The sequence below is a fragment of the Ambystoma mexicanum genome, chromosome 2q, assembly GCF_040938575.1.
Source record: "Ambystoma mexicanum isolate Mex_15411 chromosome 2q, UKY_AmexF1_1, whole genome shotgun sequence".
In the NCBI taxonomy this organism is placed as follows: domain Eukaryota; kingdom Metazoa; phylum Chordata; class Amphibia; order Caudata; family Ambystomatidae; genus Ambystoma; species Ambystoma mexicanum.
The window spans coordinates 597,981,042-598,053,130 of NC_090924.1; the positions used below are offsets into that span (position 1 = coordinate 597,981,042).

Below are 72,089 nucleotides of genomic sequence, written 5' to 3' on the forward strand. Positions count from 1 at the left end.
CAGCACATAAGCCATTTCATTACTTTCCCACTTACGGCAGTTGAGGTTGCCGCTGTGAAATGTGTTTTTTTTGCAATAGCTGGGTTCCCCAAGGTTGTAGGGGCAATAGATTGCACTAATTTGAGCATAGTACCACCCAGTAAAAGGGAGAAAATGTTTAGCAATGGGAAAATTCACTACTCACTGAACATTCAGATGACATGCCGTGCGGATTTGCAAATCAGTCATTGCTATGCGAACTTCCCTGGGTGTGCACATGATGCATTCATTCTGCGTAGTAGCAACTTGCCTGTGGTAATGAGTGGCTAGTCGGCAGAAACTGGCTGCTTGGGGATGGAGCATACCCCCTTGAAACCAGGGCTAATGACACCAATCTTGAATGCAACCACTGCGTCTGAACAGAAGTACAATAAAGCACATATAAGGACACGGAACACAATAGAACAAACATTTGGGCTCCTAAAAAGTCATTTCAGGTGTTTGCATGTGTCTGCAGGGGATCTCATGTATGCTCCACTGTCATGATACCTACCCCCGGGCATCAGGACCAAGCCCATCAGCTCCGGGAGCAGGCATCCAGACACTTATTAAAACACCAACAGCCCCGGCTGGGGGCTGTTTGGGTTCAGTCCTGGTGCCTTAGGCAACAGGCTCATCATAGAAATCAGTCCTGGCGCCATAGGCGCCAGGCTCATAGGCCCTCATTACAACTGAGGTGCTAAGTGCACCAACTTTACCACCATGGTGTAAACTACGTTTACACCATGGTGGATGGCGGATTTACCGCCCCATTACAAGGTGAGTGGGGCGGTAAATCCCCATTTCCCATTTTCCCTTCCCCATTCCCATTTTTGCCCCATAGGGCATAATGGGAGTGGGGAAGGCGCTAATTACGGCACCGTAAATTACGGTGCCGTAATTAGCACCAAGGTGCCTTAGCACCATGGAACTTAACGCCTGCAAAAAGCAGGCGTTAAGGTGGGAATCAGGCGTTAAGGGTTAACGGTGGCGTTAACCCTTAACGCCTGAGTTGTAATGAGGGCCATAGACTTTACTTACCTGATGCAGACCATGCTGCTAGTGAGTCCAAGCCAACGTGAGGCCTGGATGGGACTATTTTATTACAGGGACTATTTTTTACTTGGGCGTGGTTCTAGGGAACTTCTTACCTGGAACTACTTGGGAGGCTATTTAAACCACGCCCGAACAACAGCACACGCTTCGCGTTATTCTGCATCCAGCAGCGTAATGCTCACCGTACCTGCAGTCTGCATCCAGTCTTCTGCCACGCCCGCCTCGAATCTGGAGCTCCTAAAACAAAGAGGAAAGAAAAGGACAAGGTTAGAAAAACAAACTGTTTTCGAATTCCTCACCTGATTCCGGATCCATCTCGCCTCCGGACCTGGAAAGAACATCATTTCTGTACGCGTCGCATCTCCAGCTGCAGCGCTGCGCCATACTCACCAGTCCTCGCAGCATCTTTCGATTCGGCGCAGCCTCCATCATTTCTTCGCCGAACTCCGGCACCTGGGGGACAAAAGAAAACAACAAGGTGAGCCGAGAAAACCAACTCTTATCACCATAGACTTACCTGATTTACCACCGGAGGCATTATTCTATAACTCTCCACATCTTCATGTGCCGCACCTGCAAAGAGAGAGAAAACAACACGTTAAACACGTGAAACATTTACCGGACAGTGTCGGGTAATACAGACTCTTACCTGAGCTCCACCAGCTGCCACGAGAGCATCTTTTCACGATCTCAGCTGCAAGACAAGGAAGGAAGGGGGGACAAGAGTGAAACATCGGACATATTGAACTCTATGAACTTGATACTTACTGGACCTTGCCAGGAACCTCAGAGTCAATACTCTCCGGAACTCTCCCATGCCTTGAAACCAGTGAAGTAACTGGCATCAACGCGCCCCTGCAATCCATGCAGGATGGAGAGGTCATCTTTCAAGAATATAAGGTGAGATTGCTGAGAGGGCACTTCGGAGGTGATTAGTTGGGAGGACTGTGGGGGGTGCCATCACTTGAATCTACGGGTGGCTAAATCCATCCCTCCACTTGCAGGAGAATACTTCTATGGATCATACAGACAAGATTAGGAGGGCCAGTCCAGTCAGTCATCTCTGCACTATGCATCATGTTGGTGGAGACCGCAGCCGTCCGGATCCGACCGACGCCCCTGTGGGAGCCAGGTGAGCGTAACATCCAGACAAAGTTTGCAAAATTGTAGTGCTGTGCTGCATGCTGCATAATTTACCTATTCTATGCTGACTGCCGGACCCAGTGGATGCATTTTCGGAGGAGGAGGTGTCCATACACAATGACGAGTATGAAGACGATCGCCTTAAAGTGAGTAGTGATGTTATTGGCAATTTTTTCATTTGACACCACTGGGCGTTGGGCATTGCAAAGTTTCAACATAATTATGAGAACATAGATATAATGTATGATTGTGCAACATGTGCAAAAAATGGACACCACACGTTAATGCCATTGACTTTGAAAGTTTATTGATAACTGTTAACAAATGAAAGTTTCTTTAATAAAAGTTTAACCATGCACATTGCTGTCCTGAACTGCTTTATTTTAAGTCTAAATTATCTTGGATGAACCAACAGGAAATGGTCCTTTTGCATACAACTTGGCCAATTTCCATCAATGCTGAATGGTAATGCGTCAACATGTTCAATGAGCAAGCCTGGTCAGAAGTACTTTTCCTCATCAATAACCTCTTCTCCACTGCTTAAACTATGGTCAACATGACCGAAACAAACAGTACAAACTTGTGTAATTAAAATAGAAGTTGCAAAAACATTTGACAATGTGTTCTCAGTTACTGCTCTTTCTTAGCATGCTTACGCCTGCACTCTCTCTGTGGCCGACTTGGCAGTGCAACCTAAGCACTTAGTTGCTGGTAGAGGTGCTAGGGGAACTGAAGGATTCCACGCCTGTGTTGTCTTCTGGCAAAACTGGCACAGCCATGCTGGCCATCAATAGAGAGTACTACTTTTCCTGCACTTTCAATAGATTGGTCAGTGTTTGCAGGCACAATGCATTCCCCTTAACCGTGGCACTGCACGTTTGCACTGCCTGCATCAAAGCATTCATGATTTCAGAGTTTTGTTTCTGCATATCAATGTACATTTCGACACTTTTGCCCACCACTACTGCCACACTATCAATTGATGAGCACATTTTGCTTATGTTTCGTTGGATGTCATTCAAGACATCAGTTATACATGCCATATCCGCATGTGCAACTGCATTCCTCTTCTTAAGGGTGCACACATGAATTTTGAAGTACCCACGCATTTGCAGGAGTGCCGTAATTTGTTTTTCTATGGTGGCAATGAGACAGAAATCGTCCGTGGGCACACCTGTTCTTCCACTGGGCTCCTCAAGCTTCAGTGCTGGCTGGGTGAGCTGGGTATCTTCCACAAATGAGTGCTCCGTGGCTGCTTCCTCCAGTACATTGGGCATGTGGACTGAATTACTGTCATCCTTGAAGTACTGGTACAGTTTAATTTCTGTATCCCCTTGATGCTCATCTGACATTGGCAGATTTTCTTCTCCTGCAGGCAGGTCATGCATAGAGTCTGCTGCCGCTTCAACAGTCCCTCACAATGATGTACCTGCACACATAAAGACAGTGTGACAAAACCATATTACCACAAGCCCATAGCAGCATGGAAAGTAATTATAGAAGTGCATGGTACAGGAACACAAATACTCTTCTTCTAGAGCACTGTGCTTGGCCTAATCCAACTTTCCTGCCCTCCATCTTTCTGTTCCCCAATGTACTGTGCTTGCTTATTAGATCTGTGATGCACTTCCAGAGCCCTACAGGTCCTAGGTCCCCCCGCCAGTCCTGCACTTCCCTTCCGCCCTCTGCACTTTGCTGCGTTATCCTCCTCCCAAGGATCAAACACTTGGCACTTAACTCTGGCACCTGCAGAACTAGGCACACTTGTCCTCCTCCTGCTCCCTTGCACTTCCTTCCCCCATGTCTGTATGCCGGCTCCTCCATCTCTTTCATGTCCCTACACATGACTTGTACTGCAGTACATTGGACCGTACTTTCATTCCCTCTCCACCCCCCTCCTCCCTCTCCTCACTCTTTCACATGTTCTTGCAGTAGTTAGTACATATGCCTGTGGACTAGCATGCTAGTTATTCTTGTTTGATGTCTCAATGCCAACTGCCTTGCCTTGACGCCCTCTGAAGCACTTCACTTGTGCAGAGGTTTTTCACAAGTAAACTATAACAATCACAATTACCTAACATCATGGCAAAGGAATGCTGCATGAAGGAACACAAGCACACACCCACAACCCATGTACAGGTCCTTGAATGACATGAAATGAAGAGACACCATTGTAAATAGGTTACGGCCTGCACACACTCATGATTACCTCAAAGGATGCCAAAAAAGGCACACAAGTTTGGTTTTGTGAAATGCAGACCAGATGTCCACCACACTGCATATTTTGACATGTTTGAAGTGGCACAAGAATTTCTACTTACTGGTGGTCAGTGTGTCCATGCCTCCTACACCGTCTAGGCTTCCAGAGTCCATGTCGGCAAGCACCTTTAATTCTATGGGTGAATAATTTGTGTCAAAGGGCGATCCTCCACCAGTGCCCTTACTGTGCTCTTTACTCTGAAGATACTTCTCGCGGACCCTGCGCTGCACATCATACCACTGTATTTTCATTTCTTCAACCGTGCGCAAAGTATTGGCAACAGCATTGACATTGGTCACAATGCTTTCCCAGAGGCTATTTTTCAGAGAAAGACGTGTCTGGTGTGCCATTGCTCCAAATAACACTGGCTAGTACTTTATCCACCAGTTCACCGAGGGCTCCATCAGTGAACTCTGCCTTACATTTTCACCCACGACTGTGCACTTCCACATCTTTCCCAGGCATCACAATACTGTACTCTTTCGCGACTTCACAATGTAATGGCATCTTTGTTAGGTCACCTTACAATTCCTTGGCAAAACGGAAAGTTCCTTAATCCCCTCCTTCACACCTTCCTTTTCATGCACACATTGCTGTGCACTTCACTTCTACAACTACACCAGTGAAAAGGAAATGCTGCCCAGGACGTTGCTTTCATCCTTTACACTACAAAAACCTATCCTTGACAACTTCTCCAGCCTATCCTGTGCTTTGTGCCGAAATTGGTATCTCCAGAAGCAGGTGGTTTTCCACATGCTTCCTCTATGGGTGGCGCCGTGTTCTCGGCAGCAAGTTTGTTAAATAACGAATATGTCATTATTTAAGGAAAGTGCTCATTTATACCCGTGTTCTCGGCAGCACTTTTGTACAATAACGATTATGTCGTTATTTATTTAAAGTGCTGCCGAGATTTCTCCATTGTGCCCGTTATACCAAAAAACAGGCGCAATGAAGGCGATGCACTGTCGTGCACTACGGTGATGCCCAGGCCCACTTGAGAATAGTGGTGAAGCCTGGTTGTCCAGATTTGGCGCAGTGATTTGTGCTCTTCAGCACGTTCACTGCGCCAGCATGAGAATCAGGCCCTCTGTGGGGCTCATTACGAATTTGTCAGTAAATATGCCGATCATTCTGCCATGCAGAATTACTGTTACTGCCAATGTGGTCAGAGTAATTGCTGCATTATGAGCCCATGGCTGTGGAAAAAACCACCTGGCGGTAACAATAATTCCGCCTTGTGGATTTACTGCCAAGATCTACTACAGAGTGGTAATTCCTCCAATTTTTGGCAGGATTACTTTACAATTAACACCAGGTGGATTTGGAGGAATTACCAGACGATTACCGCCAGGTGGATTTGGCGGAATTAACAAAAATTTGCCCAAATACTGCCAGGCAGAAATAGCCTCCTCCTGAAAACGGGAAGCTGAAGCACAGCCATTTTTAAAAATAGAATCCATTGGTTATCAGCTTCTCTAGCAGCCATCCAAGCAAAAACGAAAGCCTAACCAAAGGGAACTACCAGAAATGAGGCAGCGTAACCTACATTTACAGAAGCAGAGCTCAGCGTACTGGCAAGAAGACGTTGTGTCACATGCACACCAGCTGTATGGGGTGAGTAGTCGGAAGACCACAGTATAGCGCAAGTCCGCCATCTGGGTTGGCGACAAGGTGGTGGCAGTGGGGACAGTATCCAGGGACATTGAAGATGTAAAAAGCACTCGAATGACCTGAAGGCGTGGGTGCACATACTCATAGCACATCACTGCAGGGAGGCAGCTGCAGAACCACTGACCCTGACTCATTGACTCATTGGCTGATGGTTATAACACAATGAGGTCAACTGGGAGCCAGCAGTATATTGAACTGCAGTTGGAGAAGGCCATTCTCTTAGCAGAGAACAGGGAATTACCAGTCTGACTGCTTCAGCTTGCGTTATTACTGTGCTGCGTTTACTGGAAGCCTTTAGAAGCAGGCCAATTACCAGTGCTGAACACCAAACCAACTGAACCTCTCTGAGTGTGGCCATCAGGCTGAGGGCGCCACCCCTCTCAACCTGTCCAGTCTCAAATGATGGCATAGCATGATGGGGGGTCTTGGTGCTCCCATTGAAATCAATATGTGGATGGTGATACATGTTTGAAGGTAGGGGATCCATAGATATCTATGTTGGCACGTCGGTCAGTGGGATCGACACTTTGATTACACTGAAACAGATGCATCATTCAGAGCCGTAAAATGGACTTACAGCTGTGGCCCAGTGATGCTGAAACACGAGCCTGCTGCTGAAGCCGCCACACCGGAACTAGGAGCTTGCCATGCTCGATAATGGCAGATCATGCAAAACTATTTAGGATCTTTGAATGCTCATGATCCGGTGATCTTGACCTTTGTTGCACCACGGATGGCCAGAGCGTCCCATTATTGTCCTCCCTCACAAAAAAAGATCATAGCAGGGGAATTGCACTGCCCACTCTGCCAGCAACTCCAGCAAGTGAATCCGTTAAATAGCCTTAAGATCCCGGCCACATGAAATAGCATTACCCTAACCATGGATTATGTTTGCTGTAACCCCAAATCACCCACATTTCCACTGTTCTATGGATTTACTGAGTTCCTAGAATACTTAAGATATTCGGGCAATGACTAGGCAGTCATAATACCCTAGTTTAATGGCCCTGCTTGCAGTGCAACTTAGCTTGGAATCTTGCAGAGGGAGGCGGGGTGCGGGGGATTGACCCCTGTGGTGGTGGTGGTGGTTCTTTGAGAGCATATTGTAAGGCGCAGAGACAGAAGAGTGATTTTCTCAAAGAAACATTTTTACTTTAGACACGATTTAAGCAGAACAGAATTGTCTTAAATATTTTCGTAAAAAGAGAGGAAAGGACAAACTAGAGTGACTTAGGCAGTGCTAAATAGGGTGTTATTGGGTTTTCCGTTTACTGACCTTAAGGAAACATAATTTAAAAGTTATCTTTAATTTTTATAGTTTACAAAAATGTAAGGTAGCTGTGAGGACCTGCCAAGCGAGATCTGGAGAGCTCGAGATCTCGCGAGAAGCGTGTAGCAAGACGGAAGTGTGGCAGACGTAGAGCGAGGGACCAGGAGGACGGTCGTGTCCCAGCACTCCTCCCTAGAAGCAGAGAGCCAGCTCATTAAGGGCTGCCTGTAAAGCCAGGCCGGTGCCCTCTCTTGCAGAGCGTAATGCCATTGTTGAGGGTGAGCCTTGCGGGGGCTCTAGCAAGTGAAAAGTTGTTGGGACCAGCTACTGTGTTGCCAGTGCAGTGAAGTTAACTGCACTGATCTATTGAGACTGCACTGCGAGTACTGGACACATGCCCTGTCTGTGTAAGGTGCCTAAATAAACACCTCAACACAACCCAGTGTCTTGTGTTCCTTGAGGTCACCACAGTAGCCTTGGGCATTTTATATAAGCCCGATTTTACTTTGTGGACTGGGAGATCTTTCACAAACCTTCTTGTTCATTTCACCCACTGCCCTTAATTGAATACAAATGAACAAAATACTAAAGACCGGTGAACCAGGCTTCACAGGCCCCTGATTTCACCACTATTTTTTTCGGAAACGTGAAATTGAGAGGAGGGTGGTGGGCAGAAGGGGTAGTTCTGGCAGGTTGTGTTTGCAGGTTGTGCTTGAGGGTATAATGTAACACACCCACACATTTAGGAAAAGCTTGTATTTTTTTATTGATCACACAACCAAATAACATCATAGATTAGTGGCAAAAGTGGATTTTACAATCACTTGAATATGGCACTCCTTTTGGGGGGCATACTAGTGTGATGTGGCAGTAGGGCATGTGAAATTTAGAGGGTGGAAGCCAAGCAGCAACATTAGTCACAAGTATTTTGAGTGTGTGATGCAATATCTTGCCTGCATGAGGACATCTTGCACTCGGCCCTCGTTTCGACACATGACCACAAAATACCATAGACTAGCATAGTGGATTTCACAAGCAGTAGTAGTAGTAAAACCATTTATTGCACGGAAGATAATCACTAGCGGACAACAGCTTCTAGGCGCTACGATATAAATCATGCATGCAGAATAATTTAACAATCAATACATTACAAAGGTCAAGACACAATACAGAATAGGATAGGTTCTGACAACAGCATAGAAACAGGAAGGCCCTCAAAAAGAAAAGTCTTCTTTAAAGAACACTTGCAGTGCTTGATTTGCCACACAAGAGAAATGTGTTTGAGGGGTGATGGTCAGACATTGGTATTAGTCACAGATTGTTGAATTGTTTGAGTGTCTGATGCCACACACCACCTTCAAGAAGAGGAATGTGTGATAGCTGCTTGAACACCGGTCCACAAAATGGCAGAGAACAGTGCAATGGATTTCCCAAACACTTGCTTTACCACTATTTTTGGCAGAATGTAAACTTGCTTGGAGGCAGGTAATCGGGCATTATTATTAGTGGGAGGGTACTTAAGTGGTGGATGCAAAGCACAGGCTGCTTGAGGAAGAAGAGCTTGATCGAACACAGAGCTACCAAATATTAGAATATCCTCGCACACTAGGTTTCACAAGCCTTGATTTTGCTACTACTTTTGGGAAAGCATAACCATTCTTTGGATGGAGGCAGCCAGTCAATAGCATAAGCGGGCGGTTATTTGAGTAGGGGTGGTGCAATGCAAAGCCTGCTTGAGGGGAAACCTTTGCTTGCATGAACAGTGCTGATCGATAACATGTATGCTTTTTAAATGACCACTGAGAGAGTAGTTCCTTCTTGCCCCCGGCTCACAAGTCCAGCTTGCTGACTTTCACTTGGTGTGACTCTTTGCAAATCTCTAGTGCACTAATGAGTTCAGTCTGATTATAGATTGTTGCAGCAAAAGATGGTAGAACTTCAGAGTGCATCCATGTTGAGCAGAGAGGAAACAGACTGAGGTGTTGTGTTTCAGGGTAATGTGACGAATCATGCAGATATTGTCAATTCTCCGCAGACATGAGCCCTTTTTTGTGATGCTCGGGAGGTGAGCCCGCTATGCAATATTCCCCCTAGGGGTAGCTGCCCTCACACAGAAAGACTCCCTTCTTGCGGACAAGGACTCTTCTTCCATCAAGGAACTCCCTAATCCCCTTTCATATGAGCCCCTTATACCATCAGGGCCGCAGACAAATCAGCCTGAACAAACCACTGTTTGCTATTGTAATGTTTATCACAACACACACATTGAAACCAAATATACTGAGAAGAAGAAGATTAAAGAAGGCATAAAGATTGCTTAATGTTTGGAAGCCAGCCATACTGAGAAGAACGAGCAAGAAATGATCGAGAGAAAGCAAGGAAAGACTTCAAGTTAAAAGGACCAGAGAACCTGAAGCCTGGGAGTTTCAAGCATGCAATGAAGAAGAAGCTGCTGAAAACCATGTGATCCTCATTCAGGAGGGTTCGGGCAACTGGCAAGAGAAGAAACCACGCAGAGGGCAAGAAGCCGTGCCTTGCATGTTTGAGGTAAGAAGAAGCTGTGGTGTTACCCAGGAGAGGTGGCTCGTACGGTCCTTGAACTACGCAGAGATGGCTGAAGCATTTGTTCCGCAGAGCCGCGAGAGCAAACAAGAGTAAGAAGGACTGAACGCCGACCCAGTGACTCAGCGCGAGGAGGCAAAGGGGAGAGCGGGAGACCCAGGGGGAAATGGGCAAACACTATAATTACAATCACTGGTACGGTGATAGTTACGAAGACGAACGTAATGAGTGTAGTAATTCTACTCATCAGTAATAAGAAGAGTGAACATAACCACAGGGTTAATCATACCCATGTCAGTACTAAAAAGGGTGAAGGTAAACACTGGGCCAATCATACTTGTCCCAGCATCAAGAAGAGTGAAGATAAACACTGCACCACTACTACTTGTCCCAATACCGGGGAGAATTCAGATAATCACTCACCAAATCACACTCATCTCAATACTAAGAAGAGTGCTGATAATTACGGGGCTTATCACACTCGTCCCAATATGAAGAAGATTGCAGACAAACACTGGGCCAATCATACTCATCCCAGTACTCAGAAGAGTTCAGATACCGACTGGGCTAATCATCCTCATCACAGTACTAAGAAGAGTTCAGATAACCACTGGGCCAATCGTACTCATCCCAGTACTAAGAAGAGTACTGATACTGGCCTAATCATACTCATCCCATTACCAAGACAAGTGAAGAGCACTTAGGGACTCAGCCTAATGGTCCCAGTGACTGGATAATAGCCAAGAGGAGTGAATGGACAGAGAGCCAATTGAGTAAGAGTGATAACAGATCACATCTCAGTAAAGAAAGTGACATAGAGACACTGCAAGTTACAGAGACATTCAAGTTACTGTTGAGGATAAGGGTAAACGCCCTACGTTGAAAAACCAAGGAATATTTGTTCATAAGGAAAAGGGAACACTTCCGCAGGTGGAAGAGTCCCCCAGAAGAATTGAAGGAACTGGTACAGGAAATTACCACAAACAATTTGAAATTAAGCGAATGAAGCTGAGAAAGCCCATCCAGGAGAAAGGAGTAATTCTCCTGGACTTCTTTTGTTGTTTTGCTTAGTGTTAGGGTCAGGATAGATTTGGATGGAGGACGGACTCTTGCTTTGGACTACATGGTTGATGACGAGCACCCTAGTTAGTTTTGTATTAGGTATGGAAAACCCATAGAATAGGGATAGAAAGGCCTTTTCCTTATCATTTGAATAAAGAAGCACATTTGAAATGCCACCACTTCTTCTGTCTCCTTCTCTTGACCTACCACAGTAAGGTAAACATGTTTGACTCATGCCAGTGGACCACTCGACATTCTCTTCTGCATTATCTCATGTTGCTAGGACAGATCCCATATGCGTAGCAGGGTTGATGGTCACCTAAAAAAAGTGTCTCTGATCATATCATGTCCTGAACAAATCATGATTGTTCGATTAGATCTTTTTATTTACTGAACATGTCGGTGTCCAGGTGCTTGGTTTCCATTTTATAGGTGTTGAAGTCACTTGTTGCTGAATTTTTCTCATTCTTATCCACAACCTTCCATTCTCTCCTCAAGATTTAGAGTACACTTTGAAAGTACGTTAAAAGTTACACAGGAAATGTACTCTGGCTCAGCCTTTTAACCACTTATGACTAAAAAACATGTGCCTGTGATGAATGTGGCTATGTCCCCGCTTCTTTCCCTGGTGGGGGCTTTCCCCATGTGGCCAGTGGACAGCAGCAGCTACCTGATACTGACCCTGAGGGCAACTAAATGAGGGAAGACCAGATGGGGGAGGTGACCCTCAGGGGAATAACAAAGCATTGTCAGGTGAAGGCACATACCCCCCTTTCACTTTTAGTGATGTTCCCTCTGTATCCCAAGCATTTATGTCTTATTGTAAAAGTTCAATTCCATTATCCACAAAACCTGCTAAAAACCTCTCCAATATCATGCAGAAAACAAACCGATATATATATATATACAAATAATGAGACGAGGAGGCTGAAGGGAGTAATGCAGATTCACAATGCCGAGAACTGCAGAATGTGCTCTAGCAGTTGAGGCGCTTGACAGGTGCAGGGAGATTTAAAAGGTGGAACCTGAATGAGCAAGGGAGAAGCTACTTGAGCAACCCTCGTTCACTCGAGGAGGAGCGAGGGACTGGTGAGCAGCAGTTGAGAAGTCCATGGAGCCGACCGGCACAAGGCAGAAGGAGGAAGGCTCCAATAACCGGTGTGCCCCACTGGGACCGCATCAGAGACAAAAGGCAGGTCTGGTCAGCGGTTGCGGAACCGGAGAAGAGCACCTCGGGCCCCAGGAACATGGAGAGAGGCTCAAACACCAGGTGGGAGTCGGGATGGGCATGGAGAGCCAAAAGTGCACCCTCAAACTGGACGATGAGCACCGAGACGCCAACACCGGTTTACCCTGTGGGACCTAAGGAGTGCTTCGGAAAGCTGGTTAATCCTCAAGAGAAATAGAGGGACACCGGGGTGCTTCGGCAACAATACAGAAGAACACTGGTTGAGAAGTGAATGAAAGAGAATCATTTTTGGGAAGCAAAGCCTGAGAAGGGTCAAGGGGGAGCAGAAAACCCCTCACCTTGTGAACTTTTGAAAAGCTTTAACAATTACGAGTCTGGGGCCCATAGGGTAGCAAAAGCCTGAGAAATTATAAGGGGGGGGGGAAAGAAAAACCCTCACCTCATGAACATTTGCGAGAACATAAGTCTGTAAATGTGTGTAAAGTGCAATACATTAAAAGCCTTGGCAGGAGAATTTACCAGGCAAGCACAAGTCTGCAAGTGCACGTTGTTTGTTTGCAAGTGTGTGTAAAATGCAACACATTAAAACCCTGGCAGGAGAGTATACCAAGCAAGTACCAGCCTTGAAGTGTGTATACAGTGGAGAATTTTAAAAACCCTGGCAGTAGAGTATACCAGGCAAACCCAAGTCGACAAGTGAGTGTAAGGTGAAACACATTAAAGCCATGGCAGGAAAATATACAAGGCCAAAACTCAAGTTTACAAAAATGTAGAAAACAAGTCATCCAAAGAAGTCCAGGTACAGGAGTACGCCAGGTAAAACCAAAACAGAGAGTAAAGAGAGATTGAAGTGGAAATGATCCTGGCAGGAGAACAACAGGTTTTATCTATAGCTGGAACGGATATCTAAAATTGTGTTGGAACCCAAAGTGCTTTTGTCATTTACTAAGAAACCTCCAAGGAGGTTTTTTGCCTTATGGAGTTGTGAGAAACCCTGAACAGCAACCTGGGGAAGGGAGCCATCCCCTGGAACTGTAAACCTTATCCATTGGGAACTTTTGTGTTGGAGTGCCTTTATATTTCCTTTGAACATTTGTGCACCTTTCTAGAATAAAGACATTACCCCCTTTACATATTAGAGTTACTTTAGAATATGAGGGTAAGGATAGGATTTCAGACACAGGACAGTTTTGCTTTGGACATCTTGACATTGGCCAGACCCTTAGTTATGTTTGAGGTAGGGAAATACCTCTTAGAAGTAGTGACAGTGAGGCATATTCCAAACTCTTATTATTTAATATGTCTATAACCACAAATATGACTTCTCTGCGACTGTGTGTCATGGCTGGCTCCTCACAAGTACTTAAGGGGTTTGTGATCAGCAGAGGGAGTTGAGAGAACATGGAGGAGGATCAAAGAAATCAGAGGAAGAAGGTGCGAAGGAACAAGGGCTTGTGTGAAAGTCTTATTGGAGTAGAAAGTGTAAAGAGGACGAATCTTACAGATACCATATCAATTAAAAACAGGGCTTCATTCCGAGTTTGGTGGCAATTCAGCAGTAAATCCAGTGAATTACCGACAAACTCTGTTACTGTTACTGCCATTCGGTCCTGTGGACTTACCACAGGATTCTCAGTGGTGGCATGGTGCTGTTAGTCCCCTTCTTTTGAGCCGCAGGACTCCAAACGAATTTTGTCAGTTTACCGCAAGCGATAATCCCACTGTGGTAAATCTGCTGATTTTTGGTGTTAAAGTGGAGGAATTACCTCCAGCTTCATGCTTCATGCTGGATGCAAATCCACCACTTCAAGGCCAAACTCGCAGTTTGGCTGTGCAGTAAATGGGGAAAGTGGCGGGAATGGAATTACTGTCATATTTCTGTTGTACTGCCAAACTTGTAATGAGGCCCTCTGTTCTGGTGAATCCACATCATTAGATCTACCTCATGCACAATTTCAACCTTGTCCCCCCCTTCACTTATCTCTCTCTTTCCTCCCCATCTTCTAGGGGCGCCATGAAGTAACTTGATATGTGGTTGGCGCTTTACAAATAAACAACAAATTCATGCATTTCGCTTTGTTTTTGCAATATGTATATGCTACACCTGTAATGAGAAACGATGACAACACCTGAAGAAGTTAATTGTCTAGCTTATTGATCATTGTGTAAAGCATTCTTGTTTTGCCACCCATCAGCTCCTAGTACTTTAGACAGTTACATTGTGCTTTCAGTACTGCTATTGGTCTTTCTCAGATTTTAGCCAGAGATATATTTTTTTGTCATAATGGATTTTATATATTTTTTTAATACCCGTTTTGAAATAAAGTAATAGTCAACACTTCTCTAGGACCTATACCCAGCACTCAATGTGTTCTTTGTGGGTAGGGCCATGAAGACTGACCCTGGAAGCTCTAAGCGCCATGTGCCATTAGGAAGTGCCCTTCATAGTTAAACTGATGATGGTTTTATGACTCCCTGTTCATTTATCAGCCCCTCCTTCATTATAACTGTTTACAGGCGGGATAAAACACATCTTAATGGAGATGTTCAAGATGATATCACACTACTGGGACTGTCGTTGAGAAAGTGTTTGTAGAAAGCATGTCGTTTTAGTTTAGACTCACATAAGGTACGCGCTAGCCACCCGTATGAGAAGAACAACTGGCAGAGAAAGTATATGTGTGCTCTGTCCACATTTGTGGAGGGGTACATATACGCCAGTACCATTACAAGTAGCACATTCAATGTGTTATCTAAATTAAGGTAATTTAATACAGCGACTTTGCCACCAAAAACAGCTGTCTGGGTGAATTGCAGACTTCAGCTGCTCTTTAGCTAAATTCTTCTCACATTAAGATGATTTAGAACTGTCATTGCAGCCTGCAAACGTGTGCTAATTGCTGCTATCATGCAGTTTATGGTGAAATAAACATGTTTTAAACAAATATGTATTCAGTTGCTAGAACACTATACTAGCAGTATAGTAAAAAGTAAATCGCATTAGTAGAATGTGGCTATTTTATTGGGATGAGTTGCAGGATTTTGCAAAAGAAAAATCATAATATAAAAAATATACGAATAGAACAGCCCCTGGGTCTCAGAAACATCCAACTACAACCTCATGTACTTCTAAAATGGAGAACCTGCCTTCTATCTCCAATAACCTGGCTAATGATCTGCAAACTACAACATCAGGACACACAGTGAAGATAGCAACACTCAAACAATTGCTTCCACTTCAAGAGTAATTGACCTCAGTTTGAATGCCCCTTCTTGTGCTGTGTTTTAGTTTGCAGCAATTTTGTTACTGTAGAAGGCGAGCATTAGCTCTTTTGGAAAAGCTTTGACAAGGTCATAGGGGTGATTGTAAGGGGGAACACGGGTGTTTGTCTTCCCCCAGCGTTTGTGGCACACCATTCGGTCCCCCTCATGTGGCAGGGGCCCCTTTTTTGTAGATGTCATGTCCCCCACAACATTTTCAGCAAAGTTACTGCATTGGACAAGGCTGCATAAATTGCACCGATGTAGGTTTTGCAACTGTGCCGGGACATTTTGACCAGCGAATGAAATGTTGCCAATGACATCTGTACTGACTGGTCTGTTTTGAAATGACATTCACTTTATTTTGTATTTTTTTATTTTTTATAATTTTTATTGGTTTAAATTCAAACCTTTAAAATATTACACAAAACAAATCAAATCCATCAACCCAAATGCAAATGCAAAACCCCAAACACCTCCTCCCTCCCATCCTCCATTGTCAGAATACTCCAGCCTAATCAGCGTATCTGCCTCCACATGGCTTTGTTTGGGGTTGATCAGTATGATGCTTGGCATCCGTGTTTAACCTCTCTTCAATTGAAGCCAAAAAAGATGTTAATGGCAGGGTTAGTTTCATGTCAGTGCTATTCCACATTCTCATCCACCATTCTTCTGCACCCACAAGCTGATGCTCATGGTTCCAACGGCCCAGGTGAATTGAGCGGACGTCTTTTAGTTCCGGGCAGAACAACACAAGATGTTTAAGTGATTCCACTTCTTTATCGCAAAACCGGCAGGAGAGATTCACTCCTGCGTTGCAAGCCCAATGGCTGTATCGCTCTCTGGTTTCAAAGGCATTTAGGCAAAACAGCATAAAGAATCTGCGGGCTTTCGGACTTGGAAATAAGTGCAGGTATTTTTGTAGCACGTTGAAGCCTCTTGCTTCTGCAGGTGAGTTTATCATCGCTCTGGTGACGAGGCGCTCACTACACGTGGCTTCCCAATCTGCACGCCAGATCTTTACTTTTACTGCCGTGAGATTTGCATGTAGGGTGTCCAGGATAATGTTGTATGCAAGTAGGAGATCTTCACAACGTTTTGTCCATAAGGAGACAATATCAGTTTCGCTGGAAGACGCATTGTGAAATATACGAATTTGCAGAATTCTTTCCTGAACTCTGGATTTCCGATACAAGGCCAATTGGTTCCAGGTGATCTGAACATGCAACGAGATTAACGCCAGTTTGTACCTTATACATGCTGTTGAAATACCAATTGGTAGACTTAGGGCTTTAGTCCAGAACATATGCTCGAGTGATGCCCAATGATTTGATGAGCATCCAAAAGCATTTTCTGCTCCGTAAGTTAAGATTGGCGACACTTTGTGTTCATAGAAGTTTCTCAAGGGTTGTATCGAGAATCTACTGAATTTTCTATGTAGCAAAAGGCCCTGACATGCTAACTGGACACATTTCCTCTTTGATTCACGTGTCCATGGGTCGTCGCAGATGCTGGAATTTAATATCATGCCCAGGTACTTCACGCTTTTTGATAAGCGTAATTTGTCTTGCCCAAGTTTCCACACAAATTTTGTCTCCATTGATCTCAATGTTGCACTTGAGTTATGAAACTCCAGTATTTCGCTCTTTGTAGCGTTGATTTTCAGGTTGTTTAAGTTCACATACCTTTGGACAGCCTCTAATTTGCGTTGTAATCCGATCGGGGTTAAATCCAAGATAACCAGATCGTCAGCATACAGCATCCAATTTATTGGAGATGAGTTGAGCTTAGGTGGAAACGCCCTCACTGAAGATATTGCATCACCGATATCTGAGATGAAAAGGCTGAAAATTGCAGCTGCCAATGGGCAACCTTGTTTAACCCCCTTATGGGTCTTGATCTGTGCAGATAAGGAACCTGACTGGTCTAAACGAATAGTGATCGATGTATCTGTGTGGAGTTCTTTGATAGCCTCTAGTAAACCAACAGGGCAGCCCCATAGCCCCAACTTTTGCCAGAGTAGCTCTCGGTCGATCATATCAAATGCGCAGGAAAAGTCCAAGAAGACAAGATAGATTTTGATGTTTGTACGCAGTGCTTCCATTTTCAATAAGTTTAAGACAAGTAAGTTCAGAGAGCACCGAATGTTTTTAACAAAACCTGTTTGTCTTTAATCAACCCTTTTTGCTGACTGAGCCCAGTTGATCAGTTTTTTTTGTAGCAATGTGGCGTAAATCTTGCATAGGACATCAAGCAATGCCACTGGTCGATAGTTTTTAGGTGATGTTCTATCTCCTTTCTTGAAAATTTGGACAATTATCCCTGTTTTCCAAGAACTTGGCGACTGACAAAGCATGTTTATTCTTGCGAATAAGTCAACGCAGAGATCAGCGCAGAGGTCAGGAAACTGTTTAATCATAACGTTCGACAACCCGTCAGGACCAGGCGCCCTAGAGTTTTTGGCTTTCTTAATAACCTCACAAATGTCTTCTCTCGGGAATTTTAAGTCCCATGGTGTAGGATCAAGCACTGTTAGTGGCTGTAACATAGAGTTTTTGTTATATAATGTTGTAAAGTGCTTCACCATCTCGAGTTCTGTTACCAAACACACTTGCAAAGCTTCCTGTGGTGATTCCATGTGATTAATGACACGCCAAAACTCTCCACTGTTCTTGGTTATAAGGGTCTTCAGCATGGCCTCTGCGTCTTGCTGATGTAATAAAAATGTATGGCTTTTTAGACAGTTTTTATAGGCTTGTTTTGTGACTCTATTTTTTGACGCTATTTCACACTTTGATCCTTTGTTGTTTCTCCGAATTTCGGCTCGCATCAGTCTTTTGCGCTGCATCACTATTAAGTCGAGGCGATGTTTGTTGTGAAATGACTGGTGTTTTAGTCTGATATTCTTTACTTTGAATTGACACTGTAGCGAGGCGTATTCAACCTCCTCCCGACTGCTCTTAAATTGGTTGCATAGATTCGACACCTCGTGTTCGTCCAGCCTCACTCTTAAACGGTTAGATTCAACCGGAACTTTTGTTCTCCATTGCCGAGGTTGATCTACGGCCGAGTTTTGAAATTTTCAACTCTAACACTGTGTTCCATTGCCCGAACTGTCAAAGAATTTATCCTGACATGCATTACATCCGAAATGAAGATATAATCGATAGTTGACGATCGGCCATCACTTTATTAAAAGGTTTTATGAAACACAGACCACACATCAAAGGCGTTATGTTTTCTCTTGTTTTTTCTCGCATTGATTACTGCTCATCTCTGTTGCTTGGTCTCCCTGCCTCCCATCTTCTTCCCCTTCGTTCTGTTTACCACTCCTCGATTCGTCTTCTTTTTTCATTACCTGCTTCTATTGCATCTTCTCTACTCTCTATTTCACTACTCCCTTTCGAATCATGTCTCCTCTTTCATTTTCTCTCAACTGTCTTCATATGCGCCCCTGGCTTGGTTCCCCCTTTATCTTTTTTCATTACTCTCGTTCTATGTTCCGTCTCGTTCTCACATCACAGAATTAATTTCTCGTAACTGTCCCAAAACCCAGGTGCTTGTTTGCTCTTATAGCCCCTAAACATTGACACTCTTGTCCTCTCCCATTTCACTCTGCCGCATCGCTCTGTATTTTCCAATCAAACCTAAAAACTCATCTTTTATATTCTCTTGTCGGCTAATTCTGCCTGCTTGTCCCTCTTCTGTGTTTACCCACAGTTTCAATTTGTTGTGATTGTACTGCCTTTTAATATATTTTGTTCAGAGCCTCTGGCGAAAGGCGCTCTATGAATTCAAGAAAATGAAATGAACGAGGTGCAAGAAAGCACCAAATATTGAAACAGAAACATTGAAAAAAGTTATATAAAGAAAAAACACCAAAATCAGCAAAACAAGTCAAAACAACAACAAACTGATTTCATGTGACTCAAATACTTGAGACCAAAACCGGTCTTCAATCATTTCTGAATCCCCAACAGATCTGTACGGTGACAGAGAATCATTTAGAGAATATTCAAGAGACTCCTGTCCATGAAAATGATTTCATTAGGCCAGACTAGAGGAAGAATCTCCCTACACCTCAGACCCATATCAGCTCCAGAAATGACAGACCTAGAGGACAAATAACTGGGGGTTTGAATTGGATTCTGTCCCCTAAATGTATCCAGTACAGCTGCTTCATGGTAAGGGTAATATGGTCGAATATCCTGGCCCTGGCCACCAACCTAGCTGTTGCATCCAGGACCTCAAGGGAGCAAGGGCTGTCTAAGGAAGATCAACGAGAAGTGAATTGCATGTCTCAGTGCATGAAATTACCAAAATATGAATGTTTGAAATAGAAACAAAAGGTTTAATTATGCTTTATGGAGCTCGTCCGAGGGTCATACCGGGATTTATGGATGTTGAAGATGGAGTTAAAGGACTGAGCACAACAAGGGTGTTTAATGATGCCTACAGGCCCATAATGCTAGGTATGGCCCGAGGGAGGGGTCTATAAAGCCATTATGTCCTGATGAAAAGTGAGGGGCCGGGAGTTGGAAAAAAAATATCTTCCTGGAATGGTTGCTAGAAACTGGCTAACGACCAGAAACCACATAGCAGCATGATTAGGAGGGAGGGCAGGGCTTACAAATCAGCTGGTCTTTGTTTCCTGGGTGTGGCCCAGCAAACTAAATGGAGACAGTCTGGAGGAGAGGTAAAGGGGACGATCCCTGTCTACCAGGTGCAGCTCAGCAATGATTTTCACTGCAGGGTGCGGAGCCATACATCCTCCACCACACTGTGGTAAGGAGCGAGGAGCTGGGTATCTGAAGGGGTGACGAATACTTGGGCATATGGGCTGCATCTGTTAGTTGCAGCCTGAGTGGCACCGAATGATGGATTGATTATTTATAATGTGCCTACACACAAGTGTTTCAAGGCACAACCAGGCAGGGAGGGGGGAAAAAGGGGAGAACAAGACAAACAATCTTACTAGGCCTAGTATCATTTAGATTGTGCAAGTGCGCAGACCAGAAGTGCAGTGGAGACGAAGGGGGAGAAGTGCACCCAGTGCAACAGTGCCCTCGGTTAAGTGCAAGGATGGCAGGGCCTCCAAGGGGAACAAGCCCCGGAAGTGCAAGGAAGGCCAGATGGCAGTGCAGGAGGGCCAAAGGCAAGGGATAGGGACTGGGCAGGTGGAGCCAGGTGTCCTATATGACTCAGAGAAGCACCAGGCAGCCAGTCAACGTAACTGAGTAGGGGGAAGGGAAGGATAGCAGAGAGAAGGCAGAGAGAAAAGGAGGGGGAGAAAGGTTAATAGGGGAGAGCCAGAGAGAAGGAAGAGGAGAAAGGGGAGGTCTTGAGGAGCTTCCGGCACTTAAGGAGGTCAGGCTCAAGGCAGAGAGTGGCAGGGAGGCCATTCCAGAGGGCGGCACCTGCAGAGAGAAGAGATCCATCACCCAGTCTCTGCTTGGAGAAGTGACTCACCGCAGAGAATTGGAAGTAGACGAGCGGAGGGCTCTGGAAGGAGATAGTTCAGGCCCTGGCCACAGAAGGCCTTGTGGACGATGCAGAGGGTCTTGAACTTGATTCTTGCAGCCACTGGAAGCCAGTGGAGCAATTTCGGAGCTGAAGAGATACGGTCCCTGCACTTGAGGCCAAGGATAAGTCTCACAGTCATGTTTTGGATGAATTGCAGAGGGCGGGGGATAGAGTTAGGGAGATTGAGAAAGAGGCTGCTGCAATAGTCAAGCCTAGAGAGAACCAGGGCTCTGGAGACAGTGAGCTTCTGGGGGAAGATGAGAAAAGGTAGAATATCTCTGAGGAGGGGCAGTTGGAAATGGGACTTTTTGGAGATGTCTGTGATGTGTGGAGAGAAAGAGAGAGTGGAGTTGAAGATGATCCTGATGTTTTCTGCCTCACAAGATGGTTAGGGCACAGGCCCAAGGGAGGCAGGGCAGAGTAAAAGGGGAAAAGCAAGAGCAGGGGTCCCAGTGAGGATTTCAGTCTTATTGGCATTAAGGCAGAGATCACTAGATGCGCACCAATCCTGAATAGCAGAAAGACAGTCACGGATGAGTGAGGAGGAGGCAGAGGGTAGCCTGAAAGAGAGCTATTGGAAAAAGCATATCTTGAGAACAGACCCGTGGCCCAATACAATCTGTAGGGGAAAGTAGTTACAGGGGTCCACAAGCGTTCACCTAGAAGGAAAAAGCAGGAGATGCGTGAGAAGTGCGAGAAAAAACAGAAGTAGTAATGAAGAAACAGAGTGAGGCTAAGTATGCATGGGTATTGGAGTGGGCAGGTGGCGGGGCGCTCAGCACGATTCTCCCTCTTATCACAGGAGCACCACGCTGAGAGCCCCATCAGTGGCAGTGACGGGGGGAGTCATGTGGCTTCCCTCTCTTAGGTCAATTTCCGGGTCATATGGAATTTCAGAGCCATCCCTAAACCGTTCACAGTGCAGTTTACTTCAGAGTGCAAAGCACATCAAGCGATAAGCGACTCGGGACAGTGACCTACAGGATCATTGATTTTCACCAATTGTGTCATCATGTCTGTCTACAGAACCCTTGCAGAGTACGGGTACTTTTTCCTAGCACTAGTATATAAACGAAATTCCACAGGGTACTGACACGTGCACCCTGAGGCACGCAAAATGCTGACTTCCCACCGGGCGAGAGAACATGGGGGCGGGGCTGGAAGTGGAATAAGATGGTATATGTGGGCAGGGAACAACTGGGGTCTCCTTGCAATAAACAAGTAGAAATGTTATTTAATGGGACACAGCTATCACCCATCATTCGGCCGCATTCGTTTTCCTCATTTTATCTTCAAATAAAAACACATTTATTTAAAACATGGTTTGTAAACAAAAAGAATTCACTCCAATCTTTTTTTTTCTTTTTTTACATCTATATTAAAATTATTTCTAAGAAAATCATCCTGGCAGAGCAGTACTCAAACCGCTTGCCATGTTTCATCGTCATATATCCCCTAGAAACACTGCTTGCCAGATTTGTGTACAACTACTTGCATACAAACAACGATTATCAGGTATTGCCTTCGTATGCCCAGAAACGTAGACATTTACAGACCGTGATAGGACTTGCTAATTGCAAATAAAAATTGTTTTTGTTTTCTTTAAACAGGTTTTGGTATGTGTCTAATGCTCTTGCGCCCCCTAGTGTAAAACAATGGCAGCCTTGTTCTCGCTCACTTTTTGGATTAAATCGAAAAATCAAATTTGGCCCAACTTTCGCAATTTTTCCGACGGCGTCTAGCCATTCAGGCGCCCAAATTTAGATTTGAAACAATTACGGCTCCTTATCCATGGATGGTGAACATTGGTATATTTCTTTATTTATAGGTGTTGATATTCTATAATACATAATAATTACAATTCTGTAAAATACAAATTAGTCCACACTAGGATTATTGTGTCAAAAGAAAATAGCCTTCAACATGTTTTTTTTAAAAATCGAATCCGCATATCCAGTTATTCTGGACATTCTGTCATAAAATGCTCAATTGTCTCACTGTGTTCTCGACAAAAGCGGCATTTATTATCATTTACCATTGTTATATGATTGCATAGTTTCAAAAGGGTGTTTTAATGTTTCCTTTGCATTGGCCTTGACACAGGTCGCTTGCATGAGAGGTCCTGCTGCACACTTGAAAGGAGCAACAGGGGGCACGTAGACATTGCCATTCAGAGAGCCACACTGAAGAGGGAGTGCCAGCCAACCAAGAGCACGACGTAATGTACATTTATTAAACATTATCAATGACATTTGCTGAACAGAACGGACATATTTTGTTCTCTATCCATTTGCCTTCTCTCTTTATCAACATGCGCTCTACAGAGCAGAAAATGCTTCCTTTCATTTCCATTCAATTTCTGTTGAAAACGTCTTGACAGGACAGAACATTTTCATCCACTTTCCATTCACATTTTATTCAGAAAGACATGCACGTTGAATAACATTTGCATCTAGTGTAGGGTGACCAGTTTTAAAAGTAAAAAACCGGGACTGGGAAACTAACATAAAAGTAGGACTAACTCTTAAAGTGGCTGTCACTTCAGTAGCGTTTGGAGGAGAAGGGGATTTAAGTGTTACTGTTGAAATAAACACATATTATAAAAATGATCACAAATAACACTATTTTAAGTTGTAAAATGCAGCATTTCTTCTATGTGAGATTGTGCATTCCTGCCTGCTAGCTATGGAGACCTACTATCAAAACAAAAACCCGGGACCACTGCATTTTCCAATGGGCATATAATCTTAAAAAAGGGGGACAGAGTGCCAAATTCCGGGACAGTCCCAGTAATCCTAATCTAGTGGCGGACAACAAGCACGAAAACCAGCTATGCCTAGTCCTCCCCCACACGCCCCTTCTCATCAGTCACTTTTTCTGCATCGGACAGGTCACAGTCACACGCCAGGCACAGGACTTATTTTTGTTTTTGATGCTACCACTCCATACTATTTTGTTTATTTTACCATTCTCTGCTATCACCAATTATTTGATTGCGCCTGCCAGGTAAAGCGTGCTTCACTGCGTGCTCTGTGTGGTGTTGTCCCCTTTAAGAATGTGTGTCATGACTCATCATGAGTGGCTTCCAAAAAAAGGAGCCTGAGCCGGCACATGCGTTAGTAGGAAGGTGACGACAAAAGAAAAAACGGAGGAGGCACCCTGATAATCAGGGCAAGGTCCTCCTTCTCCCTCCCCCCCTGGGTAAGGGGGAGGGATAAGTCCAAGCGTGCAAAAGCGCTTGGAAAAACCGCAAAGGGCAACAAAAGAAAGGGGCGGGCCAAGCCCCATATAAGTGGCGGGCGTCCTGCTGCAGGGAAATTACAACCCGCAGCAGAAGGACGCCCGCCGCCCCCGCAGGAAAGGATTTTCGTTTGGATTTTTCTTTTTGGAGCGGAAGAAGCAGCTGCAGCCAGCCGGGAGGCGGGAGCCTGCGAGCTTTGCAGCGTCGTTGAGTTCCTTTGGTTCACGTTGTTGTTAGGTGCCACGGAGAGCTGAGGAAGGGGAATCCACTAAGGACTTGGGAACCGGAGAGCGCGAAGAAGAGTTGCGGCGCCGGCGAGGGAGGAGTCGCTGTGCTGGTGCCGGGGGAAGACACGTGGGGCTGCGTGGAGCTGCAGCAGCAATCGTGCGGCGAGCAGCAGGAGCCCTGGACCGGAGCGGTTAAGCACCACTACAAGGAGCAGAGAGGATGAGTGACATGGCGGCGCATTCAAAGGTAAACAGAAAGGCAACACCCCGTGGGGGAGAGCTGCAGGGGGACTTCCGAAACATTGGGGTTAACTTGGACCGCACTCGGGCTGTTTCTGGGTGAAAGAAGTGCTTAAAGCAAAAGTAACCAAGTAGCGGACTCGCCTGGCAAACCGAGCCGCTGGACCATACGATTGTGGAATTTGAATAGATTTCAGCCTTGCCGGGCTCGCCTGGTGAAACTTTACACGGATGCCGAGCATTGCAGTACAATTGGCTACGTTCAATGGGGGAGAGTGACAGAAAAGGGTTTTCTGCTGCTGCATTCGAGGAAAAGGCTGTGTGAACTGCGAAGAGTTGCAGGGGATCCCAGTGAGTCTGATATTTCCATGGAATAACCTGGAAGGCTGCTGCAGGAGCAGCGCATGTGCCTGGGTTTGGTAGATTGAAGCAAAGTTGGGAGACCACCTTGTGAGCACTGGACAAGTTGCTGTAATAAGCTGAAATAAACAATATGGCCGCCCTAGGTCAACGGGAGAGAGGGTTTGCCTGCCCTAAAAAGGACCTGGAGGCCTTCCGGGCCATGGGTCGGATGACGGCAGACAAACAGGCCGCAAACTGGATGGATTTGGTTGTCTCTCTTCTGGGGGTTGAGGTGGCTGGGTGCAGCCAAAGGGCTGAGTCACCATTGTTGTTTCAGTCCACTTGCAATGACGAGGCTCTGCTGGAGAGTCAGGTCCTAGAAGTCAGTGAAGAAGAAGAGGAAGGGCAAAGTGACGATGAAGAGCCGGTGGTTAAGAGGAAGAGGATCATGACTGAAAAGGCCAAGGCCAGCAAACAACAAATGGAAGCGGCCAGGAAACGCAGATCGGCTGGTGCAAAAGGAAGGGGGAGGGCACAGGATCCTGCAGCCTTGATGGCGCCTGTACCTGCGTAGGCTCCGAGGAACCGTGGCAGTGCACCCAGCGCTCCTGTAGGCAAATCGGCAGTAGCAGCAGAGGGTCCCACTTCTGTGGAGGCTGTAAAAGGTATGTTCATACAATGTATGCAAGCATGGGGGCATGGCGGCAATGGTGAAATGTTATGTGGGAATGTGAATGCTTTCAATCAGTTGAGTAGAAATGCTGAGGGGGTTAATCAGCAGGGTGAGAGCCTGGGGCCGAGAGGCTTGGGTGCCGGGGTGAATCAAGCTTTTGCCTTGCCCAGCGCAGGCCTAGTGGTGGGGGCGGGGCAATTGCCACAGGTAAGCTCAGCACCAGCAGGCCCCCAGGGTCTAGGGCCAACATGGTGGGGGCAGGTGGCGGCAGTCCCCTGGGTCACCCCGCTTGGAATTGATAGCCAGGGGGTTCAGCCTGTGCCGGCTCCAGCAGGCAACCACGTGCAGGGTGGATTATTGAGCAATGTCACGCAGTACGGGAGGCGAATGTCAGGCTTTGCCCCCGCAAGGGTGGCAGGGAACTCATTGGTATGGCACATCTCAACGGCCTATAAGGAGAGGGAGTGGCAAAAAGAATTTATGGAAATCTTGGATTTGGTGGGAATGGAACCTGAGGGTGAGGGGTTGAGGGAGTTATCTGAAAAAGAGAGGGAGAAGGGGAGAAGAAGGACAGGGAAAGGCCTAAGGTGGAGGCAACTATCCACAATTGGCTGAGGGCCTTTAGGATGTATATGTCCATCATGATTGAGAAATTCCTGCAGGACGGAGTGGCAATGATTGCATACGAGCAGTACATTCATAATCTGTATTTGAAATATGGTAGCGACGCCTGGCTAAATTACGACAGGGGCTTCAGGCTAAAGATGCAGGTCTGGCCCGCAATGTCTTGGGATGAGGTTGATATCGGTGGTTACATAGACAAAATGGTACCTGCCAGAGAGTCAGGGGATAAGGGCCAAGGGGAAAAGCAGCAGTACTGGAAAGGCAGAGGGTCTTACTCACAGCAAGGTATGGGATCCTTTCGCAGGCACTCCCCCTGGAACAGCCGTTCCAGGTACCAGGGGGAGCAGGCAAATTTCCCTTAAGAAAATCTTGTAGGTTTAAGCATGCAAAGGGCAAAAGCTCAGGGGAACGCGGCTCCTCGTCAGGTGAGGGGAAACAGCGAAGCAGTGCCAAACCTAAGGATAAAGCAAAGCATGATTAAAAGCCATTTACCCACACCAGTTCTATTACATGCATTGATTCCTTTTTTGAATGTATACCACAACAGTATTGATGATAAAATTCTCCGGGAGGGTTTTAGGTGGGGGTTCAGGATTCCCTTCACTGGGGCTGAAGTTGGCAGAGAGGCCAATAATTTGAAGTCAGCATTAGGGAGGCCTGAAGTATTGTCACAAAAGGTTGAAAAGGAAATCAAACTTGGAAGGGTTGCGGACCCTTTCCCCTCTCCACCTCTGGAGAATTTTGTGGTATCACCTTTGGGGCTGGTTCCAAAGGAGGAGGAGGGGCAGTACCGGTTACTCCAGCACCTTTCCTTCCCTGTGGGCGAATCTGTGAATGATGGCATATCTGAAGAGTTGCACAGGGTACACTATGCATCATTTGATGATGCAGTGCAGTTGAGATGGTGAAATCCACAGGGAGAGGCGCTCTTATGGGGAAGGCTGACATAGAGTCCGCCTTCAGGTTATTGCCAATCCACAAGGAGAGTTTCCATTTGCTGGGCTTCAAGGTACAAGATGATTAATTCTTTGACAAATGTTTGCCAATGGGTTGTGCTATTTCATGTGCATACTTTGAAAAATTCAGCAGCTTTCTGGAGTTTGCACTGAAGCAGAGGGATCCAGAGGGGGAGTAAGGGAGGGTGTCCTGCACTACCTTGATGACTTCTTGTTTATTGGGAAAGAGGGAACGGGGAGTGCCAATAGCTCATGAGCTCGTTTCAAGGATTGATGGAGGAGATCAGGGTCCTGCTAGCCAGGGGGAAGACAGTGGGTCCGGTCACGACACTGACCTTTCTGGGGATTGAGATTGATTCAGTCACAGGGGAGTGCAGGCTGCCGAGTGATAAGGTGCTGAAATTGAAGGAAACAATCAGGGTTTTGAGGGGCACGAGCAAGGCCACCCTGAGGGAGCTTCAATCGTTGGCGGGTAAGCTCAACTTTGCGGGTAAGGTCCTCCCGGCTGGTAAGGGTGTTTTCTAGCAGCATTGAGCTTAAAACGGTGGGGTTGCAGCATGCATCACAACATGTCCGACTAGGGTCGGTGGTTAAGGAGGATCTCAGGATGTGGGATGCTTACTTGGATGACTTTAAAGGGGTGTTGTTGTGGCGAGAGGAGCTAGCCAGCAGCAAGGGGCTAAAACTGTTCACTAATTCATCAGGTGCCCATGGATTCAGGGCCATTTTGGGGAGGGAGGGAGTGGTGTGGCCATGTTAGGCGATCCTTAGCACATCAGGCCTCCCCACATCAGAACACTGCTCACCTTCCCCAAACACCTCCACCCCAGCTTCGAGGCTCAAGGGATTCGGTGAACCCACAGAACCGAAAACACCGTTCCTTCTTTGGTGTACGGGCTCGCTTACAACCTTTCCTGCATTGGCAACTGCCTTGGAGGATGTATCGCAGAAGGGACGGCGATACGTCATCACGTCGGTCACGTGATACAGTGTGGCGTTCCTCACGTGATCTTGGTAGACGTCACATGACCCAGAGACACACAGTATAAAGAACTGAGAGGCAGGACGATCATTGCTTCTCAGCTGGCTTCGGACCCTGTTTGGCGTTTCTACTTGCTCCTTGCTACCTCGACCACGGAACTCTATCTTGGACTCTCTTGGACACCCCTTTGTACCTTTGCTCGGAACTGTTTACCTGTTGCCGGATTTTTGGACTGCATCTCGACTTGTCTTTGGATCATCCCTGGAATCCTTGCTGTACTTCTACGCCCAAGTCAAGCCCTATCTTACAGGTGGCCTACCAGTATCCACGCTTACCCGCGGTTCTACCTCTCCAGGGACCGCTGTATCTTTTTGAGCCTCGAACCTCCCTACTAGGTTACCTGGGTCTCCCTTACACCAGATAGGTAAGACACTTTAGATTCTTTTGTTTACCTGCCTGTATTGTGATTGCCTGGTGATTAACCTCATTCCTTCTTGACAGCAGCATCGGTGTTCCAGAGGCTCCGTGGATCTGGGAAGACATCTCTCACCTGTGGCCTCAAGGGTCGCACAGCGGGTTTCTATTTTGTTCCCCTGTGCGTCACTTGGGGACGGAGGTCTCATCGGTCTACACAACACTCAAGTCAGAACAGACTGAGAAGCCGTATAGTCGTGTTAGACGATGCAGGGATCCACGGACGAACCCATAACTGCTTTAGTTCAGGCAATTACAATACTAAGGGCAGATATGGCCGCCGCGAACACAGTGATCCATCAAAGGTTGGATACCATACAGAGCGTTCAACATTCCCTTCCTGCAGACCCGGAGTTTGGAGATGGCAGCTCCTCCACTACACCCCCAGTCCCGACTCCAATAGTCCTCCCAACTCCTTCCCCCCTGGCTGCTCCTGAACGTTACCAGGGTGATCCCAAGACATTCAGAACCTTTGTTAACCAGTGCAAGTTACATTTCTTATGCAGGCCTTTGGCTTTTCCCACGTCCACTGCTAAGGCCGCCTTCGCCCTTTCCCATTTAGCTGGAACAGCTGCCGCTTGGGCTAATCCCCTGTTAGAAAACAATACCCCGGTTCTTTATGACTTTGATTTGTTGGTCCTAGAAATGTCCCGAGTATTCGATACTCGACACAAGGCACAGTCTAGGGATTTGGAGTTGTTGGAATTGACTCAGGGCAAAAGAACTCTGATAGATTACATCACCCGGTTTAATCAGCTAGTTGCGGAAACATCATGGCCAGAAAACAAGCGGGCGGTGGTCTTTTATAGGGGGTTGAGTAACACCATGAAAGACGCTTTAGCAGTGATCCCTTCTATGCCTACTCAGTATCAGGAATTGGTTGATCTCGTCCTGCAGGTAGATGCACGCCGAGCGGAGCGTAGAGCTGAATTGGGGGCCTCCTCCTCTCCTACTCTTGTTTAATACTCCCGCTTCCGGTACTGAAGAACCTATGCAAGTGGGAGGGGTACGCAGTCCTATTACAACATCTGAGAGGGAACGTCGAAGGGTTGATAATGCGTGCTTTTACTGTGGCACCACTGGACATTTCGTGAAAGAGTGTCCTCGACGTCCCAAGAAGAGTCAGGTTTTTCGGATGGCTCGACCTTAGAACCGGAGACCAGGTCGAGTGTCCCATCATCTTCTCCGGGAACCCCTCTTGCCTTTGCTCGTGTCCAACCCATCTCCGTAAAGGCTACTCTATGTCCCTCTTCTGGCCTTCTACATGCAGTCAATATCATTATTGATTCCGGTGCCACTGGTAATTACATAGATATTGATTTGGCCCATTCCCTCAATCTACCCTTAGTGGTAAAAACACGACCGGAACATGTCCAAGCCGTAGACGGCTCCGCATTGGTTTCTGGTCCTGTTAGACATCAAACTGCACCCCTCTTGTTGAACATACAGGACATACACACAGAAACCTTAAGTTTTGATTTGATCACCGCACCTCAATTCGGTATCATACTAGGGATTCCCTGGTTACGTGAACATAATCCATTGATCAATTGGCAAGCAGGCACTGTACTCTTTGAGTCCGATATTTGTCAGAATCATTGTCTCCCGATCCATCAAGCCCTTGACACACCCTCTCGGGTCTTGGGAGCCCTAGCACAACTCACACTGACGGTTGACGATCCAGAAGTCATACAGTCCCATACTGTTGGGGGGTTGGTGTCTGGGATTCCGCCAGAATATCTGGCTTTCGAATCAGTTTTCGATCGAGGCTCGTCTGAGGTACTTCCTCCACATAGAACTTATGACTGCCCAATCGAATTGCTTCCTGATTCCACTGTTCCTTCGGGCAGGATCTACTCTCTGTCTCCTTCGGAGGAACTGGTGTTAAAAGAATATGTACAGAACGCCCTGCGTTTAGGACACATCCGCCCCTCCACTTCACCAGCGGCAAGTCCTATCTTTTTTGTACCCAAAAAGGAGGGGGATTTACGTCCTTGTGTGGATTATCGGCGTCTTAACGCGATCACCAAGAAGGATAGATATCCCATCCCGTTAATCACTCCACTCTTAGATCATTTAACACATGCTTCCATTTTTACCAAACTTGATCTACGCGGCGCATACAATTTGGTACGCGTTCGCGAGGGAGACGAGTGGAAAACTGCTTTCTGTACTCGTTACGGCTTGTACGAATATCTTGTCATGCCCTTTGGCTTATGTAACGCCCCGGCCACGTTCCAACGATTCATGAATGACATTTTCAGGGATATTCTGGATGTGTACATGGTTGTGTATTTGGACGACATCCTGATCTTCTCTCGTGATCTGGATGATCATGTAGAACACGTCCGAGAAGTATTAACCCGTTTAAGCAAACATTCCTTATTTGCCAAACCTGAGAAATGTCAGTTCCATAAGACCTCTGTTGAGTTTTTGGGTTTCCACATCACCCCTGGGGCGTTATCCATGAACGAGTCTAAGGTCAAAGCAGTCTTAGATTGGCCAGTACCTCAAACACTCAAGTCCTTGCAGGCCTTTTTAGGATTCGCCAACTTCTATAGGCGTTTCATCTCTTCCTTTTCCACGATTGTAGCCCCACTCACGGCCCTGACTAGTCCTCGGGTACCATATCAGTGGCAGAGAGAACAGCAGGAGGCTTTTGAGACTTTGAAAACCGCCTTCACTACCGCACCGGTACTCCAACATCCCAATCCGGATCTTCCGTTCATAGTCGAGGCAGATGCCTCTTCCTTTGCCCTCGGGGCGGTACTGTCACAAACATGTCCTAATACAGGCAAATTACATCCAGTGGCATACCACTCCCGTAAGTTTTCCAGTACTGAGTCTCATTATACCGTTACGGAAAAAGAACTCTTGGCTGTCATGGACGCTTTCCGTGTTTGGCGTCATCATCTTCTGGGGGCTAAATATCCTATCACAGTATACTCCGATCATCGGAACCTACAGGATTTGGCCTCGCTGAAATGCATTAATAGCAGACAGGTCCGATGGCATCTTTTCTTTTCATCCTTTGACTTCCGTATTATGCACCGTCCTGGAACGGCACATGGGAAGGCGGATGCCTTGTCACGTTCCCCGGGGGGGGTCCAATTGCCTACATTCCCCGACACTGTTCTCGGAAAGAGTCATGTGATTTGTCTCTGTACTCCCTCATTGTCACTGATAGACTCGGTTCGATCCTGGACTAGCGATCATTCTGACCAGTTGCGAGAATGGGACCCAGTGTTCTCTGATGGATTACCGTTCGTACATGAACGCCTGTTCCTTCCCACACCTGACACACGTAATCTGGCCCTTGAGTGGTCTCATGACGCTCCCTTTAACGCTCACCCCGGACAAGAGCGTACTTTAGATCTTCTCAAGCGTTGGTGTTGGTGGCCTTCTATGAAGAGCGATGTAGAATGTTACGTTAGATCATGCGCAGTATGTGCTCAGGCTAAACATCAAAGGGGTCGACCAATTGGGTTGTTGCTTCCGCTTCCGGTACCTCCCAGGCCCTGGCATACGGTGACGATGGATTTCGTTACTGATCTCCCCAAGTCGAAGGGCTTCGACTCCATCTGGGTGGTGGTGGACACGTTCACTAAAATGGCCCGTTTTGTTCCCTGCAAAGGTATCCCTTCGGCTCCTGTATTAGCGGATTTGTTTTTTGAACATGTGTTCATGCTATTCGGCCTTCCTTCGGTCATTATATCTGATCGAGGGTCACAGTTCACCTCTCGGTTTTGGAGATCCCTGACGAAGCTATTGGGCATTGATACCAGGTATTCTTCGGCCTACCATCCTGAGACCGATGGACAGACCGAAAGGACGAACCAATCTATGGAACAATACCTTCGTTGCCTTATATTGCAACATCAGACCTCTTGGTTGGCCGCTTTGCGGCTTGCGGAGTTCGCATATAATAATGCGGCTCATTCAGCCACTGGTTATTCTCCCTTTTACGCCCTCTATGGCCAACATCCCAAAGTCTTGCCGGTCCCTGATGCTTCTGATTCTGCGAACCCTGCGGCCACGACATGTCTTAGGGATCTTTCTGCCTTACACGCTAGTACAGTGGTTCATCTCACTGAAGCAAAGGCTGCTATGAAGGCCCGTGTGGATGGCAAACGTCGGGCTGCTCCCCCTTTGGGGGTGGGTTCCAGGGTCTGGTTGTCTTCCCGTCATCTTCGCCTAGTGGGTTGTCGGAAATTGCTGCCTCGCTTTGTCGGTCCCTATGTGATTTCAAAGGTTGTTAATCCGGTGGCTTTCCGTCTAGTGCTTCCCAGCTCTTGGCGCATCCATCCTGTGTTTCATGTCTCCCTCCTCAAACCTTGTCCCGACTCTGTCCGTCTTCGTACCCCTGTTGCGCCGGTGTCCTTGTCCTCTCCTGATGTTTTCGAGGTGTCGGCCATTTTGGGCTCCAGGTGGTTTAGGGGAGGGATCCAGTACCTGGTAGATTGGAAGGGTTACGGCCCAGAGGAACGTTCATGGGTTTCCACCTCTGACCTGAATGCCCCTCGCTTGGTAGCCCGTTTCCATTTAGACCATCCATCCTGCCCACGGGGTCGTGGGCCGTTGGGGAGGGGCTATGTTAGGCGATCCTTAGCACATCAGGCCTCCCCACATCAGAACACTGCTCACCTTCCCCAAACACCTCCACCCCAGCTTCGAGGCTCAAGGGATTCGGTGAACCCACAGAACCGAAAACACCGTTCCTTCTTTGGTGTACGGGCTCGCTTACAACCTTTCCTGCATTGGCAACTGCCTTGGAGGATGTATCGCAGAAGGGACGGCGATACGTCATCACGTCGGTCACGTGATACAGTGTGGCGTTCCTCACGTGATCTTGGTAGACGTCACATGACCCAGAGACACACAGTATAAAGAACTGAGAGGCAGGACGATCATTGCTTCTCAGCTGGCTTCGGACCCTGTTTGGCGTTTCTACTTGCTCCTTGCTACCTCGACCACGGAACTCTATCTTGGACTCTCTTGGACACCCCTTTGTACCTTTGCTCGGAACTGTTTACCTGTTGCCGGATTTTTGGACTGCATCTCGACTTGTCTTTGGATCATCCCTGGAATCCTTGCTGTACTTCTACGCCCAAGTCAAGCCCTATCTTACAGGTGGCCTACCAGTATCCACGCTTACCTGCGGTTCTACCTCTCCAGGGACCGCTGTATCTTTTTGAGCCTCGAACCTCCCTACCAGGTTACCTGGGTCTCCCTTACACCAGATAGGTAAGACACTTTAGATTCTTTTGTTTACCTGCCTGTATTGTGATTGCCTGGTGCTTAACCTCATTCCTTCTTGACAGCAGCATCGGTGTTCCAGAGGCTCCGTGGATCTGGGAAGACATCTCTCACCTGTGGCCTCAAGGGTCGCACAGCTGGTTTCTATTTTGTTCCCCTGTGCGTCACTTGGGGACGGAGGTCTCATCGGTCTACACGACACTCAAGTCAGAACAGGCCAGGCATGGCCTGCAGCATGGCATCGTGAGGGGATTACTAGGGACATCACGCTGCTAGAGCTGTTCCCCATCGTGGTTGCATTTAAGATGTGGGGCAGGCAGTTAAGGAACAAAAAGGTGTTGATCTGGTCAGACAACTTGGCAGTGGTGAAGATCAATCAATCAGGGGACGTCCAGCAATTCCAGGGTTCTGAAGCTGCTTAGAGAGCTTAGAGAGCTCACAAAAAGCTTGCTGACATTGAACACAGAGGTGAGGGCACGCCATATTCCAGGGGTGAAAAACATGGCCACTGGCTCTCTTCTCCTTTACAGTGGGAGAAGTTTCGGGGGAGCTGGCCGGAGGCAAGCAGGATGATGGCCCCATTCAAGGCACGGTAGTGGAGCATGATTGGGGGGATCCATACCGCTCTAGCACCTGGCACGGCGAGAAGATACAAAGTGTGCTGGGAGCAGTTCTTGGTCTTCCGGAACGAGGTGTTTGACAGAAGGGCAGAGGGATTTACCAGTACGGGCCGTTGCAGGATGGTGTTGGCGGTCTGGGAGAATTAGATCTTGGATGGCCTATCACTTGGCTGCAATAGCCCACTGTTACAAGTTGTGGGGCAAAACGGATCCCACGAAAGAGCATTACATTGTGATGGCAATGAGAGGTTGGTCCAAGCAGGCTGAGAGGAAGCCGGATGCAAGGGGACCCATTGATGTGGTAAAATTGCAGTCCGATTGACTGCCTAGGGGGGTTTGTCACAATGAGTCTGAGAGGGTTTTGTTCACAGCGGCCTTCACGTTAGCCTTCTTTGGGGCATTCAGAGTTAGTGAGCTGGTGCCACAGAATAGGGACAGCAGGGGCTCTGGTTTTTTGAGGCTGGGTTACGTTCACTTAGCACAGGGGCAGTTAAGCATTTTTCTGAGAAGATCCAAGACCGATCAGAAGGAGAAAGGTAGGACAGTTATACTCCTAGGCACGCAAGGGAGCACAGTGTTTCCAGTGGGATGCGTTGCTGCATATCTCTGACAGAGACTGCCTACAGGTGAGGGGTCCCCCTTCTTTTGCACAGTGATGGGTCGGCTTTGAGCCGTTTCCAATTTAGGAGGGTCATGGACATGGCACTGGTCAAGATTGGGGTGACAGATGTAGTGTTCGGGACTCATTCTTTTAGGATTGTGGCGGCTACGTCAGCAGCAAAGATGGGCCTGGGTTCAGAAGCAATCAAGCAAATAGGGGGATGGAAATCTGGGCGTTTCAAGAGATACATTAGGCCCAAAAAACTGTAGCGTTAGCCGTTTCCTTCTCATCTCCTTCCTAGTAGCGGCTGCACAGAGGAGGAGGCGGTCCGTCTGGGTGGTAGAGCATTCCTTTGTGTCAAGGGCCGGTGCGAGCTGGACGGCCGAGCAGGAGGAACTGACCACTGGCGAGTACCGGATATGGTGGCACAGGGTGCCCGGGATGAGAAGGGAACAGCTGCAGGGGCACATTCGTAAATTGCTGGGTAAGCAGCAAAAGCCGGATGTCTTGATCATACATCTTGGGGTCAACGATTTGACGAGCTTGGGGAGGGGGAGCCTGATGAGGGAGATGATGTTTTCATTACAGGAGTTGTCAGCACAGCTGGGGGAGACCGAGATTGTGTGGTCAGAAATCATTCCGAGGCAGGAATGGAGGGGCGCTGAGTCACTCAGCTGTGGAGAAGTTGAGAAGGAAATTGAATTGCACAATGGCAAAATTCTGCAGGGGCAGAGGTTTTCCCCAGATCAGGCACGACTTGATCAATTTGAAATCTCCTGAGTATTACTTGAAGGATGGAGTGCACTTGTCGGCAGCTGGAATTGATCTGTTTTATTGGAATGTTTGCACAAAGCTCCTGGAACTATGAAAGAGGAAAGGGAGCGTGGTGGGCAGCAACCCACCTTCGGCGTGCAGTGTTTTGGCAACCTGTGACAAGAGACAGACTCCGATAACCAGGGCAGAGTCCTCCTCCTTCCTCCCCTGTGGGTAAAGGGGGGATAAGTCCAAGCGCGCCAAAGTGCTTGGAAAGCCTGTGAAGGGCAACAATAGAAAAGGGGCGGGCCAAGCCCCATATAAGCGGCAGGCGTCCTGCTGCAGGGAACTTACAACCCACAGCAGAAGGACGCCCACTGCCGCAGGAAAGGATTGTAGTTTTACAATAAGGGACAACTATGGCGAGGCAGTGTTCTGGTGACCAGTGACAAGAGATAGACTCCGAATGATGAGCCATTGCAAAGCCGGAAGGGTCTTCGCTCAGCTTCCCCTGAATAAACAGCACTCTCTCAGCCCAGTAACACCTGCAAGGTCAGGCAGGTCTCAGACACGAAGGGTTTGGGGAGTTGTGCCTACTGTGGACTTTGTTGGGAAAAGAGGAAAGCAGGTTTTGGACACGGAGCAGTCGCCGCACCTTTGGAGCTATTTTCACAATTGTTTGCTGTGGTTTTATTATGTGTGAAAATAAATCTGCGGCCTTTGTATGCCAAAAAGAAGACATGTCTCATTCTGCACCTTACTGGTTGGAAGGAAAGGGGCCAAGAGGAATGAGCAATGGTGATGTATGTTGGAATAGTAATGGACAAATGCCCAGGTTATGGCGGCAGACTCCATGCCTGGCAACTTTGGTGTCCGTGTCTCTTTTGGGCCTGCAGGCTGACTCTGTGCGATTATGGTATTGCAGCCCCCTGTTGATCTGTGTGACCCCAGATCTGCGTGTGTAACCTTGGTGCCCCCAGGCCATTGTCCAACTGTGTGCTCACGGCTTCATTGAAGTACGGGTGCCCCCAGCAACCAAGCTGTGACCATGGCGATACAACGATCCAGCTGTGTGACCACAGCAGTATCCTGGCGTGATGGGTACCCCCATCAATGGTCCGGCTAGCCTGTGTGATGACAGGCCCAACCCATAACATTGGCAACGAGGGGTGAGGAACCCCCCTGCAGTGACCTGCAGCTGTGGTCCTGTGTTGAGGAAGCCCAGGCCGTGAGAAGGCAGTGAATCAGAGCCAGGAAGAAGGAAGCAGCAGCCCGCTGGTTGCTGGAGCCAACCCGGGCCACAGGCGGTGTTCTATAACCACTCTGTTTTTCGGGGCTCTTGGAAAAACAACGAAGAGTGGAAGGAGGAGTGCTGTTGGAAGGCTTCCGACATGGGCCTGTCAGCGTGGTCTCCTGCGCCCCAGGTGGCAGCGTCCTGCAGTGTGCTGCCTGGGAACTAGCTGCTCCTGCCTGCGGGAGAGGGAGAAAGAGGTTTGTTCCGTGGTTGGAGCCTGAAACAGTGACAAATATACATATATGAACACACACTCTATGTTTGAAGCAAGGAGGAAGGCGGAGTGCCTCTCGTGCACTCCGGATGAGCCCGGGCCACAGTGGTATTTTGAGTGCGCTCCGTGCTTGGAGCAAAAACAGAAAAAAAACAGGGGAAGCGTGTTCTGTGTGCTCCGTGAACGGAGCATGAGGTGAATAAAAGGTGCATGGAAGGTAAGCGCCACTCCCTGAATGAACCTGGGCCAATAAGGTGGTGACTTTATTGTGCTCCGTAGACTGAGCGAACGAAAAGGAAAATAAAGGAGTATATGCGTGTGCTCTGTGCTGGAGCTATAAAGCAGAAAGGAAGGACTCTGTGCTTGCACTGAAAGCAGGCATGTGGCATCCAAACGGAGTTTGCATCACCTACAATAGATTCACCCTGTCAAGGCTACATTGTTCACTCACAACCTGGACCTGCCAACCTCATGTGCATCAAGATTCCGCACTGGGCCTCCAGGAGAAGAAGCTCAAGTGGCCAGTCAGTTCATTGCTGACGTTATGTAAAATACACAGATGAAACTAAAGGAAGATGTGTGCATTTCAAATGCCAAGCTAGTGTGGGTTCTGTACTGTGATCTCCTAAGTCTCGATTATGATGGAAACCTACTGTTTGCCTGTATGTGCGCCCTACTGGCCGCTTTAAGAAATGTACAGGTGCCATTAGCTAAAGTAAATGACAGGACAGGCCTTGCTGAAGTTGACCTGAATCAGAAGAGTTCCCTGAAGATAGGAAAACATCCCGTTGCAACATCTTTTGCTATATTTGACAAGACGTTCCTAATTGTTGATCTTACTGGAGAAGAAGCAAATCTGGCCACAGAAGCAATAACCATTGTGATTGATGAAGGAAAAAGGCTGTGTTCTGTTCATAAACCAGGTGGAAGTGCCCTGTCAGGCAAAAAGCTTCAGGACTCTATTAGCCGTGCAATCACCAGGCACAAGGAGGTCAAAATGCTGATTGATGAAGTAATGGGAAGCATGAAGATAAAACAAACCAGACTCAAGATTTTCATTTTTCTTTTAAAATCAAAGGATTTCTAAGAAGAAAAAAAATTACAGTCATCACAATCCTCTTGTACTAACTAAAATGGCATTGCCCAAGTGTGTTTGCCCAATGTCCCCCATGAACCAAGAAACTGCAGCCAATGTGACCCCCAGTGTCCCCGGGTGCGGCTATGCCAATTTAGAAAATGTGCTCAACTATCCTGGACTAATAACAGTTCATGGTCTTCCAAACTCATGACTAGGCCTATCCTTGTGGCCACGCAGCAACAAAGTGCGCCATGGGGCGATCATGTCCCTTATCCCAAACAAATGATGGTGTGTGAGGTCGAACTGGTTTCCTGCAGCCCCACAAATGCTCAAAGAGAACTCAGTAAATATGTACTTTTGATGCTGTGAGCCCACATGTCATTGATGTGATTAAAGGGGGGGTGTGTGTGTAAAAAGCAATGAAAGTAAAACATTGATTTGCCAAAGACGATCCCAGACCGTGGCATGTTGAGTTGGGTTCCAGTTACCTCTAACATTATGTGCACTTAAGACCTTCCTCTTTGTTTATAATATATTGTATTTATAGGATTGCGTCAACCAACATTGTAAATGTATTTGATTGTTTTTGGCTTTTGGTCTGTTTAAAACATGGGTGTTATGTTTTCTCACAATTGTAATGATTTGAGGGTCTATTTATTTTTTTTTCTTCTGCCATTTTGAGATTCACTAGAATTCTAGACCTCTCTTGTCTTTTAGCTTTTATTTTTTCACTTCTTTTTCTTGTAAGGGCAACCAACGGATATTCTTTGTTGAAGTATAAATGTAACACAATGGAACAACAGTGATATGCACATTTTTTTATTTTCTTTAATTTCAATCTGTCTCTTATTCCCATTGGTTTATTATTGATTTTAGGGTCATTTATATCGTATGGTGCTGTTTTGAAAGTGAGGCTTTATTATGTGGAGGCAATTTCCCAAATAATGATCTGGTAAAACTGTTCTTAATTCATGCTATTTATAAATGATTCAAGTGTAAAATACATCTGTTTTTAAGGATGCACTAAGCACTTTATCATGTTCCGACATAGGATTCTGTCACGCTGCTAAATGCACTAGGCACTTTATAAACTGTAAAATTAATTTTCAGATTATCATATATGGGGCTGTTTTGAAAGTGAGGTTTTATTATGTATAGGCAATTGCCCAAATAATCTGGTAAAACTGTTCTTAACTCATGCCTTTTAGAAATTATTCAAGTGTAAAATAAATCTTTTTTTAAGAATGCACTAAGCACTTTATCACGTTTCGACATAGGATCTTGTTGTGCTGCTAAATGCACTAGGCACTTTACAAATTGCAAAATTAATTTTTAGGTTATCAAATGCACATAGCACTTTAACAACATTTGTTGTACTTTGAAAATTTTGCATAGCTCGTGAATACCGGTTCAGGTGTTTGCACGGGTTAAATTAAGTACACTTGAATGGAACAAATTTGAAAGAATGAGTGCAATACGCACTGTATTTTAGATATTGCATGTAATTATTTATTCATTCATTTTTACCAGAACTTACCTTACATAAAGCGGGCTTTTTTGTCAACAATAACCATTTGCCCTGGGTTAGCCGAGCATGTCCATATAAGCATGTTTTGTTTCTCTTTGCTACTGAGCTTAGTTAGTTATAACACGCTTTAACCCATTCCAAGATGGCGTACTTCTTCAAGAGACAAGAAAAGAAAGTGTGCACGTGTCATGCATGCTGGACGTGGTCCTACCTCCTACGCTCGTAGAACAGCTAGACCGTTCTATTCCAAATGGCGGTTGTTCGATACGTTGCCGGGAAAACGACGTTTGCACTTTTCACGTCGCTAACTTCACGTGTATTCTGCTTCGTCACGTGAACTACGGCATTACGTATTTAAGCAGCATGGAAACTTCACTCGCTGCTTCTGATCGAATCATTTGGCGTTGTGTAGCTGACCCTCCGGTCTGCATCCTTGCAGGTTACTACAGCTACTTTTTGGGCCTTCTATAGCGTGTTTTCCGTCACACGCTGATTCCTGGAGCTGTTTGGTTGCGTGTAACTCCACACGCGCACGCTATCTTCAAGCGTTGCTGGACTGGACTGCGTGAATCCTGCTCGCGTGTAAATCCACACGCACACGCTATCTTCAAGCGCTGCTGGTCTGGACTGCGTGAATCCTGCTCGCGTGTAAATCCACACGCGCACGCTATCTTCAAGCGCTGCTGGACTGGACTGCGTGAATCCTGCTCGCGTGTAAATCCACACGCGCACGCTATCTTCAAGCGCTGCTGGACTGGACTGCGTGAATCCTGCTCGCGTGTAAATCCACACGCGCACGCTATCTTCAAGCGCTGCTGGTCTGGACTGCGTGAATCCTGCTCGCGTGTCAATCCACACGCGCACGCTATCTTCAAGCGCTAATGGACTGGACTGCGTGAATCCTAATCGCGTGTAAATCCACACGCGCACGCTATCTTCAAGCGCTGCTGGCCTGGACTGCGTGAATCCTGCTCGCGTGTAAAATCCACACGCATATATTGTCTTCGAGCGCTGCTGGCCTGGAATGCGTGAATCCTAATCGCGTGTAAATCCACACGCACACGCTCTTTTCTTCGCGGCTGTACAGCACCGCGTGAACTTTGTTTATACCTCAAAAGGAGCGCTATTTCCAACTCCTGCACCTGTGATATTAACAGGGGGATTGATTCATTTCTATACTTTACTCTACGTGGGAAGGAAGCTTTTCAAGGATAATTGGAAGGTGACAGTGAACAGTACTTTGGACGCTATCCTGTGGTGCATCAACCCGGTATCTAGCGTGAGCCTCGTTCCGTTCGGGATAAGTCTCCCTTACTAATCTTCCCTTCCTTGTCGTTTGTTCTACCTTGGATTCCTCAAGAGACTCTGCTGGATTCGTCTGCCCTAGACTCAAGGTCAGTGTGTGCGTTCATGACATTTTCTATTCCATCATACCCAGGTTGGGGCAGTTATTCATGATACTTTATTTTGTTCTAGGCTGACTTCCTATACCTTACCCACGCCCTTTCCAGTGATCCATCGCTCTGCCTGTTTTACCGGTCAGAGAGTTGTATCATTTGGAAGGTCTTAACTTGACTTCACAACTATCAAAACGCGTGAACAGGGATCCGGAAGACCCTACCACCTGTATCCTTTTGAGTACCGTATCCTTTTCAGTTAATACTTTGGTGCTTTCTGACAGCACGACTCTCTACACAGAAGTCATAGAGTTGATGACTGTATAAATAGTCCTTCCATTATGTTTGTTGCCTTAAACGTGAACAAGCGGTCTGTTACCGCGAAACGCATCGTTATTCGTGTTTGTTTTTCCCGTCCTGGACATTTTATGAATTAAAGTATTGATTTTTGGCTGACATTACCTGGTTTCCTGCCTCAGTGTTTTGCTGTGACTATTGCAAGCAAGACTGTTTCCTGGAGTGCCTTCCACCTTTCCTGGACCTTGGTGCAGGGTTTTCAACAATATATATATATATATATAGCTGTGATCCCATAGATTGTTGGCATGCTTAATATGGTTCCAGTAACAGACAATGGTGTCGTCCATTGGTTGGAGTTCCATCCTCCCCCACTGATTAAAGTTTTCATTATGTTGTTAGAACTGCCTATATGCCACCAGCGGTCCACCAAGTCTGACCGCCACCCACAAACTAAGCAAAGAGAGGTAAAAATCCATCGAAAAACGACTGTCGGCAAAAGGACGGTATACAGTATGTAACTGAATCTTATTGTATGTGGTTATTGTTTTACCCCATGGTTCCCAAGGGGACTGAGTATTGCTGCTCATGACTGTTGATTTGATGTCCATTGATGTTTTTAATTTGTTATGAAAATGGAGGAGGGTGGTCTCCAGAGAACCTATCGGCCAAACGATTGGGTATTGAGTATTCTACCACCTATAGTGGACATTATAGATGTTACTTTACTGGTCCTCGCATATCAGGTGGCTTTCCTGTCCCATCCCCAAGTCACTAACTCTAACATTGTTGCAGTGTTGTGGACTTATCATTGGTTCTTGCCCGTTGCTACCCACCCCTGGTGTACTAAACTGTGATTGGCTAGAGCTGACATCCCGAGGCCTGGGATCCACACAGGTTCTCAGCTCACCGTGTACCTCTTCATGGTAATAAGAATGACTATGTGTCTGCATTGTAACTTGTGTGTACCAACTTAGCTCATGAGAGTGCTCTCCTGATCGGCGCAACACTTGTTGCATATTGTTGCATACTTGTCGCTGTCTGTGTCTGGTGGCCTGGGACCAGCTCTCCCTTCCCACCACTGCTCGCTATCCATTGTCTGCTTCAGCCGCGTCACGTGTTGAGAGACCACACATTTGAGCTGTGCAACTCTGAATTATGAGGATTTATTAGCATTTTCTGCAGCTGGTCCCTTTGTCGTCTAGGGATTGGAATGTCATTCATATCTCTTGACCTTGGTTGCAGGTCCTGTCTCACACGTCTTGCTCTCTGTCCAGCCTGAATCAGCTAAGCTTGTCTCCTGCTCTGAGGCCTGGTGCCTGCTGTAATTTTCCTAAACCTTATTATGCTGTTTTTACAGTGTCCATGCTATACTACATTTACATAGGTTAGTCGCACATGGTTCTGTCAGGTCCCGTAGGTGCTCCTGCAGTTCCATAGGGTTATTCGCATGTAAGCATCTGCAAACTTTGCTCAGGATCTCTTGTCTCTTGCGGTTTCTGCATTGCTGCGTTTGGCTAATCTCAAAAATAATAAAAACAATGACAGTATGTATACATCTCTGTCCACTAACTCTAGAACTGTATGCTCGTGTTCTTCATGTATTCGAGATCATGCTGCGCCCCGAAGTGCGGATGGCACGTGTGCTTCTTGTCTAATACTGCTGTGTCATGGTGTCTCTAACAACATCAGTAACAGGGCTCCTTGGTGTCTAGTCCAAGCTGTTCATACAGGGGTCCTTTATCATAGCCTGTTGCTCTTCATCCACACATCAATAGATCTGTTTGTCCCTTGAATGGTGTGGGTGGCTGATGGGATACCTCTCAACACACTTGTCAATCATGGATCCGTTGGGAATTAGTCCGAAATAAAATGGGCGATTGTAGTGTTTTCTGACTTTCTTCTTTGTCATTAATTTAGTAGGAGGGGGATGGGGTGGTAGGCTTCCCCATCCCTCTTCAGTCCCCCCCTCTGGTCGACGTGTCAACCGCATCCTTATATGACTGTCCTTTTGCTCTTGGCTGCCATATCTTCGTTATTCCTCCAAGGTGCCCATAGTAGTGTGTGTGTGGTCATCGAACAACCAGTTCATGTAACAGTGCACTCCTTCGCGGTTACACCAAACCCACTTCCCTTCATAGTACTTTGCATCGAATGGGTTGTTCAACTTCATCGAGCTAGTTGTGAACAGGTCGCATTGGGAAATTCTTTCTCTGATCTTGTTCTCTCTGCCACAATCTCATCTTTTGCTCCTATGTTTACATCCATCAGGATCTGCATCCCAATAGCTTCCTCCGACGTCTTCTTGCACCTGGCCATGCAGTTTTTGATCCCACACCTCGATGTTGCTGCCAACACGAGGGCTCCCATTATCACATTTAGTCCATCTGACAGCCATGATGGCATCCATGACCATATGTATGCTATCCAGCTCTGGCCTTTCCTGTCCCCCTGGCTTCATCTGCCCTCTTGGCATGCATCCGTGCCAGTTGTGCCACTGCATCTGATAGGGTTCCATTATCTTCATTGTTGGCAGGTATGAATCTGCAACAGGAACTCTCTATCTTTGTGCAAATTCCTCCTTCCAAAGCAGTGAGTAGATCCAGAATGTATGTATTCTGGAGAGCTACAAACCTTATTGCTCGGAGCTCTTCCTTTATTGTGTTGAACCCATTCACTGTAGAATTAATAGTCACCATCAGCTCCCAGCGAGTGATTTGCAACCGCTTTGCATTTGTGTACGTCTGTACAGATGGTATTATTGAAGCAAAGAACATTTGCGTCCTGCTGAACAGCCGGTGCTCTGATGGAACTTCGTCTAGTGCTGTTTTTGATGCTCCTGAGAAGTAATCGCCTCCTCTCTTTACTCTGCTCAATTTGGCTGGCTTCTCTGCCTTGGCAGTTGGTGCTAATTCGATCGATCTCTTCTTTCTTTTGTTATTGTCCATTTTTGGGAAGTCATCAAGCTTTACATCCTCCTTGTCACGAGCAACGAAGGCATGTTGATGTGTACCAACAAACAGACGCCTCCCCTGTCAGGTGGCAGCATCTCATATGCTTTCGATCCGCAAGCCCAATAGTGATCTATCAGCACTGCTGTTCCTGCCTTCATAGGTGTGTGTTGTTCAATGCTTCTGCACCCAACATTTTTGCCAACTTCAACTTTGCCATTATTGTGATAGCACAGTGCTGGTTTCTCCAGAGGTATTATTGGCATTGGACCAGCTTCATTTTCCATCCATGTCAGTAACTTTGCACTCCCGTCCCACTCCTTCATGCACTTGCCATTTTCTTTCTGTGCCTTGTGCACTGGTGACTGTGCTAGTGTCAGTGCTTTGCTCCCACCACTCCATCCTGCCATCTATCCATTATCTGTGGCCTTTCCCAACAACCAGGCTCTCCTCCTGTATCCCTCACCCTTGTCCAGGGACATGGTAGCTCCTTCAGTGTAATAGGGCCTCATTACAATAGTGCAAGTCCAGAAACAACCGTGCCGGTAAGCCTACCAGCACCGTTGTTTCCGGACTGGCATATTAGAACTCTGCGGGCAGGTGTGTCGCCCGTCATGTCAGACCTGCCGGGAGGGACGGCACCCACCTGCAGAGTTTTCACGGAAGCTCTGGCACTGTTAACAATGGTGCCAGTGCTTCCATGGTCCCAATTCCCCACAGGACTCTATAGGAATGGGGATTTACAAACATACCAGCGCCTGACTTCCTGGCCACCGGGGGTGTAATCCCCCAGTGTTACCAGGAAGTCAGGTGCCAGTAATTCATTACGGGGCCGGCGGCTACCTGCTGATAGCACTGGCATAGTTACCGCCAGACCCGTAATGAGGCCCATAGCCTTTGTTTCTCCCTTCTCGGATGCATCAGTTATGTACTGTATAACCTCATCTAGCTGCAATAACTGTTCATCAGGTCAAATGTTTTGATGTAATTATCTTTATACCGGAACGTTGCTTTAGACATCCATCTCAGCGTGGCTGTCTTCCCTTGAAATCTTCCTCAAGTTGCACCATCGAGAGATACATTAGGCATTGTGCTCTTGCTGGGGGCATTTCAGTTGCTATGAACGTTCTGGAGGCACTCATTGCATAGGGGATTAAAGAGCAGACATAACAACCCCTGGTGGTTTCCGTACCTACTTTTGTCATGTGATTGTACCACGTTATTAGACACTCAAGCAGTGTCAGCAGTGCTTAAAGTGGGCCGGGGCCTGTCGGGGCCGGGCCCAGGCAGTCTCCAAAAAGTGGGACTGAGCCGGGGCCCTGCCGGGGCCCCCGTCCAACCGCAACATTGGCGGAATGCATTATCCCGTCGCGGCCGCAGCCGCGACGGGAGATGCGCCTGCCATGAAGTCAGGCGAGCCGACAGAAGTGGCAGCCAGCCACAGCGACGCTGTGACTGGCTACCACTTCTGTCAGTCATAGTAACTGCATCTGGTGACCCCTGGCGCGAGAGGTCACCAGAGGCAGTTACTCTCCCTTTGTTTCCCCAGGTCGCCGAGGCGTCTTTAACCCCTCGGTGAACCTGGGGATTCCTCGACATATTTCGAGGTTTATAAAAGATGGCTTTGAAAGTACACATTTCAAGCCATCTTTTATAAAGCTTTGCCGACCGACAATTTTGTCCGTGTCAAAGCTTTATAAAAGATGGCTTGAATTGTGTACTTTCAAAGCCATCTTTTATAAATCTTTAAAAAAAAAAGATGGCCTGAAAAGTACGCAAATCCTAGGGTATACACACAAATATATATAAATGTTATATATTTGTGTGCGTACCTTACTATGGTTTGTGTACTGTGCAAGCCATCTTTTCTAAACATAGAAACATAGAAATATGTAACATATGTAAAGTTCTACGTTTATAAAAGATGGCTTGCACAGTACACAAACCATAGTAAGGTACGCACACAAATATATAACATTTTTATATATTTGTGTGTATACCCTACGATTTGCGTACTTTTTAGGCCACGCCCCACCCACAAGCCACGCCCCCAAATGAGGGCCCCCCTCGATTTCTTACCCCACTTAAAGCCCTGAGTGTCAGTGATGTATATGTCAACATCTTTCATGTCTGTATCAACACAGCGCTAACCTCTCATTGCCTTATCAGCAGTGTTCACCTGACGTGGTCATTGCACCTGCTCGGGTTGGGGAAATGTTAGTAGAGGGTACAGCGGTAGCATTATATATGCGCCAAAATATGAATCCCATCAACTCACTTGGAAATAATAAGACACAACATAATAAAGTTGTTTATTGTTTCTCTCATTTTCACTTACGCTGCTTGATCCTTGCAGCTTGAAGATAAAGTTGCCCACCTGAAATGCTCAAAGAAAAGCAATATTGTGTTAGTATTGTAAATGCCCTCAAGCCCTGCGGACCAAGTAATCCTTGATGGCAAAGGCAAACATTTCTTTCCACGATTTTCTTACTGATGGGTCGCTTGGTGTGGCAAGGACTGGGGGGGGATCAAGTGCTCAAGCTGTGGGTATGTTTGGGCCAGATACTCTATAAAGGCAAGATAGTATACTCCAAGGGATTGGGCTCGGAATCTGCTGGGTCTCCTTACAGCGTGGACAAATTGGTTAGAGAAAGTATCTGGTGAAGGGTAGAGGGCAACATGGATATAAACAACAGTAACAGTTACATCGGCTTTCACGTAGGTTGTGTGTGGAAAAAGGAAAAATAACAAACAGACAGTGTACCCTAATCTATGTCTACAAGTATTCCAGTCTCTACTTCTGCTGCTCGGCAGCACATGACCATTGGATGTCCTCTTCTCGGTCGTGTAAGTTCAGAACGCGGTTCTACTCTTCTAGGTGCTGAACGTTGGCCCTGTCAGACAAGGCGACCTTGTTGCCAGGTGAGGCCACGGCTTACTAGGGCTTGACGTCTACCAAGTGGTTCCAGACTGTCTTTCCTTCTAGTTTGACAGCACGGTCGGCCACTTCCTCCACTACATGCGGGCCTGTGAACGTAGGCGCATTCCAGTGTCTCACAAAGTTCCTGAGAAGGACGATGTCCCCCACACTCACAGGGTTTTTAAACTCAGAGTCTTGTGTTGCGCTGTCACAGTTGCTCTCTTCGCTGTCTCCTGGGGCTCCCCTGTGTCGTATCTGTCGAGATATAAAAAGAAGCGCTAGCCACCAAAGAAGTAACATAGTTATTCATCTCCTGTCCTAACACATCTGCACTATTCTCACAATGTTTCAGTTCTCTTGTTGGAGGAGCCAGGGGAAGATGCATGCGCCGTCCAGTCACCACCTCATGGGGCATTAAACGGTGGTCGGACCCAGGCTTATTGCGCAATGCAAACAAGACAAGAGGTAAACACTGCAGCCAGTTCTTTTTGGTACTCTGCTGTGTCTTGGCTATGCACTCTTTCAGGAGGCCGTTCAGGCATTTACACACCTCATTTGCTTGTGGGTGGTATGCACAGGCAAACTTGTGTTGGATGCCCAACAATGCTGTGATGTGCTAAAACACTTTGTTGGCTAAGTGAGGCCCATTGTCAGACCACAGGACCTCACACATGCCCCATCTTGGGAAAACTTCCCCCGACTAGGAACTTGGCCGCTCTAAGGGTATCAGCATGTGAACAGGGCCCAGCCTCAATCCACCTGGAGAATGGGTAACAACCACTATCATGTAGCGGTATCCTTGACAGACCTGGATCATGTCGACATAATCCACGTGTAAATGCTCTAAAGAGCCTACTGGTCTTGGTATGGCTCCTCTCACCACTCTCAATGTATGCCCTGCTGTAAACTTCTCTGGCAAATCAAACAGTTGCTCACAAATTCAGCTATGTGTTGGTTTCTCCAATGCGTGTAGCAATGACCTCCTTCCCTGCGTGTATTGGATAGGGCAATTGTGTCAATGCAGTGTTCAATAATGATAGTGGCAGCACCACTTTCCCTGTGTTATCCTGCCTCCATCGGTCAGGGTCATTGAACATCCCCTCCTAATCCACAGCACCTTCTATTTCTTGGATGCAGCTACCTGTAACTCCATGATTAGCGTTTCCAGGAATACATTGTACCTTTCCTTAAGTACCATATTTCTGGTGCACTCTCTCGCATTGGAAGCTCCTCCTAGTTCCCATTGCTCCCCAAAATATGCAGCACACTTGGCCTCAAAGTCTGCTGCTTCGTTTCCTATTGAGATGGGATCTTCCCCTTTCATGTGTGCTTGGCCCTTCACTATTGCTACCTGAGTTGGATAAGCAATTACTTCAGTCTGCCCAATAAAAGTGCATGTTGTGCTGGAGTCCCATCTGCCCTTCTGAAACCTCTCCTGAGCCATTGTGACAGTCCAGAATGTACTGTGGATGTCGCAGAATCAGAATAGATTGTCACCTCCTTCTCGATGCTGTTTTCCACTGCTAGTATTATTGCCACTAATTCTGCTGCTTGTACTGAATAAAGGGCAGCAGTCGCACACTGGCTACCACTTCACTTGTCCCGTCTTCCTTCAGTCTTACCACTGCAGTCCCAGTATGCCTGACCCCATCTGTCTGGTCAATTGTTGATGACCAAACAGTGTAGAAAACGTCTCCCCCCTCAAGTGCATCCTCCTCTACCACGTGAGTGCCACTGAAAATCTCTGTTTGCCGTACAGTCGTGTGCATAGTCTCCTCTCTGTAGGACTGCTGCTAGAAATATTGATGGGTGGAAAATCCTGCATCTCACTATCTTCAGGCCTACATTTGATAGTATCACCTCATATCCTGATGCTTTTTGTGTAGTAAGGTCTGCAGTATTGCAAAGAAGGCGTGCTCTACGTAAAGAGTGGTGGTGCACCCAATGGTTATTGCTGCAGACTTCTCCACTGCAAATGTGTCCTCTCATTACTGGGTCAAGTTGCCCACTGTAGTAAGCTATTGGCTTGTGGCCCATGCTTGTCTTTTGTGTCTGTACTGCCAGGGTCGGACTGGAACAAGAAATAGGCCCGGACACCCAAAAAAAAGTGGCCCTCCCTCGCCTCAAAAAAGTGGCCCAGCCTTCAAGGTCACCTCAAAAAGTGGCCCACCCCTTGCATCAAGAAAAGTGGCCCTCAAACCATCATCAATGCAAGCAGACGTCCAAGGCCAAATGATAATATGTTATTGTATAGCACCTACTCTTAAGCTCTTTTTTATAGAACAAATATGCATACAATATCACCCAACCTGTGTTGGTACTCATTTATCAATCTCAGAGGATGAAAGTCTGAGATGGCCTTGCAGGGATTCGAACCTGCAACCTGCAGATCACACACACATCGCAGTAGCAAGCGCTCAACCCACTGAGCTATCAAATCAGCAATAGTAAACTGAGCAATTGTTATGTAGTGGATACCATTAAACTGGTAACTGAGATTTAACAGCAGACTAGTTAAGTTCATCTGCAAGTCTGTGCAAATTTGGCCGCATTTCAAGACTGCGTGCATCTACTTTTCGGGCTTCAGATTAGAGGTTGGCAAAATAGGGAAAGCAGCACACTCACAGGACATTCCATACTCTGAGCACTCGTTACCTCATACATGCAAACAAACATCCTGAACAGCATGCTATGCAGATAGGAAAGATAGACACATTACAACAAGGCATTCATTGCGGCACAATGAAGACTAGTCAATGGCCACTTGATGTGCATGGTCAAATATTTCTACACTGAGCACAAGCTTTTAGGCACAAGTATTTCCACATTTCCAAGAGGCAGGCAGCATTTGAAGTAGGTGCATCCGTTGCACCTTTTTTTTTTTATTCAAAGAATGGAGCTTTGGTTATCAGGGTGTGGAGCTAAGAGATACAAAGTGAGACAGGTGGGGGGGACATTAATGATAATGATGTGTTATTTATATAGCGCCTTAATACAAAGCGCTTTACATACTTACATACAATATCACCCAACCAAAACTGGTACTCATTTATCGACCTCGGAAGGATGAAAGGCTGTGTTGGCCTTGCCGGATTCAAACCTGCGACCTGCAGATCACGCTCGGATTGCAGCAGTGAGCGCTCAACCCGCTGTGCTATTTTACCGCCCATAACAGCATTTACGGCCGGTGACTCTTACCTCCTCAGCTCAGCCAGGGGTGTCTCTCCATCTCCGCTGACGCTGTGGGGTGGTGACTGTGTGGGCAGGGAGGATCGGGGGGGTCGCCCGTGCCCGAGTGCCTGTGTGCCCTCCTGGGCTGGCCTCTGCTGCACTGCTGGAGACGAGTCGAGGGACTCTTGCTGTGGTGTGGAGACAGGGGCCTCGACCTCGCCCATGGCACTGGTAAGGTCCTCATTTGTGCGCAGCTTCCTGCAGGCTACAGCTCCAATCCTGACCTGGGCTGGGAGTGAGGGGTGGTGGCGGCACGGAATCACGCCGCATTTTCATTGGCCATGGCCAATATTAGTTGCTTTCAAATTTGCAAAGTAGCGTGCAACGAAATGTGTTGCTTGCTTCCTGCAAAGTTGAAAGCAATTTATCGTGCCTCTGGCCAAGCCCAGCCCTGCAGGCGGCCTCCAGGCTCCTCCACCAGACTGCCTGCTGCTGCCCCAGGTCCTTCAAGGACGAGCAGTTGCAGGAATCTGTTACTTTTTTACAAAACACTGGTAGCGGGCCGGGCTGAGGCACACTTCCTTCACAATCACCTAACGCCATGGTGTCAGTCTCGCGCCGACTTGCTGCCCGCAGGCCCTGATCATGCAGAGCAGATCAGCACCGCAGGCAGCCCTGAGCCAGCACGAGACCGGCCCAGGCATGGGCTTGAAACCGGCCCCTCGCCAGCCTCTAAGGATTTCGTATCGGCCACGGGCCGATCGGCCAATGGGCCAATCCGACACTGTGTACTGCCTTCATCACTATACCGTCAGTGTGTGAAAACAGAAAAATTCATTTTTGTAATCTCGGATCCCTAACACTGTTGCTGTGCTTATTTCTTCCTTCAGTTCCTTGAATGCCTCAGTCATCTCTGCGGTCCATGTCACTGTTGTCTCCTTTCTGTGCGCCCTTCAGTGCACCCAGCAGTGGCCTTGTGTATGTGCTGTAGTCAAAAACCCATGTTCTGGGGGGCGTGGCCAGCGAGCAACGGATATAGAGGTGAAGCCCCAGAGCTCCTGCTCCAGGCCACACAAACATCCATTGGGAATCCTGTTTTAGGAGCTTATGCATTGGAAGATCCCAGGTGCGGAACCGGCAAATTGCAGAGCATAAAAAGGATTGTGAGCCTCGGTATGCAGACAGACCTGGCGAGAGAGGCTGACATCAGAGGAGACTGCAAGATGACCACCGCCAGAGGGAACGAGACACAGTAAACTTGGCGGGCAGTGCGAGGCACTCGCGAGGAGTTGTGGCGACCCTGACACCCAGATGAGGTGTCTGGAGGAGTGGAGCCACAAAGGAGGGACAACAAATTGCTATGAGAAGCTAAACGGAGGAGGCGACAGCCCCGTGTGGAAGCAGAGAGAGGAGCGGTCTTATCCGCTGCGGCCGCAAGGCAGAAAGGTGCGGAGAGGGAGCGATCGGAGCCAGCGTGCTGAGCAAGGCAACCCCCCCGCGGCTGCAGTGACTCAGACACACAGGCAAGGGGTCTGGAGGGGCGAGCCCAGGAGGATACTGCAGCACAGCGCACACAGGAGGAGCACCCGTCGGTGAGGAGCAGCTGCAAAGAGAGACATGGTGGGGGCAAAGAGGAGCCAGCTCATCCCCCGCGACGGCAGGACAGAATGGAGCAGTGTGAGGGAGGACTATTTGAAGCTGGCTGGTGATACCCCCTCACAGTGAGGTGAGGAGAGGCGTGGGTGGTGAAGCCCAGGACCAACCAAGGAAAAAGAACACGAGGTGGCTGCAACGCACAACAGAAAGGAGGCCTTAGACCCCCAGGTGGACCCCCACGCCCTGTGGCCTTAAGAAGGCAAGGGGAGACACAGGGGGTACTGATAAGAGCCCACAAGATGAGGACTACTATAAAGACAAGTCACTGCTGGCTGGGGCAGCATTGTGGGGAACATTCCGAACAGCAGGGGCAGTGAAGCAGACCCCTCCAAGGCCCACACAGACCCGGATCCTTAGGAGTAGGAACTGAGGATACAGTGGCAGGGGGCAAGCCTGGTGGAAGGGACCCTCTGCAGGTGGCAGTGAGAGGAAGTAGCCCCTGCCCACCCCCTGGGCAATGGCGTCTCAGCAAAGGACACACTGCTGGGCCACAGTGGATAGCGCAGAGGGTCGCCTGGAGGAGTGAGACTGACCCATAGGCGGCACAACACGGGCAGATGCAGGAGGAGGGACCAGAAGAAATGAAAGTGGAGAAAAAACAAATAGAAGAAACAGGACATACACAAGGAAAGCACAGTGCCATAAGACCTGCCCTACAAGGAAAGCCGCGGATTACACGGTCGGACCACTGAGAACCCACTGGTGGATACTAATGCAAGAAGAGGGCCCTGACCCTCCGGACAAAGAGGAAGGTAGGGGAGGGGTACAAAAGGACGGACACTGGAAGAAGCCCCCCCTTGACACATTGGACATAGCCGACGACTTGGATCCACACAACCCAGTACGAGGAACAAACGCTGGGACAATGGTGAAAGGTCAGCATAAAATTGACTGCTACACTGCCCCCAAGCAAAGAGCAAGGAAGGGGAGACTGACACGACGGGATCAGAAGCGGAGAAGGGCGAGGGTGTCACGTTGGAAGGACTGATGGCGACCATCCAGAAACCCAGAAATTCCTTGGAAAGGAAAGTGCAAGAAGTGGGAGTGGATGTTTCTCTACTCCGAGCTGACCAACGCAAAGTTAGTTAAAGGGTGATGGAGGTGGAACAACGCGTAAGCACGGTGGAAGACAATGTAGCCATGCTCAAGAATCGAGTGCAAGGCCTCATCAGGGTGACACGAGGGCTGGAAGTGAGAGCAGAAGACTCTAAAGGCCGCTCCTGTCGCAGCAATATACACCTGGTGGTATATTGAAACCAGTCACAAAACAAATATTTAACAGTTTATTATCGCTTAAGCGGACCCAGATTCATCCATGTCTGTGTACAGCCATAGAGAAGATGCGCAAAGGTATGGGGAAGCACACGTGTTCTACATTTTTGGATCCCTTCAAATTCAGTCCAGTTCATCGTGTGCTCATAGTTCATGGCCCACGAAACATGGGCATTTTGCTATGGCAACATTTTCTGCAGCGCTCTGCGTCATCCCTCAGACAATTTACTGTCTGGGAGCAGAGCAGAGTGGGGTGTAGGACTATATCTTGTTCCTAGCACAAGGTAACATTCCTTGCGCTCCATTATCTATATGTTGCTTCTAACTAAAAGGTCAGTCTGCATTTCGACTCGGTAGTTCAGGCTTTTAGAAATACACATGGCATGAATTATGCACCTTTTAATCATCTAGTCGCACAATTAGCCTCGGAGAGTCAAGAGTCAGGAAAACAGGCAGGCACATAAAATACTGATTACGTTTGTGCCAGCTCTTCAAGGCCCTAAAGTTAAAGACAAACAATGTGCTCAGCATTTCTCACATTTCTGTGCAAAGACCCGTTAAGAGCTTTCCAAGCTGTGAACTTTCACCGTTTGTGGAGTGAAAACTCGAAAAGTGAGCAAAATGGCCAAGATGAAGTTCAGATGGTGCGATTCAATGCTTAGGCCAACACCACATAATACAGAATGGATGTACTTTTACAGGGGGGGGGGACCGCGGCAGTGTGCCTCCTACAGGCCCATTTCTCGATTAAATGTGGATGCAAAAATTCTGGGGATGGTACTAGCAACTAGGTTGGCAGGGGTAGCTTCCGGTCTGGTGCACCCAGATCAATCTGGATTTGTGGGGGGATGAGACACTAGCATGAAGTTACGTAGATTACACCACGTAATGGATTTAATCAAGGACTCACACAGAGAAATGGAATTGGTAGCAATAGACTCGGTCAAAGCCTTTGACTCGCTGGAATGGCCATGGTTATTCAAGGTACTGGAGGCATGTGGCCTAGGTCAAAAGATGCTGAGGTGGCTGTCATTATTATGCAACACTCCTACAGCCAGGGTAAATACAGGCGGGTGGGTCGCACAAGGGTAGTACCTGGAGCGGGGACCATGCCAGAGGTGCCCGGTTTCCCCAATTTTGTTTTCCCTGGCGCTGGAACCGTTGGCAAGATACTTTAGGACATATATTCTGAAGTCGGGAATCTGGGCAGGGGGCATGACCCATAGCATCTCGCTTTATGCAGATGATGTATTATTATTATTATATGTGGATGAACCACTGGAAAACATACCAGTGATACTAGAGATCTTGGAAAACTTCTTTAAGCTGCGGGGTTTCAGGTGAACAAAGAAAAATTGTTGGTGTTCCCACTGGCAGGCCTCACGGGACAAAGGGTAGGGGATATCCCGGATTGGGGGCCTCATTGGGAACAGGAATACTTTAAATATTTAGGGATTCAGATCTGTCATGAAGTGGAAGAAACATTTGTGCACAACACAGGGAGGGCCCTCTCGCATACATAAGATGCAGTACAATTCTGGAAAAAGCTACCCTTATCACTGATGGGGAGAGTCACGCTTTGCAAAATGGTGGTCCTCCTGCAGCTTTTATATTATTTTGTGAATATCCCATATATAGTTAAGAAAGTATTTTTCAAAATGTTGGATAAAACTCTAGGGGAACTGCTGTGGCACACAGGGCGCACCAGGGTGACTATGCAAACACTATGTCATAGATGAGAGGAAGGGGGCCTCAATATGTCAGATTTTGAATTTAATTTATTGTCGGCACAGCTGCAGGTGGTAGCACGCTAGCGAACTGCTCCAGGAGGGGAACTGTCAGGATTATTGGGTGGGATCCAGCCAGAAAGCCAGGGAATAAGCTGCTGTGAGAGCCCATAGGGGGTAAGGGGGCTATGATCATTTTTAAAAGGTGATAAGAACTGTATGGGGGAAGCTACTGAAAAACATACAGGCCAAAGAACTATACAGCAGGGAATTGCCAATCGGGTTTGATACCACCATTAGAACAGCACTACAAAGTGTGGGTCTTAAGACACTAATAGAGCGACATTGCGCCACACTAGGGGATCGCTTTAGGGGAGGCAAGCTACTAACGTTCAAGGAATAGAGGCAAACATACCAGGTGACAAGGGGTCATTTCCTCACGTACACCAAAGTGGTAAGATGCCTTTTGGCATTATGGGATGGTATCCCAGAAGAGCCAGAGGTGCATCCACCTATGCAGACACTGTTGGAGTTAGGAGAGGGTGGTTGAAGAGTGATGGGTATACAGGGTTCTGCAGGCAACAAGAAAGGACAGGGAGCTGGCGGTGAAGAGTAGATGGGAAAGGGACTAGGGAACACCTATCTCATTAATGATATTGACAAAAATGTGGGAACAGGTTAAAAGAATATCCAGGAATGTGCGATTCCAACTCACCCAATTCTACTACCTCCATAGGGTATATTTGACACCAGAGAGGTTACACCCGATAAATCACTCTGCGCCACATACCCATCCGCGATGTGGAGGAGACCATGCCGGGTTTTGGCATATGGTCTGGGGTTGCCCAGTTGTAGCTAAATACTGGGGAAGAGGTGGTGAACCGGCTGAATGGCCTGATGGGAAGCTTGTGGGGGCTCTTACCAGGGTCTAAGAGGTACAAAATACAGAATAATATTGTGCGATTTCTGCTGACACTGGCTAAACAACGGATTGCAATAGAGTGGAAGAAGCCGGTGGGTCAGTTGGTGAGAAAATGGCTCCATGAGACACGCAGGTGGGGTCTGGCCGAGGTAGATTACCTGAACAAACATAGGGATCCGGAAGGAGAAAATTTACTAGTAATAGACTGGGGAAAGCTACTGAATGAGCTGGTGTCCACAGAGGACCTAAACCCTCCTTGAACAGGCACACGGCCAAGAGCATAAGACACAGAGGGAAGGGAAAGGATAGATCTAATTGGAGCAAAGGGGTTCCTAACCAGTGAAGACTGAGCAAAGGAAGGGGAATATGGGAAGCGATTGGGAAGGGGAGGCACTGGGTGGTCAGGAGGGGTGCGGGGAGAAGTTGGGGTAGACATGGGGGAGCGGGGAGGCGGGAATGGGGGGAAAGTTGGGAGAAAAGATTCTTGTTGGAAAATGAGTTATATAAAATCATATAGGAGATATGAGCCGAGGCAAGCACCAATAAAGGGAGAGACCTGGAACATTTGGTCAGACCATGGTAAGGGGGAAAATACAGCAGAAATGCGGTCACCACAGATAGCTCCGACTACAACACAGAGCAACACGTACGGCACAAAAGTGGGGGATGCGGCAAAGAACTGAGGACAGATCCCCCACAATCAGGAGAATGACAACAAATCCCTCAGGAAAAACTTAACGCAAATTCTTGTCAGGCGAATGAGAGCCCAAGATGCGAATTAATGGACTGAACTTAGCAGGAGTATTATTGGTGGCTCTGCAGAATTAAGCTCATGGGTGAGCCGAACAGCCATGAGAAGGACACATGGGCCAGTGGGGACAATCTCCATAACTGCAGGGAATGCATTATTTCATGTTGCAATGTTGACTTGTCTTGTATTATCCACAATCAAAAACAATAAAAAAAGTAGAAAAAAATAAAAAATGCTCTGCAGTAGATGCATAACCCTAAGAACTGTTGCATTTCCCTCACAGTCATGGGTTTAGGTGTCTTGTGTATTGTCTCTGCTCTCTCTGGGGTGATCCGTTGGTCATTTTGGAAAATCATCTGTCCAATATATAGCACCTCCTTCTGACAATACTGTAACTTGGCCTTGTCCACCTTGTATCCCTTGTCAGCCAACACAGTCAACATGTGTACTTAGTCCTTCCTATACTGATTTTCTGTCGAGATGCAGATCAAAATGTCATCTACGTACTGTAAAACTGCTCTCCATCTGTATGTTGCTTAAGTCCATCTGTATCACTCTGTTAAAGATAGATGGTGACTCGCAGTACCCTTGTGGTAAACACGTATGTTTCTACTTCTGGTTTCCATACATAAACCTGATCAAGTCCTGTGTGTCTGGCTGTAGTGGTACTGAGAAGAATGCATTCTTCAAATCAATGACCGTCTAGCAGGCAGCTTCCGCTGGGATGCTGCACAAAATTGTCGCTGGATTTGCAACTAACGGATACTCTGCTTCGACAATATGGTTAAGAGGCTTTAAATCCTGTATGAAATGCCATTACCCCCCCCCCTTTTGCCTTGTGCACTGGGTACACCGCAGTGTTACATGGGGATTCTGATGGTACAAGAATGCCTCTCTCAATCAGGGCTGTTATTGTGTCATAAATGCCCTCATCTGCTTCTTTGGTTCAGGGATAGTGCTTCACACTGGGTAAAATTGCTCCTGGCTTCAGCTTGATCTTCACTCCCCCTGTGCTCTTTATGTGGCCCACATCATGGGGGCTTGTGGTCTATAGGGTGCTGGGTACCCTGGCCATGTCCTATTCCCAGAATGGAGGTGGCACCTCAAGTGCCATTGCCATTCTCTGTGGTACTTCCCTGTAGTGTATTTGTAGCCAGTAAGTCACACTAATTTCGAATACCACCTCTATTTCTAGACTCTCTTCCATGAAAAGCTCTTTGTCTGTCAATGTGGTCAACCTGCTCTCCATGCCCTTCACAGGTCATCCATTCCATGTACTGCAATCCAATCCTCTCTTGCCGTCACTGCCTCTATTTCTATTGGCACTATGGCTCCCTCTGCCTCGTCCATTGGTAGCTCTGGCCTGAATAGATACTCGTTTGGAACTCACCACATCTTCCCTGCAATTCCTGGAAGCCATGCAATGGCAATGTTGGTTCCATACTGGAATATTTCTGGGTCTACTGGCACCCCCCTCTGTAGGCTTGAACAATATGTCTTACATTGAGTATGTGTATGCCTGGTGTGGAGCACACTATTCCCTTGTCTGTGAATGAGATGGTCATGTTTAGTCTGCTCATAATGTCTCATCCCAGTATGTTTACAGGTGTCTGTCGAGAGTGAAATAAAAGGTAAAATATCATGACCTCCTATAGAAAGTGAGATATTGTCTGTAAAAGGAACCACTTTCCGAGCCCCAGAGAATCCTTGAGTATTAATGGCATTGCCTGACAATTTAAATGCTCCTTCCCTAATGCAGGACCTAGTTGCCACTGTGTCAACAAGAAAAGAAAATGTTTTGTCACCTACCCCACCCCTATGCGAGGTTCCTCCGAAGGGTTGGGTGTGATCGACAGGATGGGACACATCACATTTTTCTGTGGGCTGTCCTATTGAGGGTACAGGGAGACCCCATTCCATGTAAAGGGCTTGTTCCTCATCATGGTAAATCCTCCCAGTTGTATGACGGGAACTATGCCCACTGTGTCCATGTGTGCTGATGCGTTATTGTTCTGTATCTGTGCTAATTGTTGTGTGTTCCCTCGAATCTGCGGCACTTGAAAATACTGCAGTAATGGCATCTGTGGTACCTGCATTTGTGTTTGTGGGGCTTGCACTTTTGGCATCTGTTGATATGTGCCCTGTACCTGTCCTTGCTGGTGCTGATCTTGTGCATAGGAACCGTCCTGGTCCCATTGATAGGACTGCTGGCCCTGCCCTCCCCAATTCTGCTGCATCCCCCTGTACCTATACATTTTTGAAATGTGCCCTGACTGTTGAGAGGTCCAGCACTGTGGTGGCTCCCTCCGTTGTCCCTGGAAACCCCCCCCCCCCCGAAAAACAACTCCCCTGGGTTCTGCTTCATCTGTTACCCGTATCCTCGAAACCCTCCTGGAAAGCCCCCTTGGTTGTGATGCATCTGTGGCCCTAAGCCACACCCTCTCTGTTGTCTCCTCGCTTCCTCAGAACCCTTGCTGTGGTCCAGCCCGCCCCATGAACCCTCCCCCATGTGGCTGCTGCTGTGCCTGTAGGGTGGGCCTGGTTATCACCGCCCCTTCCATCGCTTATTTCAAATGTTTTTTCTGCACTAATTTTGCTTCTTCCATCTTCCGGTCTTCCTCCTTTTTCTTAATCTTCTCCTGCCATCGCCTGCAATGGTGAACTATCACAAGTTGTATTTCGGGCCATCCCCTGCCTTCCATCCCTACCAATTTCCTTAAGCTCTTTTGGACAGGCTCTGGTAGCTCCTGTACTAGTATGTGATAGAATATGGCTACTGTTTTGTCCCCAGGCTCTCGAGTTTCAAGGCCCCAAAGCTCTTGAATCTCCTGAAAGTACTGCACAGGGTCTTCATATTCCCTCATTTTGCGGGAAGTAATTGCCCCAGTGTCTGATGTGTATGGGTATTGTGTCCTCGGTGCTTGCCATACTGCAGCCCTGCAGTTTGTAAATGGGGAACTGTCATGTGCTGTGTTTTGTGTCGTCGCCCCCGGGAATCCTGCCCTTTTCCATACGTCATCAGCTGCATCTCCTAATATTGACACTAATAGTCCCTTTACGTCACCCACAGCTAACCTATGTCCTGCTGTCATTTTCTCCATCTCATAGATCCATTTCCCAGCCCCTGTACTCAACGACGGTAACCTACACTTCACATTCTCCATGCCTGTGTGCTTCCATGGTACATAGTGAGGTTGCACCCCTATCTCTAGTAAGGGCATCTGCGTGAACGCTGCCTCCTCCTCATGCGTCCTTCTAGTCAGTCTGACTCATCAGTCCCATCTCTCGATGCCTGCTGTAATCATACCTCCTTGTCAACTGCCCCCTTGGACAAGCCATTGCTGTCTCCCCTTTCCTTCGCCTTGGGAGGTCTCTAAGCCTATCGCTATATATGTAGTGGTTTCGTGTAGGGCGTGGGATTAGCAAAACATAGTGAAATGTGTAAAAACTATTTTATTAAGTTTAAAAAAAACACCTTAAAATAAACAAGTAAATATGTCACACATTCCTAGAAACTGGTAACGTGCAACTATATGCTTTGATGGAAATAGGAAAATACAGGCACTCGGTTGTCGTGTCTTCAAAATCAGAACACATCTTATTCACATCTTATTCATCAAAGATAATAGGGTGGGAGACCAATATACATGCACCTGGTTTGATAGAGTGAACTGTTCCAAGATCCTAGAGATATTCCAACAGATACCACCATTAAGAGCCTCTGATGATATAGATTGCAGCTCACTTCCTTTGTTTATTTAATGTATTTAATTGTTTTTTATAACACACCTAATACTGTACCCGAGTGGTTTCTAAGCGCAAATCTGGTATTCGACCCTCTGTTGCTCTGCGTGATCTTGCTTCCAAGACCAGTGCATTGCCCCAACAACCATATGGTATCCCACTTTCACACTGCGATTGTTGCTAATATGGTCTGAGGCCAGTGGGGCAATTTACATTCATTGGGCTATGAAAATTTGGAAGTAAAATCATTAGAGGAAGTGAAACCATTCTTGTCGATCCCTATTGTAGGTAAAAAATTAAGAGCATCCACCGGTCATCCGAGCAGAGGCTTGGTCATAGCTATTGACTTTACTCTAAATCTAACCTCAGAACTTTGGTTAGCATCTGAGGGAATCCGGACGTCCGCATCAAGTTCAATGATACAAATCGAGAATTTCTCCTTCTCAACATATATTGGAATTCGGCTAAGCAACCTATTGAGTCATATCATCAGACCTTGGGAAATGTATATATACGAGTCTTGGCTATCGCAGGGACATTATCATGAGATAATCTTTGGGTGTGAATTTAAGGCTAACTGTGCTGAAGGATACAAATAAAACAGCTCCACATGGATTCCTTCTCATACTCAGAATAGTTCTATGAGGTGTATTAAGTGGGCCTATTATGTCTGATTGGGATTTGTAATAATTGGATGCATCCTTGCAAAGTTCTAATCATACTTATACCTGGCACACGTGTACGACAACATCTTGGCTTGATTACTTTTACATCTCTTCTTTTCTTAAAGTTAAAACGGGGTGCCTACATGTATATGATCCATCTTTGGGGATCATTTTATAATTCACTTTACCTTGTAATTCAGTATTACTAATCACGAGCTGTGTACAGTCTTTTTTCCAGTAGTTCTTGATAGACGTGGCATGACTTGTAGATGAGATAATAAGGTGCATAAAAAGTTCATAGAAGCCCTTTGTGGCAGAGTTGAATATCCTTATGATCAACACTATATAAGGGGAAAGTAGTGTTACAGCTTCTTATCGTGAGGAGTCTGTCTCTCTCAATTTTATTATTGTCAGTTACATTAGGAGTGTATCTCTTGATCACAATGTCTCAATGAACAAAAGCTTTTCCCACTACTTTGATCAACGAATCCTGGCCTCCAAACGTCAAAAACATAAAAACAATAAGATCCTTAAGGAAAGAGGCCTCCAGAGGCTTGAATACTCGATTGCAAAAAAACATATTTGTCAACGTCATAGAACGTTATAAAATGTATAAAGCATGACATATTTATGGAGGGATAATCAATCAATGTTGAAACTCCTTATAACTTCAAACTGCAGGCAGTTATGGGCACGTGTCAATGTTTCCGGCCTTCCCAAATACTTGAAGGAATGCGTTATATCTGAATCTGATTAGGTTAACTTCTATACTAAGATATGTAACCTACCAACGGCATTCTCTGGCATGTTGAATCCCAAGTGTGGGTCCCATTGTTGCGTGGGATTGCTGATGGGAGTTAGATGATGTTATATGGGTCATTACTAAACTGAAACTGTCTAGAGCGGCAGGCCCCGATGGACTTCGGCCTTTCATACTGAAAAAGGAACCAGCCTAGTGGGCCCAGGTTCTGAAGCCTTATTTTGATGAAATATATCAAACACATATTATACCTCCTTCGTGGTCCCAGTCGATCATCAGACCAATCTACAAAAAGGGAGATTCTACTGATCCCTCCAACTATAGACCTACAGCTTTGATTGATTCTGTGAGTAAGGTTTTTGCATCACTCCTAAGAGATCTGAGCAGAATATTGTGGCATTCTACAGTCCTGTCACATTTTCAGGTGTGCTTCAGACAGCAAATGGGAACCCTACCCAATTGGCACATTTGCCAAATAAGCTAAAACATAGTAAAGTTGGTACTGTCTACATGGCCTCATTGGACATGTCCTCAGCATATGGTTGTGAGGTACGTTCTAACCTGTGGTTGAAATTAATAAGCTTTAATGTCCCACTTAAATTGATCCAATTGGTTGCACTCCTTCATAAGAAATCAGCCTTGAGGATCCGCCTGAACCAAGAAGGCATGCTGTATAAACTCATGCCCGTCAATCTCGGTTTAAGGTAGGGCTGTATCCTGGCCCCCACGCTCTTCAACGTTTATCTTAATTACATTGGGGATCTGTGGCAGGCCGACAGTATCTCCCTGGTGAGGTTGGGATATCGGAGGATACTGAAACAGAGGCCAAAAAAACCAAACAGCCCTCTAACTAGTATTTGACAATAAAGAGACAACACAGAGTGGATTGTGGTATGCCAAAAGCAAAGTAACCCAGCTTTAATTGCAATTTAAAACTGGGGGAAAACAAGATTAACAGCCAAGCTCTCACTCAAGATTTTTCTCCACATCTCAACAGGAAACAGCAGTTTTTATAGCCATTTTGATGTCATAGTTATGAAAACCTATCGCTCTTGGTCATTGGCTCCCTCTACTAAACTGCATTTATAATTCTATATGTCCAACAATAATGATTTTCTTTTAATATAATACAATTGAGCAAGGTCATAGGAACCCACAGAAAGAGCAAACGTTGCCCTTGACAGTCAATAGACAAACAAATGGTACCAATGACTACTGCATGTGATTCGAATTTAATGCATCAGAGCATATGTTGCATGTACATAGGGAAGAAACATAGCACATTCAATAAAATATATACAACATACTTGAAAAAATATACAAATACATGTGCAAAAATGACTCCTTTTGGACAAGTTTAGCAGCAATTGCAATCTCAATGGTCCCTTGTATGTTTCTTCCCTATGTATAGGTAACATATGTTATGTTATGGGTGCTTATAAAGCACCGGCAGCCCGCAGGCATCGGGCACTGATAACAAACAACATGTATTGGTCACATCTGGAACTCCCGGTATGTCTCACCAGCTTCTTATTTTCATAAACGTTGAAGTTACTTCAAGAGACACGTCTTCAGGCACTTCCTAAACATTTGATAGTTCTTTTCCAGATCGCAAAGACGCTTCTCATATATATGTTGAACAGCAAGGGAGATAGGCTAGCTCCCTGCAGTACACCAAAAATAACTGAGATAGCCTCTGAAAACTTCCCCCCCAGTGCACTCTGGCTTGACGCTCCGAAAGAAAGGATATGAGCCAGTCCAAGGTAATCAGGGAAGTTCCAGCTATCCTTTTTAGTGCTTTTACTAGGAGCTGGTGATTTACCAGGTCGAAAGCTGCGCTAAGGTCCATCAACATCCCAGTTTTGCCTCTGTCCACTACCTCGAGCATATGGCTTTGCAGGTCTAACATGGCTGTTTCTGTACTATGGACGGCCCTGACGCCAGATTGTTGTTGATGAAGTACTGCTTGCTCCTCTATGTGTTTCTGTAATTGGATCATCGCTATTTTATCCAATATTTTAAGGATAAAGTTAGCGTTCGTGATGGGACGAAGATTACCTGGGTCCTTGGGGTCGAGACCAGCCTTTTTAACAAAAGGTGTAATTGTGACTTTTTAAATTTTCTTCGGTATTGAACCTTCTTTAAATGATGCATTAATTATTTTAACCAGAACTGGTGCAAATATTTCCTTGTTTTCTAGTATGATTATTGAAGGAAGTATGTTTTCAGCACATGATGTTGGTTTCATTTTGTTCAGTACCCCCAGCAGTTCTGCTTCCGAGATTGATCCAAAATTAAAGGAATCTACGACTCCCAAATTAGAACAGTCTTTCTCTGGCCTAACTTCTGCTGATTGTTCTCTGGCCTTAACTACATTATTTCTTGCCCTTTGTGCTTTTACTGCAAAAGCATTTTTGGACTATATCGCTGTCTTCCTTAGATGGTGAGAAGGGCGGAGTGAGAACTTAGGTTTTTCTATGTTTTTTAATATTTTAAATATTTTGCTTGTAGCATTCGATGCTGCTATTTCTTTATTGTAATGATTAGCCTTAGCTTATCTTATACTTTCTCTGTATTTTTTATTGGCTTGACTCCAATTGTCCGTTTTCCTTGGAGCGGTTTTGGTGCCATTTTCTTTATAGCACTCTTTTTTCTACTTTGTTTGTTCAGTTCTTCACTGAACCACTTCTGATGATTGCTCTTGCTTCTCGCCATTTTAGTCTTCATAGGAGCTTCCTGTTCCACCAGATTCTGAATCTGTGAAAGGTATTTGTCCAGCATTATTTCACAACTGTTTTGCTCTTGGAAGGATTTCCGGATTTTTGAGATGCAAGGTTTTAATTGTTCTGGCCCTATATTTTTAAAATGTCTGCTCTGTACTTTTATGTGAGGGTTGTGATGCGGTTTGGTGTTTACCAATGTTACCTCAAAAGACACCAAGTAATGATCACTCCATATATATGGTTCTGTGATGACCTTCTGGGTCTGCAGGTTTTGAGTCAAGGCCCAGCCCAATTGGTTACCTTTGTAAGTGATTTCAATCCGGCACACACTCAAGTCACGCCCAGCATGTAGTGTGCAAATGAAATCCTTATTTATTTGTATCTATAAATTCAATATTCTGAACGATATACCACTCATATCACACCCTTCTCCTGAGACCCCGCCCCCCCCGATCACACTGAACCAGGAATCAGGCTAGTTTGCAAAGGTAAATATTTATTTATGTATTTAGAATTTAAAATCACAATATATTTTAATAGGTACAATCACCAATGGGGTGACAGAACACTGAATAATATCTTTAATACACTAGAAATCAAGTACTGAACACAAAAAACAAATGGAGCACAGAAAACAATACTTTTGGGTTGGTATGGAACAGATAGCACTATGGTTAGAGGTTCCCCCTGCAACACCCCGCAACCCACCAATAGGCAATTAAATAGATGTGAGGAGAGAGCAGGTACTCAGGAATAACACAAATCAAACAGAATATCACTCCCACCTTCCCCCTTCAAACACAAGAGAAACACAGAATTGACTTTCAACTGTCAGATGGCTTTGAAATTGTCTTTGGAATTGGCTGAGCAAAAACACCAAATGTGTTCAAAAATACTTAAATTATTATAAATTCCTATGGGAGCTGCCTTGAACAGATGCAAACAATCGCAAGCAATGATTTAGTCAGAAGAAAACATTTGAAATCTCAAAGTCAAAGTGGGAAATAATTTAAAGCTACTTCACACGTGTAAAACTTCTCAGAATGTCAATTGGCGGCAAATTTTTCCTTATGCGATTGTTGCTATACGGGCCAATCACACTTTTGTACTGCGGTTTAGGGTTCTATGGATAGCTAAGGATGTTAGGTACAAGTAGGAGCTGAAATTTTGCTTCCAACATAAAAACGAACAGAGTTATAGGTTTTAGTAAAAGTTGTTTTTACAAAATAGGCGCGAGAATGGAAAACAGAAATTCGGGTTTAGAAATGACAAATGGTTTTCTTAGCTATATTAAGGACTACAAAAAAGAGAATGCCACACAGGGATCAGTCATTCACGGCCACTCAAAACCATTCATGTGTGATACTCTAGTTTCCGTTTTGTTTGGGAATTACTTTTCTTAATCAAAACAATAAGGAGTATGGTTTAGTAACACAGATGAGAGAAAAGTCAGCGCAAAGATAGTTCTAGCAATACTATGGTTCTGAATTAAGGATGGGATGGGTTTGAGATTGGGATCATACAGTTTCTGCTGAGAGGATTTCCCTCCCCTTGGGAGAAACCTGTTTTTCCACTTCTTGCAGCTCAGCTAGGCCAACTTATTCTTAATTACTTAAAGTCCAGCAGAAACTAAATTTGTTGCATCAAATAACATAAATACATTACTCTCTTAGCTTTAACTCTGTGGGATCAAAAACACAACTGGGATCTGTATTCCTTTTAGCAACAATCCTTTTATGTTTGCTAATCCAGCAGACTTTTAGTTTAGATACTTTGAAATTTCATCAGGAGCTCATCTGACAGCTGTCATTCACAGGTAGCCCAGCCTACTGCACACAGATTTTGACAGGAGCTGTCAGTTTACAGACAATCCAGTTTGTCTGAGGAAATGTTTTGCTCTTTAGACTTTATGACTTAGTATATTCGCCATGCTTCATTAGATTACATGAATTTTAGCGCCAAGCAAGATTTTGAATGTTGAGAAGGGTTGTGTATAGGCATTTTGGAGTTTTTAGCATCAAAGCAAATTTCATTTATAGGCACATTTTGGAGTTTAATTTGCAAAGCGCTGCTTCTCTCTCTGCACTCGGTTTGCTGGACATGGAGCCGACTGGTACATTTTCTGCAGTGTATGCTCTATCCCACCACGTATGCACCATGGGTGGCAGGTTGTGAATCCATCTTTTTGCACGTTTAAACACGTGGTTTTGGATGTTTTTGGCGCTCGCGCGCACACACACACGAGTTTTGCCGCCATTGTTGCCGTTTCTTGCACCATAACTATCGGAGTGATGCCGCATAAGATAGTGGAGTGGGTCAATACATCCGACACCTTGTGGGGTTGTAGGTTCATCTTTAATAATAACATAATCAAGGTTTGTTAAGGTCTTTGAGTAAGGTGTCTTCTTTATCCGCCATATTTCCTCTCCAGTAGTTAAACTCTCCCACTAACAATGTAGATGAATTAGGTGATTTATGAGCTGAGCTCATTTGCAAAGTCTGAAACTAACAAAGGAGATCTGTAAATAACTATTATGTTAATACAGTCGTTAGCTGTCTGGGTTAATTTAAGCTGTAGTGTTTCACATCCATGGTAAATAAAATATATGCGCTGATGCATTAAATTCGAATCACATGCAGTAGTCATTGGTACCATTTGTTCATCTTTTGACTGTCAGGGGCAGCGTTTCCTCTTTCTGTGGGTTCCTATGACCTTGCTCAATTGTATTATATAAATGTTCACCCACCTGGGTAGAGCAGGGACGTAACCAGGCACCCTTTCATATACAACAATAATGATTGGACAATCCTTTATCTAAGATCTCGCCCATAAACCATCCCATAAAAATGTGCTACATCATGCTTGAATATTATTGGTAGGCTCTAAATTACTTCTGGGGTTAAAAGGACATATGTTTATCGTTTAACATGCTGTCCCACTCTGTGTGAACTGGCGGCATTATGACATGTTTTATTGTAGATGGGAGGAGAGGACAAGCCTATCGCCCTTGTTGCTAATTAAATAAAACAGCCCATGTTATTTCTGCCATGATGTCGCTGAGTCTCAAGGATCTGTTCTTGCAACAGTAACCATGCCATCCTGTTCTTAACACATTTATGAATACTGTTATTATGAATCATCCTGCTTTCACCATGTGCGCAGTAATTATTTGTCTTTTAGCGGTATCCGCGTTTCTCTGTCACACCTAGCCGATCGCTGAGACATTAATCTGCCACTTAAGAAATTTCCTGGGATGTTCAGTTTGTCCCATAGACTTCAAATAGTCTGCCATGTTATCAAAACTTAATTTACCTTGACAGTTAGATGCACACAATGGTATCTTGTTCCACTTGTAACCCTCCACTACGGAGTCTTGGGCCTTCACATTCCTTTGAGACAGCTACCATCTATCTGGCCACATTATTTTCCTGAATTAAATGTATTTGTTCAAATAGCAGTGTTTAATTCTCTGCTGCGTCGGTACAGTTTTAAAATGGCAACTGCTTGTCACGTTATTTTCCTCTGCAGGACACATTTATTTTGCCATCTACCGAGTTCCTGGTGCATGCATGTCACATTATATTTCTCCCTTTGGGTATCAGCAACCTTATCTGCCTACAGTTGTTCTGCCCTACTTGTGTAGGGAGTCCCTATCTTGTGTACATGCCTTCCTGTCACCTAATCTTATTCTTTTCGAAAACACACTAATTGTGCAAGCTAATGCCTTGTCTGTTCCATACTTGTGTGGCGCAAAATAACCATCCTTTGTGCCAGCTGCATTTCCAGGAGAATTTAAAGTGGAGTTTCAAATGTGTCCGCTCTTATCTTATGTTTACAAAAAATATAGCCAACTCTACTTTATGGACTAGCTATGCCCTTGTGGATCTTGGGCCTCACCTTAATTTACTTCAAGGTCAAATATGGAAAAAAGTCTTGGGACTTGCCATATCTATACTGAATGCTATCATTCGGCATGAATACGACCTAATTTCACTGTACGCATGTTATCAATGGAGATAGTATCCAAGTTCCTGTTACCACCTTCCAAATTACTCTATGAAGACCTACATAAAATAATGGATATTTTGTCTTTTAATTCTATAAACCTTTTCAAAGATTGGATGCAGTACTTGATTGAACGCATTGGTTCATCTGAAGATGAGTTGATGACCTGCCCAGAAACTGTCAAATGCAAACGATTCAGAGAGGATTGGAGGCTTATGCTAGAGATCTTACCAACACCCTCCACCTACTCTGAATATGCTAAGTCTCACCGCAGAATAGACCAACTGGCATCTTATTTAAAATGCTTTCCTTGTAATAAGCTGTGCGTATTATATCTGCGCTTTAGGCTAAACCAACTCCACACTAGAGAGAAGAACTAATAATTGGAGAGCTTTAGATAATGACGAAAATTCATTTATATGTCGCTTCTGCCACTCAACAGGCATCATGGAAACTTTACATCACTGGGTGTCAAAATGTCAGGTACTTGTCACTTTAAGAAGCAAAACATTTCATAAAGAATTAGACAGTTTTACTTTTGATTCTTTAAAGCATCTTTTATGGTCAGGACTATTGTGGGGTGAAAACATGTCACTAATTATTGCTCTCAATAGCTTTTTAAATAATGTGTTAGTAATAATGACAATTATGTTTTTAGATGTATGTTTGCTTTGTAATTATAGTTATTGTGCTTTGTTTTGTGTAAGATTTCAAGTAAACCATGTCACAATAAATAAAAAGGGTTCAGCCTACTCGTGCCAGTGAGAACCCAAGTAAAGAAACTAGTGACAATCATTACTGGGTTCAACCTACTTGTCCAAGTGAGACACCAAGTAGTGAGAAGAGTGAAACCAGTCTGGGTACATCACACATCTCCCAGTAAAATGCCAAGTGTTCAGAGCATAAGGACTTGAGCAAAAGAGAAGATTGTTTATAATCATCGAGTCATACGTTTGATGTCAGAGAGAGAGAGAGACTTTCAACTTCATAAGGGCAGACCGATAGAACCTATAGGTATCAGAAACTCTATACAGATGGACTTGAAAAGCCAAGATAAAAGGGAACCAAGGGGCGTGGAAAAGTTATGTAAGTAAACTGAACAAACTGTTACAAGAGATAGCTAAGAACTATCTCAAGATTCCATATTGAGAGAAACTTGCTGAGAAAGCACCCCAGGAGAAGGGAGTCATTCTCCTGGACTGTAGTTGTTTAGTATTAGTGGTAGGGTCAGAGTAGCTTAGTTTTTGATGGAGGACAGACTTTTACTTTGAACTTCACACCGGATGACGAGCACCATAGTTAGTTGCGTTAGGTAGGGAAACCTATAGCTTAGGGAAAGAGAGGCTTCTTCTTATAATTTTCAATAAAAGTCTCTTGAGAATGGCAACTTCTAGTAGGTCTCCTTATTCTGACCTTCCATATATGGTGTCAGAAATCCTTCCCAACTGTTAAAAGCTGGCGAACCCAACAATTAAGTAAGCTAAGCTCCAAAGCCTCTGAACCCACGGTAGCTACTGCTGAGTCGATTGGGTTGGATCTTCATCAAAGTATTGCTGAAATAGCAATACCAGCAGGAGAAAGGCGATTGATTCCTACAGGGCCAATATTGTCCCTCCTCCCCCAAGGAACCTGTATTAGATGTACTTCCAAATCACACATGGCCTAGATATAATGGCCAGAGCTATTGACCCCGACTATAGAAGTGAAAGTCTTGTTACACAGCCATAGCAAACACCCATATCATGCCAAAGAAGGTGAGAAAAATTGTACAGGGAATTTTAGAAAAAGCTTTATTCCCAGTTCCTCAGGAAGTCTAAGAGCAGGATGAGACCAATAGGGCCTTCCAAGGATTTTGGGAGGCTGATAAAACAAAGGAGGACAAACCAGCACAGGAATTCAACGCAGGCCTTCTTTCTGATCTATCTTTTGCACAAAACAACCCCATATTTGCAGAAGCCTTTTCTAAGACCATGAGCCTCATTACGAGTTTGCCAGTAAAAAAGTAAATTAAAGGCATGCCGGTGCTACCGTGTCCATGTAGCTCTGCTACGGTAGATTCCGAGTCAGCGTGCACGTGCATTCCGGAATCGGTAGCAACGGCATGCCGGTAATAGCTCCAAAACCCAGTAGTGGCATAGTCGATGCTGCAGACACCGACTCCGGCACCGACGATGCTGCAATCAACGGTGCTGGCACCGGAAACAACGCCATTGTGCCAGAACAGGAAATGCACCGGCGGCCATCTTTAAAGTCACAATCCATTGAAATCCTCATTCTACAGGAGTGCAACTGTTAAACTAAGTGCACACCGACACAGGGGAGAATGACATCTGCACGAGGCACCGTCCACCGCCGCAAACCTGCTTCAGTGAGCAGGAGCTCAATATGCTGGCTGACACACTAGTGGAGCATGCCGATGTGGTGTTTGGAGGTGATCTGCGGCGCCCAGCACAATAAAGGAAAAAGGCGATATGGGAGGAAGTGGCCACCAAAGCGTCCGTGGTGGGGACAACACCCCGGACCGGCAGAGACTGTCGTAAGAGGTGGGACGACTTGCGTCTCTGGGTCCATAACCAACTCGCTGCAGAGCACAGACAGGGGCTGGCCACAGGAGCTGGTGCGCCATCCCCCATAAAACTTCAGCCATGGGAGGAGACCTGCAGCACCGTCCTCCACATGGAGAGCATTGAGGGAGTAGGAGTTGCAGAGACCGAAGCAGTGCTATCTGATGATGCCGGTGAGTGCCCATAACTTAAATTCCAAAGTCACATCACACACATTGTATCCCCAATGCCAATGGTGAAGTCCACATGACAAGTCAGTGGCACCAGACCCCTGCTGCCTTGCCACCCACCGACAGCCTCATTACACGCAAGTATACCTGCCAGGAAGACAGGCAACAAGCCCCACTGACACACCCCACTTGTCTCCTGCAATGCAGACACAATTACCATCTGCATGCAGAGACACACATCACTGTCCAACAGCTGCCGTCCCCGCCGTGCCACC

General features: G+C 46.2%; 1 pseudogene; it reads left to right on the forward strand.

The window, feature by feature from the left end:
• The first annotated feature begins 26,364 nt into the window (after positions 1 to 26,364).
• LOC138568780 (exosome complex component RRP43 pseudogene) lies at positions 26,365 to 38,599 on the forward strand (annotated as a pseudogene).
• Positions 38,600 to 72,089: the final 33,490 nt, after the last annotated feature.